The sequence below is a fragment of the Malus domestica genome, chromosome 17 (genome assembly GCF_042453785.1).
Source record: "Malus domestica chromosome 17, GDT2T_hap1".
Taxonomy (NCBI): domain Eukaryota; kingdom Viridiplantae; phylum Streptophyta; class Magnoliopsida; order Rosales; family Rosaceae; genus Malus; species Malus domestica.
In genome coordinates, this window is record NC_091677.1 from 29311686 (window position 1) to 29383266 (window position 71581).

Consider the following 71581-nt stretch of genomic DNA (forward strand, 5'->3'; position numbering starts at 1 on the left):
CAAATCTATCCAAGTATTGCTAGAATACTTTATTAATCAAACCCATAAAAGCTGCTGGTGCATTCGTCAATCCAAACGGCATCACAAGGAACTCATAATGACCATAACGAGTTCTAAAAGCAGTTTTGTAAACATCGTCACTCTTAATCTTCAACTGGTAGTAACCTGACCTTAAGTCGATCTTTGAGAATACACAGGCACCTCGAAGTTGATCAAATAGATCGTCGATACGCGGCAATGGATAACGGTTTTTAATCGTTACCCGATTCAATTGCCTATAATCGATGCATAACCTCAAGGTTCCGTCTTTCTTTCTTACAAACAAGATTGGGGCTCCCCAGGGTGAAATACTAGGTTGGATGAAACCTTTATCAACCAATTCTTGTAATTAAATCTTCAATTCTCTTAACTTAGTAGGAGCCATACGATAAGGAGTTAAGGAAATAGGATTTGTACCTGGAAGTAAGTCAATAGTGAACTCGACACCTCTATCTGGCGGAAATCTAGGTAAATCATCTGGAAATACGTCAGGAAAATGTCTGACTACTCCTACTTCTTCCACACTACTAGGAGCAACATCATTTAATATCACATGAGCCAAGTACCCTTGACAACCTTTCGATAACAACCTTTCAGCTCTCATAGTTGAAATAACTTCATGCCTCAATCCACTAGGCTCACCTACGAATGTAACTTCAGGTAATCCAGGACGATGGAAAGTCACTATTTTCCCGTAACAATCAATTTGGGCACGATTAAAATGCAACCAATCGGTGCCTAATATCACATCAAAATCCACAATATCTAACGGGATAAGATTAGCTGGCATAACTACATCTTCTACCATCACTGGACACCCTGGATATACACAATCTACATAACATCTTTCCCCTCTAGGCATAGCAAACTCTAACTCAAACCCTAGAGGCGTAGATCGAGGTTGAGTCAATTGAGCAAATATATGAGAAATCACAGAATGTGTAGCACCACAATCAATCAACACTTTAGCATGATAACCAAGAATATTTAACGTACCCATAATCAAGTCAGGATTATTCTGAGCATCCTGTAGAGAAATGTTGGGGATACGTCCTTGGGCCTGCTGCCTTTCTCCTCGACCTCTGCTGGCATGAACACCTCTACCCTGCGAACTACGTCCTTGACCGGACTGAATGTGCTGCCTAGACGATCCAACACTACTAGTAACCATATCTATCTGCTGTGGTTGTCCTCCTGGCTGCCACTGTGATCCACCAGTCGAAAACTGCTGACCATGGTTGTTCTGCTGATAAGGCATATAACCATCTGAAGATTGACCAAAACGATTCTGCTGGTAAGAGTCCTGAGGGTATTGATACTGTCCTGAAGGATAAGAAACTGAATCCCCTTGAAAATGATAAGCGCTACCACGACCCGTCTGAGTGAAACCGCTAGGTCCTGAAAACTGTTGAGTCGGAGCTGGCTGTGGTATGAAAGGTTGTTGAGGTCTCTGCTGGCTTTGGGGACAGTACTTAGCCATATGCCCCATCTGACCACAAGTATAACACCCACTGCTACCTCGACGACATTCTCTAAAGTGTCGATTATTGCACCTACGGCAAAGAGGAGCAGTTGAACCTCCAGAACCACCAAAAACTCTCTGTCTCTGGAATTTAGGGCCTCCATAAAATCTACCTCCTCGCCTTTGATCTGAGAAACTAAAACCTCCACTAGAAGAACTCGAGCCCATACCGCTTCTTTTGAAACTTTGTGTTTTCTTAGGTTCTTGAGAAAACTGACCTTTACCCTTATCATTTCTCCTTTGATTATTATCTTTTTCTTTTTCTTCACTGTCACTGGGTAAATTTTCTGAATCCTCAACGTTCAACAGAACCTCATAAAATTCCTGATAAGTGGTACAGTTTGCAATAGTAGCCATGGAACGCCACTTCTTTTTAGTACCCCTCTTGAAACGTCTGAGCATCTCAACAGGATTAGCAGCAGTTTCAGAATCATATCTAGACAAATCGGTAAATTTCCGATAGTACTCATTAGCAGACATCTTTCTTTGCTTCAAACTGACGAATTCCTGCTTCTTCCGGTCAAGATAGGCTGGAGGAGTAAACCTCTTATAGAACAAATCCTTAAAATTCTTCCAGTTTGCTACCTCTTCAGGCAACCATCCACGAGATTCTTGTTCCCACCAAGATGCAGTCTCTTTACCCAAAAACCAAGTGGTAGTCTCAACCCACCTTTCAGCAGGAAGATTGCCTTGACTCTGCATAACCTGAAAAGTCTTCTCTACATGCTCAAGCCATCGCTCGGCCCCTTAATGTCCTTCATTACCCATAAAAGTAGGTAATTTCAAATTGTACACTGCCTCTAAAGGAGTTTTCTGAGAAGGGCGAAGTGAAGCTTGAATGGCATTAGCTATGGCTTCCCCTAACTGAGCGATATCGGGAAAACCAGGCTCAGAAGAAGTACGTGGATCTCTACGAGGCGGCATAGTTCTGACAGAAGATACCAAAAATAATTAGGGAAGTTCACAAAATATGCAGGACTGCAACCTAGGGCTCTGATACCAAACTGACACACCCCGACCGAAGTCAAGGCATGCTGGCCGTCACGTGAGCGTGACGTAACCATGTGCGCAGTGCGGAAGCAATATTTTAAGGAAAGTACGAATAATTCAAAACCAAATACCATAGGTTCTAAGATAAGTTTAAGTGTGAATACACAACCAGAGCACAAGGTCTAAGTGCAGTCGAACATAAGATGTACTAATTTACAACACTCGAAGATAATCCTACATGAGTGATGGTTTGTCAGAACTTCAGCTGGAAACCTCGAGATCCAACAACAAACGCTACCTAGAACCTGGAGGGGCGCAAAACAAAGTTGAGTGGGTCAGCAAAACAAACTTCTTCAAAACCTTATTTTCTCTTTGAATATACTAACCCCTCGCCGTAAAACAAGTATAGTTTCCCAGAAATAAAGTATATATTCATATACGTACTATATCTCAAATCATGCTAGACAATATGAATGTATGTCATGCCAAAGTATCATAACTGAATGCTCGTTATCTCTAAGTGAATATGATGGAATAACATATAATCAATTCAGCACTCGGCTATAAACATAGTTCATACTCTTTCATTATAATCAACTCAGCCTTCAGCTGCACATATAGCTCATAATCATCTCATCACATCATGTATATATATGTATATCTTGCACACATTCAATACCACCTCACATGGTCTGCAATTCATCACTGTATATAACATAATATGCTTTAGTGCTACAATCACGTGAAGACTGTGCGATAAATCACGGGTCACCTACGAGTCGAACCCATTAAAAGTGGTCTATATGACAGGACTGTGCACCTAACTTGGATCCAAGGCGAGCATGCGGTGCGGGAGGTGAACATCACGTAAAAGACTGTGCCCCTAACTCTGGGCGGGAGCACTAATATACGTGTGCAAGTGAATGAGCTCTCAATCATATCTCAATCATAACCAACATCGTATCTCATCATACCTCAATCATAACCAACATCGTAGCTCAATCATATCTCAATCATAACCAACATCGTATCTCATCATATCTCAATCATAACCAACATCGTAGCTCAATCATCTCTCAATCATAACCAACATCGTATCTCATCATATCTCAATCATAACCAACATCGTATCTCATCATCGTTACCAACATAATATACTCACATGTAGCTTACCTGGGCCTCCTCAGCACCATGCAACAATATGCATAATTATAATAATGCACATACTAAAATATGATGCATACATGACAGGATAATTAAATCACATTTCCTTAAAATACGTTTTCTGGGAAAAACGTCAAGCATACATATATATATATATACTGAAAAATAACTGCCCACTCACTGATAAGTAGCCGGTTCGTAACCCCCACGCCTAGTTTGGTTACTTTCGTCCTCGGTATAAGTCTCACCTATAAGAGAATAATTATACAAACATCATTTAAAAGCACATACACAACATTCGCTAATAACTTCTCATATATTGCTCAATTTGGGTATGTGAATATACCACCGTGACCTACACGACGTCACGAACACGTAGCAATTTTTAGAACCCGATTTGGACACCGCACACGCCCTCACGCGCCACCAACAGCTCGGCCCATGCACGCGCGTCGTCTTCTTCCTTGGGTCGCCGAACTGGTTTCGCCGGCGGTAGGGTTTTGCCGGAATTTCTGGGTATTTTTCAAAACGTCATAACTTCTTCATTTCTTCACTATTTTCAACGTACTTTATATCAAAATTAAGATATTGACGAGACGAACACATTCATACCTACCTTGACCCCTAAATCGCCAGGGATTCGCCGGAAAAAGCCTCGAAAGCTCCGTCCAAACTTTGAACTTGTCGATCTCCGTGTTCTTACGTCCAAAAACTTCCAACGAACTACCCCGAGCCTCCTAAGGACCTCAAGAAGCTTCCTATAAGCTTGAAAAGTCCTAAAAATCAACCAATAAAAGTTGATGAATAGTACCCAAATCGGTGCTCGTGATTTTGACGTGAAAACGTTAGAGATCTTACCTGAAATAGGTATGGTTGGACTCGTATCGTCGAGACGAAGATGATGGTGGTTTTATTTTCTTCGATCTATGAAGATTTGAGAGAGTTCTAACGTTGGTCTGTGTGTTTGGCCGTGTGGTTTGAGAGGGAGGGAGAGTGAATGAGAGCTTGAGAGTTTGTCGGGGAGAGATAGAGAGAATGAGTGAGAGGACAAGGTTGAGGAAATCACGGATTAAAGAAAGTAAAAGGGAAAAGGAATGATTTCTGTAAGCCCCGTGAGGGCATAGGATTCCAAAGTTTAATCATTCAAACATATACGGCCGAAAACGTCCCTATCCGTCCATTATCAACCAACTTTAAAAAGAATTAGGATAATTAAACACACTTCACACAAACGAAAGTGTTAATGCGGGACGGGCTGTCACACGAATGGTCACCCTTAAATAGGTTTCTGGAACACTAGAGAATTAAGAAAAAAACTCTCAAATTTTGATAAATAATATGATAAGATAATTAAAATACAACCCTAAAAGTCGTTTAAATGGTCTTAGCAAACCCTAACTCCAAATGAGAAAAAAATTAACAAATAACAAAATATCAGAAATATTTAATCACGTTTTGGGTTGGTAAACGCTGGAATTCGGCCAATTTTTACTAGGCTTGTTATCTTGTAGATCTCATCGTTTTCTTTGAATTCATATATAATGAGCTCAAAACTAATACATCAAATGAAAGTTACATTCATCCAAACAACCTAAAAAGTCAAAATATTCACTTTTGGAATATACTGGTAGCAAATAACCTTTTAACCCATCAATTACTACGAAGCATGAGTTTGTCAAAAATAGTGATGAATTGCGCTCGGGGAGCTAAAGTGGGACCGAGAGCAGCATAACTCCTTAGTATTCGGCTTGGCACGGCAGGAATCGGCTTCGAAAAATTGAAAAGACTTTCGTTTTCACTTGATCTTACGAGAGAGGGCTAGAAAGAGAGGTTCTTTGAGTTTTTGTGAATCCCCGAATCCCATGCTCTCGCTTCCGTACTCGTGCTTCTTATATGAATTATCAATTCTTCAATCACTTTTCTTTATTAAATGTCGTCTTCTTCTTTTAATTTTCTTGTACATAAAATAATAGAAATTTTGTCATGTGTCATAAAGTGATCAACTTATTACAATATCGAGCAACCCCATCATATATGTATTCCACCAAAATATGTTTGCAAGTGAAATAATTGTCTATTCAACACAGATGCATCCCTTTTCAGAAAATGAATGTTAATTGAATATATCTAATACCACGATGCGATATTGAAATGTAGTTAATTGTATAAACATGTAGTAAGTGCCTTACTTTTTAAACTGATGGAGATAATAATTTGTACCAATTATTTTGTCTGAAAATTAATGGGATGATGAAGATGATGTTTTCTTTTAACATGGATGAAAAAAGATGATTTTTTGGCTATCACGCCTATCATCTCTTTATCATTTATTTTCTAAAATCTACACACACAAAAAGTTATATAAAAAGGTGCGAAATCCCAATCGAAATCTCTAAAAAAGTAGTGATTATTGTAGTTAATATTATTTAGCAATGTGATTGTGTAAATTTAAAAGTAGAATTCAAATAGGATTTGGGGGATGAACCTCTTTATGACTTGTATTACTTTTGAGGCAAGTAAAGAACACTTGATTAGTATAAATAAAGGCATAAAGCTACAAGAGAGCAGGTGCAATTCATAAAGTTTTCTCTTTCTCTCTCTTGATGTCTCTCTCCTACCCTCAGCCTCTAAAATTTCCTTCAACAATAATCACATTTTTTTTTAACAAACGATATTATCTACATTAAGGTGAAAGAGGAGGGTGGGCTAGTAATAATATGGTTCAAATTCATGTTTTGCGAGAATGGAACCTAAACACTTACAAGTGAATAAGTATATCACTAGACCGTAGTGCTAAGTGTCAGTAACCACTTAATAGTAGGAATAAAATGATTAGGATTTAGGAGGGAACAATTATCAATTTTAATAAAGGCCCAAATTATGTACAACAATTAGGAGGAAGTAAGGAATCATTCTTCTTCCTTTTCTTTTCTTTTGGTAAAGGGAAAGAACCCTCAACTTCAATCCTTATTTTCTTTTTCTTTTTTTAAGTTAGACCAAAGATTTCTCCAATGAAGAACAAAGCATCTACCAACTCCACCACATTGCCTTAATAATTAACAGTTTTTCACTTTCGTTCCTAAATTGGTTTTATTGTATTCTATACTTCTCCAACTTTCTTTTAATGTCTCATTTGTCTCCTTATCATCACTTTGGTTTGTTCACGTGACGTGCACCTCATCAAGATTTGAGGGGCAAAAATGTTAATATAAGGCCATGTATACTTCACGAATAAGAGTGTTGTTATGTCCATTCACTTATCGTATTTTCTCACTCAGTTATTAGTGTAAATGTTTATATAAGACTGTTGGGGGAGTAACGATCTGAGGTTTTTCAGAGTGATGCTTGAAATGGATTCCAACAATGAATTTTACCCTTTACCAAAAAATAAATAAATAAAATAAAAAACTAAAGACAGCTTGATTAAGGAGATTAAAAGAGAGCAATATATATAGTACCAAAAATAGAAGAGATGGAATTAGCTTGTGCTGATAACCTCAATTTGGTATATCTTGTTGGATGTATGTCAACAATCTGTGATAATTTATATATGCTAATAAATAATAAATGCAATATGAATTAACAGAATATAAACTAGAATACGAATTATAAAAACAAACAACTTGAAGATCGAGGCTTGCGTACCGCAATGTCCTTGAAACAAAAATTTCGTCCCTACTCTATGCTTGTAGTTCTACGGACGTCTGCTTCACCAGGATTCAACGATCAAGTTAAAATTCCAGCACCGGAAAATTTAACTTCTGGCGAATTTAGTGTGGTTCTCTCAGTAAGAAGGTTTAGGAATGTAGAAGATGAAGTTGATTATTTTCTGTCATTGAAATGCCATGCAGATGGATGTATATATAGCAGATGGATGCCTGTTTGCAACAGGTATAAGAATGGGGTGTGAATGTTGGGAGACTTCTCTTCAAGGGGTGCTTTGCTCTGTGTTCAGAAAGAACTCTCAGACTTCAAATTCGAATTTTAAAAAATCTTTTGATAATTAATTATATATTAATTATAATTAATTATATATTAATTACCAATTAATTAATGCACCCCAAAGCCCAGCCTCAAGGGTGAGCCCAATTTTAGTCTCCAGGCCTATTACTCCAATCACTTTCTATAAAGGACAAAGCCTTATAAAGTGATAAAATCTTTTGGGAAAGGCCAATGTGGGACAATGAAATGTCTACTCAAACTATTTAAATTTCCAACATATCTTACCGGTACTCAAACCAATCGAACCCTCACACAACATTTTTGTTTAAAACAAAAAATATTATTGTTTTCCGTCACACAATTTCATTTGTTATTTTCATTTGTTTGTTGCTTAAGGATCCCTTTTAGTCTTAGACTATAAACCTTAAAGACTTATAAATCTTATTCACCAAATGACAATGTGACTAAATGCAATGTCAAATAAAAATACATTTACACGTGACATTATATAATTAACACGAAACCACACAAGTATTTATTATATAGTGAGCAAGTAGGTGATGAGAAGACCGGGTCTGATAATATTCCGAAATACCTCCCGCTTTGCAGACGGTCGAAAAACCTCGAAACCTTGCGCCATACCTTTTGCATGTCCATGATCACAACGGTGTGCCAAACTGTTGGTGCACTGTGCAGAAATCTTGAATTCCTCAACAGCCTCAAGTGCCACTGATTTGCTTCCCGCTGCAGAAAACTTCAACTGTTTTTCTTTACCCCCGGCGTATGTAAAACGATCTTCCTCCTTAACCAACTTCCCACCGTAACACAGCAGCGTCGAAGTTCCATCCCTTTCTGCTGAACAATGGCATTTAACAACAAACGTTTCAAGCCACTCTGAAACTTGTCGCCAATTTGGGAATTCAAGGTCTACCATACTACATTTCTAAATGCTATATTTACACAAATTCAAAGGTCCAAAACTGCAGATTTTTCAATGAGTTCAACTAAAAAATTATGAAAATAAATCATTCTCAAAAATAGATAATGGGTAAAGCATAATGTAGTAGAATGCAACAACAAATCTTAATCTATAGGTTCGCCCGTGGCAGAGCTTACGATTTGGACGGTTACACTCCGTCCGTCACTCCGGCGGAAGAGGTTTCCGTTTTGAGTGTTTTGTTTTGGTTGAGTGTTTTGTTTTGGTATAAAATGAAGGAGGAGACAGTTTCTTCAATTAAATGTTATATGGTGTTTTGAAATCTGTGTCAGAGGGTTTCGTTGGGTGTCGTTAGGACATCGTTACGTTTTTTCTTCTTTCTAATTAGTGAAAGATAATATGGAATTTTCACAAACAAATTTGATCAAGAGATCAATATTTTAACTTTGGATGCGATCCTTAATCATCACTATTTTTACTGAAATCTTATTGATTTTCAGTTTTATCAAAATCCCTTTTAACTTTGTATACCTTAGCATATTAAATTCCATATTAATTTTTCTTATAGAAGTTACAAATTATGAAATTTGTAAATCCCCATTTTATGGGATATCCTTTCTTCTTCTTTCTTTTATTGGAAATATGGGATATTATTTAAGACCCACAACTTGTGGGATATAAAAACTGAAAAAATTAATCTCACATCTATATATAGTTCTCAATGTCAAAAAATATATCCACCATACACATTCTCCATGTCAAAAAAAAATGCACCAATCTTATTTTTGTTCAAAAAAATCTACACAATCTCAATGTGGAAAGGAAAAAATGTTAAGTACCCACAAAAATATATTTCGACCTGATTTAGGGTATATATCAAAATTTAAAATTATGGGTACAATAAATGATTAAAAAAGTTTAAAAGTATGGATAGAAAAAAGATATTAAGTATATGAGTACAAATAAAAACTTAAAAAAAACTGATACAGATTAAAATATAGTTGTAAATTTAGGTACAAATTTAAAAGTAAAATATTTGATACATAATTTAGCTATAAATATACCAATTGTAACGTAAATAATTTTTAATTATAAAACTTAAATATGCTGCATAAAAATTTATTATTATTCAAATCATGACGTGGATAGAAATTAAAGAATTTTAATAAAAAAATTAGTATTTGCTTACACACTTTGTATATATGAACACATTTTTTAAGAAAATGAGAGGGAGAGAGGGAGAACGTGGGGAGTAGGAGGTTTTTTTTTTCGGTTTTTTTTTTAATATTGGAGGCATTTTAACATCACATGTAGGTAGAATTTCAATAAAAAACAGTAAAATTTATATTGCCCATCATTTTTTTTTGTGTGATAGAAGACTAATTTATCTTTTCATCAATATTTGGTTGCCAAAAGAGTTTTAATAATTAGTAGAGATTAATAAAAAAATTTAATTAATGAAATAGAAAAATAAAGGATGACGATTAGAATCTAATTTTTCATTTTAAAATTGTGATCAAAACTTCAACCATTGTATTGCTGCTAATTGCCCTACTTTTATCCGTTGGTGAGGTTGAAGTTGAACAGGACAAACCTGTTCAGTAGAAATATTAAAATTCAAGAAAAGCAGTGAAATCAGGTGCTCAGATCTACACGCACAACACAACTCAGCAGCAAACAGCTTGATACCAACACTGCAACCACACCACCCCACACCACACCACCCCACACACCCACCTCTCTCTCTCTCTCTCTCTCTCTCTCTCTCCATTCCATTGAAAAATTTTCCAATTTTCCATTTTTGACTATTGTTTTCTTGGTTGAACATGTTAGCTCTAATATCTCTACCATATTCCCCACATGCCCTCAAACCTTCCCCCACGCTTGCTGCATAAACTTCCCTATTTTCCTTTTCCACTTAAATATATATCAGGACACCAATGTACATTTTTTAGCAAGAGAAGGATCTGGGTGTTCACATCTGGGTTCTGAGGATAATAATCTCATCTGGGCACCAATAAATTTCGTAATTTTATTGAAATTTAGCCAAAAGGGTGTCCTGAAATCCTTCAAATCCGCCGAAATTTTGGGGCTTTTTATGATCTTGGGTTCCTCTGCAGAGAAGAAGAAAATGGTAGTGGCAGGAAATGGCCTGTTCTACCCGATTATCGGATTCGCATCGTGTGTGGCCTTCATCTACATGTCTTTCGGTAACTTGGGGTCGAATTTTGGCAACCAAACGAAGTTGAGTTTTGTGGGGAGGAATGGGACTCAGTTCATGTTGGATGGCAAGGCATTTTACATTAATGGGTGGAATTCTTACTGGCTGATGGATAATAGTGTGGATGAGCATAGAAAGCCGAGGGTCCGGCAGATACTGCAAGCCGGTGCGAAAATGGGCCTCACCGTCTGCCGGACTTGGGCGTTTAATGACGGCGACTACAATGCCCTCCAGATTTCCCCTGGTCACTTCAATGAGCAAGTGTTCAAGGTAATATTAATAATCCATGTATATTAATCTTTTTTTCTTCGTATTGAAAGTGTTGATGTGCTGTTTTGTGGGAAGTGGGAACCTTTGGATTAGGATTTCATTGAACATAAATTTAGAGACTTTGTTTACTGCGATCGAGTTCTAACCTATCTCTGCGTACTTGATTGGGTGGTGCAATTTGGGGGCTTACATAAGTGGTGATCCTGTTTTGCCATATCTATACATGAATGTATTATCAGTAAGGTTTGCTACTAAAGTAGTACATTTACGGTTCGGTGTAACGAAAGTAGTAAAATTACGGTTCCATATCTAGTTATTTTTCGACATTCCTTATGTTATCTTAAGAAGACCATTAGTTAGCGATATTTCTCCGTATTTTGTTCTTTTCATAACAGCTTGATCTGGTGGCAGGCTTTGGATCATGTCATTGTAGAAGCTAGACAACAGGGCATCAGGTTGCTTCTTTGCTTAGTTAATAACTTGCAAGCATATGGCGGGAAGACTCAGTATGTAAAGTGGGCATGGGAAGAAGGTGTTGGTTTGAGCGCTTCCAATGACTCATTTTTCTTCGATCCATCTATTCGCATTTATTTCAAGAACTACGTCAAGGTAATTTTGTTATGTTGCTTTACTTTCCAGGAACAAAAAGTTGCACTGCTCTTTGATTATACTTGGACAGCTCATAATCTTAATGGAAAACTGTTTATAGTAATGCCATTGATACATTTATTTATATTTTGAAATGAAGAAACAAAATTTGGTATGCGGTTAAACTTTGGGAGTCCTAACATTTCATAGGATACTTCAGTTCACCCAGAAGTATTTATGTTGCCATGAAGGTGAGGTATGCGGACAAAGTTTTGCTGCCAAGATGACGTACTAAACACTACTAGGTTTTACTTGCTGAACATTTGGTGACACATAACGACTAAGACTGCAAAACCTCATAATGTCCTGATCAATTGGAAAGATTGTACTAAATCTCCATTTGGATCTCATACAGAATCGTGTGGATAGAAGAACCTGAAATGTTTCATTCTTTGGCCTATCTAACTTTCTTATGCTTTCCTTTCCCCTGTTCCTACTAAGATACAAATGGAAGGATCTAACTGAGTGCCAGATTTTTTTACTCATGGTCACATGAAGTTGAGGAAAATTATGAATTTTAAAGCACCGAGCAACCATTAATAGGATTGTGGCGTTTAAGATCTATGAGATACATGTCAAATCTCTGGATTTTGGTAGCCATTTGTAAATATAATATTATGGAGGGCATGTTTAACTGTTGTGGATTCTAAAGTGTTTGAATGTTATGAGTTAAATGATTTTGTACCTTTGGTATCCTGAATAGGTCATTACTTTTCCTTCAGTGAATTGTGTCTCTACAATAACAGAAACCGCAAGAATCTTTGTTTTAATCAATTTTGGTGTTATGAAGATTTATAGGTTTATAGCCAATTCTAATTCATTTCCTTTTTTTTCCTCCAGACTCTCCTAACAAGGAAGAATACTCTCAATGGAATTCAGTATAGAAATGATCCTACCATTTTCGCGTGGGAATTAATAAACGAACCTCGTTGCATAACTGATGCTTCAGGTGACACTCTCCAAGTATGTTTTCAACTATTGATACTGCCTTCTTACAATTATGAATATTAATTTTAAATTAAAGAAGATTTGAGTATCATTAATTTTAAATTAAATTAATAGCCATAACTAAAACTAATAAAATGGCTATAACTAACCATTTTACAATAATTTAATTAAATATATCTATTTATTATCATTTTTTAAACCGAATTTGGTATGTGTAAAACGAACCTCGCTGGGGGTGGGGTGGGGTGGGATGTGGTGGGATGGTGAGGGGGAGGGGGGCTCAGTAACCTCTGCTATTATAACATGAATTAATTGTATGTTATAATGTTGCAGGATTGGATAGAAGAAATGTCAGCTTTTGTGAAAGCAATTGACAAGAACCATCTACTGACTGTGGGCCTTGAAGGGTTTTATGGTCCTAAAAGCCCTAAAAGGTTAACTGTGAATCCAGAAATGTGGGCATCCAGACTCGGCTCAGATTTTATTCGCAACTCCAAGATCCCCAATATTGATTTTGCCTCTGTTCATATCTACCCTGACCATTGGTAAGCTTTTGCATGTTTATTTACATTGCATGAAATTTCTCAAGTCGATATGAGGGACGTCACATCTTGCCAACCTGTTAGAAATCTTACGAATGCATGCACGGTCCCTGTCTATTAAGTACATAATCAGATATGGATACTTGAGGATATATAGATGTATCTTACCTAACTGAGTAAACGATGGAGATGCATATACCTAACTGGGGTCTTATCATAAAGGCTCAATTGAGCAAACAATCCATGCTAACCTTGGATCTAAGTCCACCTTTTTTAAATTCAAATCTTGAAAAAGGACCTTTATTGAATAAATGTAAACTAATTGTGATCCAATAGTTGACACGGATGTTTGTGCTCACCCATGAGTTTGACTATATATCAAATAAGGTTTATTATGTACCATTCTCTAAGTCTTTAATTTAGATATGAACGGGTGAGATGTACAGTGATACAACTCATCAATCATATTTTGAAACGGTATAAAAGAATGAACTGATTTAGTGGCCTATGAGAGAATAAACAACAACCAAGCCTTATCTCACTAAGTGGGGTTGGCTGTATGAATCCTAGAACGCCACTGCTCAGTTTTGCGCCAGCTCCAAGTACTCCATATCTTTTCTTATAGTCTTTTCCAAGTCTTCCTAGGAACTATGAGATAATAATTATAAATATAGGAACATGTTCATTTTATCCGTACTTCAAATTCAAATTATTGACCAGGTGGATTCGTGATTGAATGTGTGGTCAAGGTTACCATGATATCTCAAACTATTTGGCAAGAGTATTTTATGTAGTCTATTGTAGATTTTGTTCAGTGTTTAGTCATCTCATTTGCCCTATTTCATTTGATTCATTCTAGAATGTAATTCAGTCTTTTCTATCCTTTAGTTCAGCTCGTCCCCAACCTCATGTCTGTCATAATTTTGTGAAAGGATGTTTGCCCTTGTATATTCCTTATGGTACATCTAACCAGTACTCACTTCGTCCTCACTTTGTGGGTAGGTTCCATGATGAAGAATTTCACAATAACCTCAAATTTGTCTACAAGTGGATGCGTTCTCACATTGAAGACGGAGACAATGAACTGAACAAACCTGTCATGTTCACCGAATATGGATTGTCAAACCAGAACAAGGACTTTGAACCATCTCAGCGTGTTAGGTTTTACAAAACTATTTTAGACGTGATATACAAATCTGCCAAGAAAAACCAGTCTGGAGCAGGTGCTTTAGCCTGGCAGTTTTTCGTTGGAGGAATGGACGAGTATAATGATGAGTTTGGGATAATTCCATGGGAAAGTCCGTCTGAGTACAAGATGATGATAGAACAATCGTGCAGGTTGGCTAGACTCAAGGGACCAACTCAACAACAGCGAAATTTGAAAGACTTGTGTTCACAAAGACAGTGAAATGCTTATTTTTGTCAGCAGAAAAATTTGTTTCCTTGGGGAGTTGGGGTTATATATTTACGGTTTGACAGTGTTTAAATGAGTTGTAGGAACTGCATTAGTTGTGATGTTCTCAAAGCTTTTCACGATGAAAGAGTACAGATTAACAGCCAAAAGAAAAGTCATTTGGAATTGTTGACTTAGGTTGGTTGGTTTGCTTGTAAGAAATGTTATCTGATACTTATAGCCAACCTGCATGATTGTTCTACTTCGTTTGATTTTTATTCACACCGCTTTCGTTCTGGTGGAATTTCGTCTTCATAACTTCAATTGATGCAAATTATACTTCATGTTATGCAATCACACGAAAATTATACGTTTCATGGAAATTATTCCCGTGTGCCTATCTCACTCCTGACGTGACTTGTGTGTATACTGAACCGCTGTAACCGAAACTGAAGAGCATCTACTCATGCATACAACACATTTGGTACAATCTAATCTTATTTCTTCCTGACGAATGAATGCCACACATTCAAATGGACAGATTTCCAACTTAGAACTTGAAACGAGCATAAAGAAACTAATGATATTTCTTTACATATGTCGCCGGACTCATACACATTTGGTACAATCCGATCTTGGTTCTCCCCAACAAATGCGTATAACATATTTAGGTGGGCAGATTGCTGCCTTAGAACTTAAAACAAGCGTGAAGAAATTAACAACACTACTTCTTTGTGTATGTTCGCCGGATGCATAACCCGAATTTAATGGAATGAGAAGAGCAATAAATGGCTAAACATATAATTTCTGCAATCAACACCAATAAATAAATATTTATATAAAGCAGATTTTTCTTCATACATCTGAAAATGCAAAGAAACTACATCAACATTCAGCTACGTTTTGCCAATCTGGGCGAAGTCCTAGTGCCATTTACATTACCAGAGGCCTTCTCTTTGTTCTCCTTCCCCTTGCTGCTTTTACCCTTCAATTTCTTGTCCTTGAAACTCAGCTTATTCACCTCCTCTGCCACCTTCAACACGGTCTCCGCAGTCTCCTCTCCCTCCGATCTCCGGCTCCGAGTCCTCCTTGTGGACGCTCCCTCCGATCCGCCATTCAAACCCTTTGAGGGGCTCACGCTGTTACGTCTATCAGCCTCCAAAGCCACCTTATCAAACTCATCCACCAGCTTCTTCACAAGCCTCTTCCCCTTCACAACCTCTGCCTCCTGTTCCTCCTCATCGCTCTCACTGATCACATCCAAGAACCTCCGGCGTTTTGTCACGATCGGAGCCGGAGGGGGCGAATCGGAGGAAGCCCTCTTGCCGTTGGGCTGATTACGACCCGACCCATTTGCGGATTTCGCAAGCTTTTGCTTCTCATTCTCGATCTTCTCCCTCTGCGCGCGGAGTTTGCCGACGCTGCCTTCGATGCGGCCCTGGAGCCTGAGGCGCTTGAAGCTGAGACCTCCCATGGTCCAGTGGGCCTCGTTGGCCCACGAGAGAAAGGGGTCGAGGACGTCGGCAGGTGGGTCGACGCGGTGGTCGTTGAACTTGACATCGGTGTAGAAGCGGGGGCGGGGGAGGGTGTTTCCGAAGAACTTGGCGGGGCTAATTGTTTTGAGCTTCATCACCATGGCTGCTGAATGAAAAGGCTGAAACGTTGGTTCGAGAATTTCGACAAACAGGTGGGGGGCAACAGGAAGAAGCGATATAATTAATGGATTTGGAGTTTTTCAGATTTGATAAGGGGGTTAAAAAGAAGGTGGTGTGGCGGGAATTTTTGGGCGGCATAATTTTCGCGCTAAATATTTTCGAGGGTTTTAAGTTCTGATGTTATGGGAGGGAGCCAGATCTCCTAAATATTTTTGGCGCCATCATTTGGGCAAAATGCAGGGTTAGAGCCATCTCTAAATAAGATGTTAAAATGTTTAAATATTGCTAAGAGCGGCTTTTGAATTCGATACTAAATTAGTTTGCTCATTATATAATTTAAAAGATATATCAATGTACAAAAAAAAAAATCAGTTTCAAATCTTTTTTAATTAATTGCTAAATGCATTTTATTATTTTATTAAACATTTATTGTAATGGATTGAGTTAGTAAAAAATTTTAAATTTTTTAAATTTTAAAAAATTTAAAAAACAATTGATTTAATTTTTCTATAAATATCTTATCATTATTTTCTACCTTACACCATAATTTTATATTTTCTCAAATACTTTGGGTTGTAATTTCTTATTTAATGACACATGGTGCAACGAGACCGACTAAAAATTCTATCTGAAATTACAAATAGAAATATTTTTTATTATTTTATAAAATAAAAAATACTAATATTTTATTGCCTATTGTTATGGCTATTCAATTTAAAGGTAGAGATGCAAAAAACAATTATTGTTCATTAAAAGCAGTTACTATTCATTGGAGGGGATTTAATAAGCAATTGCCCTAGGGGCCCTTCCAACACAGGAAGTGCTCTTAAACATTATTAAAGTGCCGCATAGGTCATTCTGTTAAATAAAAAATTTATGTTCAAAATTTGACATCTCCAGAGAGATGCTCTTACCTTTTCCCTTTCTAGTTTTCTCAGTTATGGATTCAACAAGCTTTTTCCTACCATCTAAAATCAATTTTTTTTTCCTTGGATTATGAGTGCAAGACAATTAAGTTAATGCAAATAATAGAAATAGAAGCCAATATATTATCTATCTCTACTAGTATAAAATCAAGCCTCTATTTCAATGAAACATGCTTGGACAAAAAAAAAACTAGGCAATAAGGAAAGGATAATAATTCCTAAGACCATCTCCAACCCTTGGGTTAAAAGCCAAATTTTTTAGCCCGGAAAATTTAGCTTTTAGCCCAGAAACATCTTTTCTGCTCCAACCCTTCTACCCTAAAATTTTAGCTCGGAATTATTAAAGAATGGAATTAGCCTAAATTTTTTTCTTAAATCAAATTTTTTTTAAAAAATAAATATGTAGATTATTGTAAATTAATTTTATGAACATTTTAATCTAAAAAAATTTAAATTCCGATAAACATTTCGCATTTAGCCCGGGGGGAAAGCTGGGGGTATTTGGCCCAGAAATAGCATTTGGCATTTAGCCTAAAATTTTAGCATGGGTTGGAAAGTGTTTGGGGGGGTAATTTGGCTTTTAGCCCAGGGTTGGAGATGGTCTAAGGGGATTTGTCAAAAACAAAATAAAAATAATCAAATTAAATACGAATGTGTAAAAATAAAACTGTAAATAATAAAAGAAAATAAAGTTGGTGACACACAGCAAAGTGGTGCGAGCTGATCCAGTGGTATGCCCACCAATTGTTCGATAAAGGGTCCCAACCAACAAGCTTCAGCAGCTAACCTTGAGCTTTTTTGTATTTTAAATGACATGTCTAATCGTCATCGTTTTAAGCCAAGTTAAAAAATAAAATAAAAAGAAGAAAATAAAATATATAGAATAAATTTTTAATTGTAACGGGAACACAAGTTATACACCACGTGTTTTAATAAGAATTGTGAAAATTTTTATTTTTTAAGTTATTAATTTTTTAACACATATATCTCATCATTTGTATAATAACACGTAATATACCGATCACATTAAAAAATCTCTTAATATATAGAGACCCGGGTCGCCATTTCATTGACCCTCCATTTCTTAATTTCGAATCTCCTCCATCTTCTTCTATCTCAACCTTCAAAACTTTAACCCCCAAACCCAGTCCACCACCACATCTCGCTGGCGCACCTCTCAGCCCCAATTCCCCTTCCTAATTCTTGTTCCAAAATCAATTACTCTTATTTAAAGTAGGATTTTTAACCCTAATCCCCGATTGAAATTTAAAGACAAAATTGGTGGATTGTTTGATATCGATTGATATAATAACTTGATTAATATGTATCGAAAAAAAATTGATTAACTGCCTATTTGAACCATTGACGACATCAGAATACGAAACCATATCGCGGCAATTGTATGGTGTAGTAAAATTAAAATTTGGAGTTAATGTTAGTTTATTATTTTGAAGTTTATTGGTTTTCAACATTTGGTAAATCAATTTTTTTTCATCTAGAGTGGTACCTGAAGTCATAATTTTATGACATTTTTATATATCTGTTAAGGTTACTGTTAAATCAACCGTTAACTGGTAACGTGACGTCTACGTGGACAATGACTGAACGTTGCGTGAATATTAAAAAATTAATAATTTTTTTTTAAAAAAAGAAGTTTTTGGCCGTCTCCTCCCTCACCCCTCCCGACCTTTCCTAGTTCCTCCCCTCTCTCGTCTGCACCCACCCTTCCCCCTCCCTCTATGACTCCACCCACCCAACCCTATTATTGCCAGCTCATTGTGAAGACATTTTTCCAAATATTGAGCTCATTTGCTGACCTGGAATTCCACCAACCATTACTTGACACATGTACACATTTTTGACACCAGTCCATCTTCAAAATATAAAAAAATATATATATATTGGAGTTTGGACCCCTAGTATCTCCTTCCTCTCTCTCCCTTCTTTTGGAAATTGAAAGGTCTTTTTTACTAATACAACTACGACCTTTTATCTTCCCTCCCTTCGCCGTCTCTATGCACACCGGCAACCAACCAATCTCCAACCAAAATCGTCACCACCACCTGCATCCAAATATTCGCCACTACCACTGCCAAGATCACCCACTTGATGTTAGATGTTGTCCACCCACAACCACATCATGCCTACCACTATGACCACCCACCCGAAACTCTAATCTTTATCACCCAACTAAAATATGAATTTGGTACCATCTTCTTCTTCTCTAGGATGCCCAACTTAAATATGATTCAAAAAGAGAAGGCATAATTTTGAAAAATTAACCTAGCAAATTATTAGCATTCTCAGTAACAACCCGTCCCGATTAAATTTACAGATTTTGGAATAAGGGCATTTTGGACATTTCTCGGGTGAAAGATAGTTTAGTGATTTTTTTGGGCCTTAATTGGTAAGCCGAGTGGGGCCATCTTCCTTTTTAGCCCCCGACCCTCCATTATTCTTGTCTACCACGTGGACCCTTTTCTTCTTTTCCCCTCACAATCTCTTATTCTCTCTTCTCTTCCTCGAGTTCACTCTATCTCTCTCAGCTCACACTATTTCTCTCTCACAACCTCATCTCCTTCTCCCCGAGCTACATCACTCACCCACACGGTGACAATGACAGCAACACCATCACCATCACCCACCACAAGTGTCGACCTTCTCCTTCCCTCATTCTTTGGGAAGCACAAAGGCTACCGAGCCTCTTCTGGAGAGTCCGACGGCTTCGAGCCATTTCCCGACCACAACTGGACTTGAAAATGGTAAAATCATAATTTACTCTTAGTGGTTTTCATTTTTGTGGGTAGATCGCATGCTAAGGTGGAAAATCATAGTTAAACGGAGCTCGGGAAGCTTCGACTTCCTCCTTCGCGAATCTGGCCTGAAAACTGGGTTATTCTGACCTAAACCTGGAAACCCAGTTATAACCCAGGCATTTGGGCCTTGCAAACCCGGGCCTTCGGCCCACTAAATCCAGCTCAAGTCTAATAGCCCTAAAGCCCAAACCCCAGGTCCTTCGGCCCTATCTGAACCCAAACCCATTTAACCCTTGGCCCAAAACCCTCGGTCCAACCCATGTGGAACCAACCCAGATCCCAGGGCGCATATAGATGTTTGCCTTGGATGGCACTTGGAGCACACGCGCCTCCATCGGAGGTACTATGCTCAGCCACCGTCCATGGCGTCGCTGGCGACGCCGTCGACCCAAAATAACGCGTGGTGGCGTGTGCGGCGGTGCGTGGGGGTACCCGAGGTCTTCCTTATGTTTTTCGACGTCCTAAATCCGTTTATGACATTCGTTTCCTGAAATTCATTCGCTATGGTATAATTTTAGTAATTGGACTCTTTATGTGCTTAGGTGCATTTATTGTGGCGTTTCCATCTTCGCTATTTTGCATGGCTCTTCGACGGCGAAGTATCTATGAGTGGACCCCTTCTAAAATACATGATTTTACTATTAGAAATGCATACATGAGAATCATGATTTAATGGTTACGTTTTATGAAACATTTATGAATAAATTGGTTTCATGCTTTATGAATTATCATGCTTTATCGACTTTACGTTATTTGTAGTATCTATGATTGATGACTATATACTATGAACATGATTTAAGATATGATGTTTGAGCTACTGAGCTCTGTTGAGATATATATACTTATATTTTGGAAAGATTATGTTTAATGATTTTTGTGCTTATCTAGTGGTCACTATATGCCTACGGGTAAATAATACTTCTATATATGCCTTTAGGTAAGTGTTGTAGGAGCCTACGGGCGATTGATACTTATATATGCCTTCGTATGGGTGCTGTAGGAGCCTACGGGCGAATGAAGTGTTCTAAATGAAGAGTTCTATATGCCTTCGGGCTATATTGATACCATTATTTAGCACACTACGTATGATATATGTTTTACGAAGGTTATATGGCATGCTAGGGTTTTGGAAAACCTATTACATATTGTACTATTGAGTTTTCATAAACTTTGGAGGTTAGTACGTTAATGAATAACTGTTTTAGTAGTACTTATATATCAACTTGGTCCACTCATGTTTTGTTTTGTGCCCCCTTAAGACTTAGAATCGAGGCGTACAATTCCGACGTCAGGGCACTCCCTGTATCGGCATCTTTGAGTCCTCTCGGTGTAGGACCCATCCTTTTGTTCATTCAATTTTATATTATTTCCTTTCTAGAGTCTCGAATTAGTTGTATGCTCTGAACATGTTTCACAATTGCATAATCATTGTAGCTAAACTTATAACTTTTATTTATATTCGTATTTCTTCATTCTACTCATGCATGATAGTATGGCTTCGTCACCTTTGGGTGTCGGCTAGCACGTGTCTACCCTAGTGTTTAGAGGATATCAGGGCCGGGCGTGTCATTCTCACTACACCTAACATGCATGAACATTTTTAAAATCTTAATTGACTACTCTTGAATTTGGAAGTATTTTTAAAATCCTTTAAAATCCTATTTTGACTACACCATGATTTCAAAGTATTATAAAATCCTCCTTTAAAATCTTAATTGACTACACATTGATTTTAAAATCTATTAAAATCATATGGAATCATAGTTTGATTACATCCTCTAAATTGTTGTTCTCGAAGAAAGTAGAGAGGAAGAAGAGATTAGTGGGCCCATAACCCATTATGTTTTATTTTTAGTTCTTTAAACGGTGGATTGGTGATGTAATGTGTACAAGTGTCAAGTCATGGTTGGTGGAATTCCAGGTCAAAAATTTCCCCTCATTGTGATGTTAAGACTTTTCACTTACAAATAAAGACGAATACTACTAGATTGTAGTTAATCAAATAAACCATGGGACATAGATCTTCTTCATATCTCATTAAATTCGATAATCATCCCATAAACTCATTTCGTTGGCATACTTCACATAAATAGAGATCTTGTTATGTCTTTCTATCTCTTGAACGATGAGATTTCTTAATCATTACATTCCGAAAGATGAGGTACGGAGAGAATCCAAATTCGTAGAAAGCAGGTGGAAGGTATAAATAACTCTCTTTCCAATCCAATTATTCCTTCCATCAAATTTTGGTTAATGTGTTTCACCATAAGGTAGCAGGGTAAATTAGCCGAACGAGTATTCACACACAATGTGTTTCACCATAAGCTACATAGAACTCACTCTCAATGGCGTCTTCAGAGAAAATAAGTCGGTTCACCACTAAAAGGTCGCCACGTTTCAGTACATGGTCATCCAGAACACATTGGATTCCCCTTGCCCGTACCTTCGTTTCCGCGTACGATAGCGGAACGTACCTAGCAAGGCGCGAAACGCTCACACTTTCTCTCTCCTCTTCTCATTGGGCGTCCCACTCTCGCTTCGCTACTCCCTCTCTCTCTCCAACTCTCCTCTTTTTCTCCAACAGTCTTCCATCTCTCTCTAAAATCTCTCTCTCTATCTCTCTCTCTCTCTCTCCCCGCATACAATTCAAGACGGAATTTCAGAATTCACACTTGCTTTGAAAGGTTTTGATCAAGTTTTTTCGATGACTTTGATTTCTGGCGGTATTTTTTGATTTTCATAGGAAAGAATATTCAATTGTCTTTCTCTCTGTCTCCGTCGTTTTAAAGTTGTTTGGTCCCATCTGTTTTTCGAGGGATCGTTGTCGTCGTCGTCAGTTGTGGATTTCTGACATGGCCTCTTCTGCTTCCGGAGAAGCCCTCAAACCCTCCGTCTCCAACAAACTCAAGCAGCAAGAGGTACTTTTTTTTTTTTTGTAATTTAATTTGATTTAATTTAACCAATTCGACTTTTGGGTTTTATTTTTTCTGGGTTGCTGTTAAATTTTGTGATGGGGTTTTGCGATTTTGGGTCGTTTGTGATGAACTTTTTGACTCGCGGGTTTGATTGATTGCCTTGCAATTGTGGGTTTAATTCTTGAATTTACTTGGAGGCCCTGCAATTTTTTTTATAAGTTATCTGGGTAATCTGGTGCTTTACTTCTTGGTTATCAACTACATGATATGTTTTTTCACAGTTTACTCTTCTGCACTAGTGGTTTATCTGTTTCTTTACCGAGTGTTTTGATCACTCACTAAAAAGCTTACAGTCTCAGCAAAAGCTGATTGTTTCGGTTAAAGTATCTTCTTTTTTGTTGGCATTGAACTTTCAAGAGCTTTCGCAACAACAACAACAACAAAGCCACTTGTGATCGTCACCACCCGTTTAGTTCCATGCGGAAATGTGCATCGAACTTGTTATGATCGCTGTTATTGTTATTGTCACAATTACCATCTGCAAAGTTGTAAGCCTTCAGTATGGTGTTGCGTACTTGCTGTTAATTAAAAATACTGGTGTTGGTTTGACCTTTTATCGTTACCCTCGCCACTCGTATTATTGCAATACATTGCATTGTTTTCAATTTTAAGAATACCAAGTTTACATATGCAACGGAAGTTGCAAAGAAAAATGAATTCTTATAGGTATGTATGTTAATATTTTAGTTGCAGTAGTATCGAACAATTTCAGCTTCCTTGAAGTAATTTTTCTCCCCTAGGGAGCTTGTTTACCAACAAAGATCAATCAAGAATTTTTTTTTATAATGGTATTGAAATTGACTTGGTTGGTAATGGAAACAGTTAAGTTTTGAAGAATGAGATGGAAGAATGAGTTAAGCTGTATTATCTGTAGTAATTTTACAGTAGATGATTATTAGTTCCCTTTTCTTATGTCTTATGTACCATTGCATGATTGTAAATTTGTACTACTTTCTGTAGGGTGCTTTGGACATGGACAGTGATGCTGGGAACTCATCTAGTGTAGTCGGATCAAAAGATGATGTTGATCTCCTAAAGAGTTCAACATCAGGATCAACCAATTCAAATGTTGTCAAAACTTCCAATTGTTTTTCATCTAATGATGATGATATGAGCATGGACGATGAAGAAGACGACGACGACGATGATAATGACTATGATTACGATGACAACGATGGTTTTCTGTATGATGTTGGTGATGATTTGCAATCTCAGTTTGATAATGTGGACTTGCCTCCTGGTGTAGAAGCAACTCTTCCCTGGTTGAATGATCCTTCACCGAGTGAGAAACCATCCACTAAGACGCTAGCTATTTCAGATCTACCACCATGTAGTTCAACTGTTCATTGTGAAGCAAGTTCAACTGTTCCTTCTGAGGCAAGTTCTACTAAAGAACCGGCAGACAGCAATGACGACAGTATCATGCAAACGTCTCAACAGTTTAAGCAATTTGATATGGTGGAAGATTTCTCGGATCACCACTTTAGCCGCATGGGATTTTCAGATGGGCAGGTGAGTTAGTTAGTTGAACTTGTGCTTCACACCTGTCCCCTCCCGAACATTTATGTGTGAGCATGTGCGTGTCCACATCTCTCTTTATAGATGTTCCCTGGTCTGGCTGTGTGACACAGGCTTGAGTGCACACATAAACTCTGCATGTGCAAATTGTGGAGTGTGTATGTCTGTTTTTGTGAATATGGACTAATCTGTGTTTGTTTCTTGATAGCCACCCAAGTCTTGGGCTAAGCAAATTCAGGATGAGTGGAAGATTTTGGAGAAGGACTTACCGGGTGAGTTCTACCACTGTGTATAGCGATTCACTATGCTTGATTATACAGGTGTTGGAATATTCTTGTGTTTTTAGGTTCTTTGTAGTGCTACCGTTGTTTTCCCCATTAGAAACTTCACCTATTTTTCAAAATCAGTTCCTTTCCTTTTTGGTCATGTCATGGCATTAGTTTAGTAGGTTGGCTCATATCCTCTATCATTTCAATTTTTCTTGCGCAGACACTATATTTGTCAGGGTTTATGAAGCTAGAATGGAACTTCTGAGGGCGGTAATTATAGGACCTCCGGGCACTCCCTACCATGATGGTCTTTTTGTCTTTGATTGTCTCTTCCCCACTAACTATCCTAAATCACCACCGGTGTGTATTTGGTGCTATTGCATTGGTGCTTTATTTTATATTTTGTCTATTGTAGATAATTTTGATTTTCTTCTGTCAGATGGTATACTACTATTCAGGTGGTCTTCGTTTGAATCCAAATTTGTACGAGTGTGGGAAAGTTTGCCTCAGTCTCTTGGGCACTTGGAGTGGCAAACAAAATGAAAATTGGGTCCCAGGTCAATCAACAATGCTACAAGTTTTAGTCTCTATACAAGCTCTTATTTTGAATGCAGAGCCCTTCTTCAACGAGCCTGGTCATGAGAGAACGTATGTTGGAGCAGAAGGGCGAAGGCATTCCCAAAAGTACAATGAGGATACCTTTATTCTATCTCTAAAGACAATGATATATACACTACGGAGGCCGCCTAAGGTATGATTGCAGCAACCATCTCCTTTACAGTACACTCATCTTCTATTTGTATTAACATTTTCCGTTGTTTCTTGATGGAGGGTTGATTTACTAGAATGATGAAGTAGATTGTCTCTGCTGAACTTTGACTTGCTACCAGAATAGTAGGGAATTTTCTTTCTCACATTTGTGCTTGTGGGGTTGAAACAAGTAGCCTTGCTGTATAAACACTGGTTCTGATCGAGTATTATTGTAGAATTTAGTTGTGCTAGGATGGTTTTCTCTGCTTGCTGTTGCTGTTAGAAAACTACGCTGTTACCTAACCCCCCAAGTTCCAGAATGAATCTTAGCAGCTTAGATGAAAAAAGTGAATAGGGAAGTCAGTTTGTATGCTATCTTTTGTTTTGAGAGGCGCTTTCTGTTTTGTATCTTATGTTTGTAGGTCCGTCACCTAACCATGTGAGTTTTCTTGCAGTATTTTGAGGACTTTGTCTTGGGCCATTTTCGCGATCGTGCACACAATATTCTGGCAGCATGTAAAGCATATACTGAGGGCATTTTGGTAGGGTCTGATATCACGTCCCCGAATGCAGAAAAAAGTGGCTCCTCACAATTCCGGGCAACTGTAGCTAAGATGATGAATACACTCGTTACACATTTCACCAGAAATGGATCAACCGACTGTGACGAGTTTCGAGTTGGAGCCTGAATCACATTTGATTGGCAGCTGACTTGATGGGATTGGGAAGGTAATAAGATTTAAGATAAATTAGCGAGGTGAAACGAAATCATTGGACCTGCGTATGGTATTTTTGGTTTCCATCTGCTTTCCAATACTGGTATTTTGGAATTGGTTAGTTCATTTTTCAGTATGTTTTATCGTTCGGGATTCTGGGGTAGTTCATGTACGCATAGTAGGATGGCGTGGATGATGAAATTCATGTTGAACTGCGACTTGGCTTATTGCTACGTTGATCTAATTGTGACCTTGTTTAGATGCTTATTTCAATCCTAGCCAAAACAACTTATGTCAATTTCCCACGTGGTTGCGTGACGAGTTTTACTTTTTGATTCCTGTTGTACACAATCATGCGTAAATCTCTCGTAACGTAAATATCAACTTCAATTCAATGAAGTATAGGGTAAAAATATATTATAAAATTGAAACTCTTATCATACAGACAATTACCCTAACTGAAAAATCAGGACAATAATTTACCCGAACCTAAAAAATGATGGTCTAGGACCCAAGCCCATTAAAAAAAATTCTAGCGATGAACGGCTGTGATTTAACCCCTTAAAATACCGTCTCATGATTTTTTGCTTGGGAACTTTAACGAAAAGCACCTGTTACTGTTCACTTTAACGAAAAACCACATTTTTACACTAAAAAGTCAATCATGGTACTATTCATTTTACCATTTATTTTGTTCTTATCATTAAAACTCAAAGTTTTCAAGTCCTTTTCATTAGTTTTTCTTTTTTGCTTTTGTTGCATTCTCTAGTACATATATCATCCAAAACCCTGTGCCTTTGCACTAATTAGTATATTTCCTGGACTTCCCAAGTTTTCTGAAACAAAACCTAGCAGCTACTTTCCATTTATTTTGCCCCGTCTTGTTTTCATACAACCTGCACATCCGCGCTGTTCTTTCGAGCCTTGAGACGATTGAATCTTCAACATACAAGCTTCGTTATCATGGAGACTGCTAGCAGCCTGGGATTACCAGTGGGATGCCACTTCGAACCATCCAACAAAGAGCTTTTGCTTCACTTTCTTAACAGCAAGGTGCATGGTCTACCGCTTTCTTGCAACGCCGCGATTGAATGCGATCTTTATGGAAACGAAGAAACATGGAGCCAGTTGTTCGATCAAACTGGTGAAAGATTCTATACTTTTTAACCGTGTTAAAGAAGAAGACGGAGAAGGGTTCACGGGTAGAGAGGACCTCATCTGGAGGATGCGTTATATGGAAAAGGCAGAACGATAAGCCTGTCAAGGCTTAAACTTGATCCTCGTGAATCGACTGAGACTCGTATCGGGTTTAAGTGAATGTTTTCCTATGTTCCGAAAGAGGGTTCGACGTCTAAGGCAAAAGGAGATTGGGTCATGTATCGACTTGATGATAGCTTTCTCAACAAGAATAACAAAGTAATACTCATACATGTGTTTGGGTTAATATTTGAATATTGGGCTAAACTGAAAGAGGACCCAAAGATGGCAAAACAAGTTGAATCTACCCGAGGTCCAACGTCAAGCCCAAAGGCAAACTGAAGCCTTCTCAGCCAAAACATAAGCCACGTGTTTATGATGGAAATGACAAGTGATGAAGACTAACTCACAATCAGCCAAAAGACACTTTCCAGTGGCACTACAAGTAAAAAGCTGTTGACTCACTACCCTTTAAGAAGCTTTCGGGCAAGAGCAATGCCCTAACCCCTGGGGCCAAATCGCCTATAAAAAGAAGAAGAGACAACATAGATAAGGATACTCAACCAATCAAACAAACAAGCATACAAACTCTGTTCTCAAGCCGGATTTGCATCAAAAAGCTGAAATCAACCTAGATTCAGTCATTTTAGTGATAGTTCCTTGAAAAAGCTATCTCTTGTCTAATATAAAAGATTTGCTACCTCTCTTAGTGTTATAGTATCGATTCCCTCGTGTAAACTTGTTTACCATCCATCCTTTTTTTTGTTCTTTATTAATTTCCCAAGCTTGTTTGTTCATGCATGTTCGTCATTGAGTGGTTTGGTTTGCTGCAGCTATCTTTCATAAATTTGGTTCCATCTTTCGTCAGTTTCTGTTTAAACAGGGTTTATTTATTTTTAATACTACTTATGAATACTTTGCGTAACTTTTTCTTGTTTGATTAGGGTTTTCATGAATCCGAATCACCATTTACTAACGATGTTGTTCTTTGTCTGAATTAATACATATATAGATTATGAATCTAAATATCCTTACATTCAAAGTCAAAAAATAATTTACGATCTGAATTTTTCATATTTATCATTTTGACAAATCGAGTTATCTTTCAAAATTTAAAGTTTCTCGGTTGAATAGTGATTAACTTTTAATTGAATTTTCTCCATAACCAGTTGATTAAGAACTATTTCAAACATTCTTTGTGTGGTAAATGGAGGGATTAATTATGGGGGATTGATTCAAATGATTTATCATATGTTGATTAAAGTTAAAAAGCAGCTCCCTTACCTTGTACGTGCGTTTCATGTTTGCAGGCAAACTATCTTCTTTGTCGCGTAATAAATAAACAAAAGTTACAAACATGGAGCCAGCCAAGACTGATCAGAGGGAATGTCAACCAGGAGATGCAGTCCAGTATTGTCAGTGAACCATACCATAAGGAGCAGAATGATGATGATGATGAGGTGGATGTTGGCAGTGAAATCTTAAAGCTTTTAGATCAAGACTAGAGCACTACATGAGCAGCAGAATTATGGAAAAAGAATTTCAAGTGACTGAAGCTGAAGAATTCATGAACCACAACATATCACTTTCGTTAATTGTTTTTCAGTGGGTATTGGCCCAGTCTCCTCGCCTATTTTATTTTTCCCTTTTCTTCATATTATTAATAAAAACTAGTAGTGAGGGGACGGGCGGGAGATTTCTGGGTGCAACGGTCCTTTCTCCTTTGGGAGAGGGTTGGTGCCTCGCACACGATTATTGACAAAGAGCTAATCTCGCCTAATCATTTTCCAAATTTTTTTACCAAACTGAGATCATTACAATTGAACTATTATTTACTTTTTTGTCACTACTACTAGAAAATACCATTTTACTGACAAATTCTAAGGTGACAAAGCAACCAAGCCACTGCCTATGAGTTGCACGCTCATTCTTCAACAGGCACGCGGTCAGAGCCCTGGGCTCCTCCCACTGCTTGGGAGCTTACTGTTTCATGTTCTATTTCACTCCCTATTCCCTAATGGGGGTTCTTTTCACCCTTCCCTTATAGTACCACTTCATTATCTGTCACCCAAGAGTCTTTAGCCTTGCAAGGTGGTCCTTGCTGATTCACATGGGATTCCACGTGTCCTGAGTAGTTTCATTTCTATCACCACTACAACAAACTATCATATTCATTTCTTCAAATTCCGTGGGTGGAACCCAACTCGTTTTCTGAGCACTGTGAGTGGAGCCCACCTTGTTTTGCATGTCATGGTTCACCTAATTCTACGTGAGCTAAGTTCGTCTAGTTTTGCATGCGTCAAGCCCACCTAACACCCTTGTTTTTTGACAAAAATGCAAATTTTTTATTTTTGCCAAATATTTTTCTAGAGCATTAAGTTAAACTTTTTAAGGAATTCGGATGCACTTTTATAATTTATTGAGCAACAAATGTATATTGAGTAAAATATTTGAGCCGAAAAAAAAAACAAGTGAAAAACATAGTAGTGAGTCTCAAAACATTGTTAAATGGAGTTTGATACTCAAGAATCTAAACAAAAGTCTCACCTTAATTTTCAAAACTTCACAATGAGGCGAAGATGAAATTAAATAAATTGAATGGTGATTTATGTACGAATTTGTAAAATCGATTGAAAACCGTGAGTCTTAATCCACTTTTTTAAAAAAAAAATGCAGATTTTTTATTTTCTCAAAATATTTTTCGTGAGCATTAAGGAAATCTTTATAATGTATTTGAAAGCAGATTTACGATTTATTGAGTAACAAGTGTATATTTTGTATAAGAAGTCATTTGTTAACCTTTTCACTTTCAATTTTTGGTTTTTAATTCACTTTTTTTGAAATTTGAAAAATGAAAAATGAAAACCAATAAATAAAAACTCATGGCCAAATTTTGAAATCTCAAGACACCAGGGTTCTTATTTTTTTTAATTTTTAACTGAAGCTAGTTACCAAACAAAATTTCAGTAAGTGAATAAAAACAAAACAATATGATTATCAAATGACCCCTAAAATCTACGATGTTGCTCATCCAACTAACGTAATACACTTTACTTTTGATTTGATCAAAAAAGTTTCACCAATTCCAACAAAATTAACTTTTAAATTTTATCGAATTAGATACATTTGCTTTATAGCATATGAAGTTGGTAATGGCTATATTGACCATGGGATTATCCTTTTTCTGTTATTTTATTTCCATTTTTGTTTTCTTAAAGGTCTATTAGATACCAACAATCCAATATCCTAGTGGATAAGAGCGATAGATTTTCATCCATGCACATTCTGAGTTCGAAACATCCCCTCCCTTAAATTATTGTAATAATTTCAAATTCTCTCCCCTCACTCTACTAATAGTAAATTTATAGAAAATGGAAAATACCAATCATCCAGTGGCATGCAAGGTAAAGCCTTGGCATTGATATCCGGCAAATCAGTCACCAGACAGCAAAACGACGGCGAATAATAAACACAAACTGTGAAATCAACTGAAAGCTTGTACATTTTATACTCAGGTCGTACCCAGTGCACAAGGCTCCCGCTTTACGCAGGGTCTGGGAGAGGTGAATGTCGGCTAGCCTTACCCCCATTTATGAAGAGGCTGCTCCCAAGTCTCGAACCCGCGAGTTAAAGATAAAAATGTTAAGACGCCAAAGCTCGGTTACATTTGCACAATCAATTAACAAAACAAATTTGATGAAAAGCAAAGCATATCCAGAAGCAAAAATTGTAATGAAAGAACTAAATTATTTACCAGAAACGGATGCGTGGTAAAATCACTGATTGATCGAACCTCAACGGCCAAAACATAGTGCATGAGCAACAACTGTGTATTCCAATCCAGCAATGTCTCACTTCCAAAATGATTTGAATTTAGTCCAGCTGGAGGATCTGAAGACGAAGGCAGCTCGCTTCGTTGATATTTCCGTCACCGTTTTCTAGCTCCACAAAGACAATCTGCCAAGAAGCACATAAATGTAAATAGATCATATTGCCAATTTCCGCCATTGAACTTGTTAACAACTTGAGAATCCATTCATGAAAAACTTCTTAGCACTAATGTGTGAATTTCTAGTTACAGGGAGGCTTAGGGTTTACTAGCACCCATTACACCAATGAGTGAGCTTGTGAGTATAAGGTGGGTTAGGGTTTACTCGAGTGTTTTAGGGTGAAGAAAACGTGTGCCTATAGGGTCTAGGTATTGGTGAGGTGTATGAAGAGAGTGAATATGTGTTTTCCTCTTCGATAACCTTTGTCATAACTTCTCATTTGTTTTATGAAGGAACAAATTTGACGGTAACACGAAAAAGCCAAAAAAAAAAAAAAATTACCTCAATGGAGAGAAAGAAGCTCTATGCTTCATTGGAGGGTTGTGTCTCAGTTAGCTCTGAACTCAGCATATGGTGAAGAAGAACATCAATTCTCTGGCTCCTAGTTTTGGAGCTGCACGAAACTCAAGATATGAGTTTCGACTATCTATAACACTTTAAAAATAGGCTTAGCTACCAACTTTACGCATCCACAAATTTCATGAAATACATACCCCAAAGGTCGACGTCGATCTTTTACTCCTTCCTCTTCCTAAATAAATAAAACAGGATACAACTTAATCATTCAGGAGTACTGAATCGTTAGTGGTTACATGCCAATTATATATGACCCATGATAATAGGACAAAAAAAGCAAAAGGAGCAATGAATATTGATGGAGAAAGGTAAACCATAACTTTCTAAACCATTTTTTCATCCTAAAAATTCAGGGTTGGCATGAGATAAAAGTATTTTAATGCTCGGAATACATTAACGAAAAACTCTGTACAAAAACCAAATTATGTACAAAAAAAAAAAAAACTCCGTACAAAAACCAAATTATGTAAAAAACTACTTTTGCTGGTACTTTATAGAGAGCATCAAATTTTTTTGGATGAAAACAAAGTAACCAGCTTTCAAATCATCCATTTCATGCATGAACAAAATTGGGCAACATCAATATTTTAAGCAACATCGTGGTGGTATTAATTGGTTTTTATTTGAAAATGTACATTCGATAGAAGTTTACACAAGGAGTCCCAACGGCAGGTATTAAGGGAAACCAGAATCATATGAATAATAATAAGCCCAACCCCCACAACATTTTTAAAGTACCCTTAATCCTACTTTTGTATACTAAAAAAAAAGTTGATTTCCAAATAGAGTTACATGAAGAAATAGATGCCACGCTCTCCTGTTCATTTGTATTCCTATAGAAAGTGAGATCTTTTTCACGAATAGGTGTCGGAGTTTAAAAAAAAAAAATTTCTTCAACATGGAAAATAAATTTCACAAAAGATACTGACCTTCCCATTTTCTTCACTTTTTTCTGATGACTCAAGATCCATTTCAGCAAAGAAAGCCTCCAGGACAAAAGCCACGACCTGAAATTACATGGAAACAAAACACGAAAACTCAAACTTCCTAGTTTAAATTCTGTAATTTCTTTAGGGGAACTGAGAGATGCATGACGATACACAAAATACCCATGCTAAGCACAATGCACACAGGGTCTCAGACCACTTCATTCAATCATCCAATTAAAGTTTCGTACAAACGCCAAGATCACATCATTGATTCGTACAAACTCCAAGATCACATATTTCTTGACTAACTTAGAACATTTATTAATCTATTCATAATTAAATAAAAAACTTACACTTTTAACAATATTATACATATACAAGTTCTTATATAATGAAAATGAATGTAGCGGGAAAAACTAGTACCCCTAAAACATAATGTTGTCGGATATACACCTTAGTTTCAAATCCTTTAGTTATAATCCAGAAAAGAAACATACTGAAAAAGAACTTGGTATTTCCCTTTGCTTACTGTTTGGGTTTATATTATATAGGACTATATCCATGGTTTGAGTTTATCACAAACAATTTTTTTTTTTTTTTGGGGCCGTATGTGGGTATCAATTTACAGTCCTCTACTATGCCAAGTGCATGGAAATTAGCTGGTCTAAAAACCCTGCTCAGTTAAATTTCGGGTTGAGTCAGGTGATAGCAACCTGTTCCCCTAATCATCATAGAAAATAACTGACTATGATTGTTGTGCTCTTCAAATAAGTGGGTGCGTGTAACAGAGTATTGTGCGTCTACAACACATGAAACTAACAACAGATGAAACACTGAAGTGCCATTTTGGTAGCTCACCAAATTCAATAGCAGTAAGACGGTTATAAGATAAAAGCTGACAAAATATATAATGCTCCACCAAGTTCCTGTTAGTTCCTGATAACTCTGAAATGGTAAAACATATGATTAGCGTCATTATAGCAATTATTTCATCTATAATTTGGTAAAAATATGATATAAAATTGATTTAATTTTAGGATGATCCTAAACCATATGGTTCAACAAAAAACTTCATCAACAATATGTACTTTGAAAATGGTTATAATATTATTGCTTAAAAAGTGCTCCTATTGATTCCTTACAGAGCAGGAATGTATAATAACAAGGGTATGCTAAAATTATACGAAAGTCAAAATCCTAGAGAAGTGTATAACCGATGAATGAGCAATAACCGAACAGGTTCTGGTGTATCATAAGAGAATGAGGTATTCATCGGTTCGGGCGTATAACCGATACATGTCAAATTTATTTAACTGACTAACAATGTAATTTTTTGTAGGCTATTACTTTATGCATTCCTAAAACTAAAAAGTCTGAAAAACACTGCCTCACGTGTAAACGAGTTGATCTACCTCACTGAGCTATATCCATTGTGATACATATTTTATCATGTAGATAATTTCTTGTCAAGATGAATATTACACGATCCAACATTATATCTCTTCGATACGTTTGATAGGTCCCATTGGTTTCTGTTTGTGATACATATTTTATCATATGCAATATTACTAAAAAGAAAAGAGAAAGCTGAGACAATTTTACGTACCTCCATCCATACTTGCCAGTTTCCCATGACTAGCAAATTGAAAAGTGTTACCATCCCATTGGGGTAGTCATTGAAGTTGAAAAGTAAGTAACTGATTTTGTCAAGAAATTCAATGAATCGACATTTAACAAGCAATTTTCCCCAGAGTTCTACAGTATCTATGCCATCTTTTATCAATATTCTACTTAAGGGCTGCTAAAGAAGATAAGAGCCATCCTGTTCGATATTCTATTAAATATAGCAGGTTTTATGTCAACAGTTCCATCAATGACAGGATACTCATTCTCATAAAGCTCAGATCCTTCCAAAGAGGTATTTCCATCATTCACCATTCCACCGAATATCTACAAATTAAAAAGGAAAGAAGTTCTTAGAAACAGATATAACATTAGCTAACAGATTGAAAGTTAATATAATTTCAGAAATGTAAGTATATTATCAATGGGTTTGGAAGATGTCATGCCATATAATTTCTAATGCATTCATTAACCACTGTCTGCCTCAGAAAGGTGTCCCTCAAATAAGCATGGGCTAAAGTGAACTACTCAAAAACTACAAAGCTAGTACTAAAGTATAGAAAGTGCACTATGATATTAAACAAAGGACTTTCAAAAAGACAGCTTGAAAGGTGTCTATTAAAAGTTCTCTCAAATGTATTGCATCTAGACATTTTCAAGTCCCTCCATCTAATTTTTGTAGTGCATACCTAACAAATTTAGCCTAACTTCCATGGAATTTAATAGTCCCTCGTCCAAACGCACCAAGGATTTGGCCGAGTCAAGAGTACTAAATAATAAGCACATAGGTTTCTCTTCTTTTATCCAGATTTGTTCTTTGCTCTTTTGGGATTGGCAATTTGTATTCTCCTTTTGGTTTTAGTTTAATTTTTGTTATATTTGTTCTGGACGCTTCATTACAATACAAGACACCATTAGCGCCTATCTGGAATTGTGATATATGAAGCATATTTGTTCATGGTACACATAAAAAAAAAAAAAAGGTCGTACCCAGCGCACAAGGCTCCCACTTTAGGCAGGGTCTGGGAGAGGTGAATGTCGGCTAGCCTTACACATATTATACTTTTTTGTTTTTGTACAACCAAAAAAACAACGGTGTAACTGGAAATCTGGAGTGCCTTAGATTAATGTTGTGGTAGTCAATGATTTCATTCGCTGACATTTGGTGTCTACTTTAAAATCTTAGAGTTTGGCCAGAGGAAACCTTGTTTTCTGTTTTTGTTCACCTTTTTTATTTTAACGAAAGTCTTTTCATCAACAAAGTTTCAAACGCAAGTTTAGAGAACACTGTATTACCTGTACACCAAGTATACAATAGATACACAAGACACAGAATATGGTTCCAAGGTATGGCATCAAACTCGGTATGAGGGCTAAGAAGGTAGCTACAAATGCCCGGCAGCGCTGGATATGCATCAGGAGCCTAATCAATCTTAACATTCTTGCAATGAGAAGGTAGCGAATCCTGATAACAAGAAAACGAGAAATTCATTGAAAAACATTAGGACCGGTACATTGAGGAAATATAAGAAAGCTAATAGCACGGAGTATAAGAATTTCATCCCCTACCATTCTCCATTTGAAAGAAAAGTTAGTCCTTCAGGAGCCACAAAAGTTATAGTTTCCCCAATAACTGCAAAAGTAATAACCATTTGTCGCTGAAGTACAATACAATCTAATAATGCTAAGAAAGATACATATAAAATCCAAATTCAATTACAACTAGAAATCGCATACCAAACATAGCCTCAAGTGAATCGCACTAATAGGTAAGTGATCTATTAGTCATCAACTAATCAATCCTACAATTAAGTGCATCGCACTAATCATGACAACAGTGAGGCATATGCAAAATAATTTGCATCGGAAACAGAGTCGAATTGTATATCGACCAATACTTAGAAGAGCTTTATATGATTGGAATTATTTTTAATAACAAATATCATTATAAAACATTATAGAACAATTTCTTCAAAAACATTTTGATGATAAGGACAGAAGTTTAATATTAGATCAGAAGAAACAGGGATGTGGCTGTCCCGTACAGGTTACCTATTATCCATGTCACCACAAAATCAAAGCGATTTTGGCCATCCCTCCAATAGTTCTCAAATCCAAAAGAATAGACTTTCAGAGCCATTTCCAGTACATATACCCACCCTGTGGGGCACAAAGCAAACCATTTGAACAAGTTACAGCTGAGGTCCTCAAAAATAGCTCTCAATAACTGACTTCACCCATTGGCCTAGTGAAGAACCAAAAGAAAATGCACATGATCGTAAAAAATTACAAGATAATTTACACATTCTGTAGATTTGCCACCAGAAACTGGAAATTGAAGTACTTTATTGGTTGAAAAACATGAATGTACTAAACTTTGGATGCAAATGACCTCCAGCCACAAGTTCTAGAACATCCTACAATTTAGCTGGCTATAAATATCTTCCAAACCAGAAGTAAATTTTGTGTGGCAACTATATGGATCATTATTCAACTCCTATTCCAATAAAGACAGTACCAGAAGAATTATTGTTGTCGCAAGCCCTTACCAAAAACAAACTCCGCCACTTGCCATACCTCTTGAGCAGTACTGTTTTCTATATCAAGCTGAACGCCCAAATTCAAATTAGCATGCATCTTGATAATTGACTTATATGTAATCAGAGCAATTAATAATGAGGTATCAAATTTTCAAATGATTCAAATCATGTTTAACAAGAACGTGGCGTAACATTCCATGTAATTTTGGTTCTCAAATATCTTTTTCAATACCAGAGAGCAACTGCACAAGCATCAACGTTTCTCTCAAGCTTCATACCAGAACCAATCATTATATTTCCCATGTACGTCAAAGCAAAGTTGATGTAAATAAAAAATAGTCAAGTCCTTCTTATATAGTGTGTAGAAGATTAATAATACTTCAATCATTATCAGAGCCGATAATCTAAAGTGAAATCTGATAAGGACCTGGTATACTACAAAATTATTTAAAAGAAAAAACTGAAAAAGTAAAACTGAAGGAACAAATAAAAAAGTTGGAACATTTAAAAGAGGTTTTCCAACCACATTTAGATTTGGGGAGATGGGGGTTCCACCATCCCCTGAGATGGGGCACCCAAATGTCGACCAAGAGTATTGTCATGAGCTCCTTCCATCTTATATTTCCAAGTACATAGCGGATGTAGGACTCAACATATGAGCATAAGATACACATAAACTTGGGCCATGACAATGTCCCTTGAGATGGAGGCCTTGTGCCCCCTAAAGAAGAGTGGCTCTGAAGGGGTGGCCAGTTTTTATATGACACAATAACAACTCCAGAACAAGAAGTTAGCAGATTAGTATTAAGTATGATCATGTCCCTTAAACCCGTAAACAGTCTGTGTATTGGGTTAACCACAACTTGAATACAACACGAATGGGTGCGATCAGTAATCATGTGGCGTTGCCACGAAAGGTAGATGACCATGTTGCGTTGACACAATTATAACCTATAGTCTATTATAACTTGTCAATTTAAAATTTCAAGTTATATTTATTATAGTACACATGCAAGTGTGTGCAAACAAACTATGATTTCTGTAAAGCACTAGTGCAAGTTATGTTGAATTTCAAGCCATACCGTTGTTTCTACAATAACAGTAGCCAGGTTGAGTATGAGTATGAAGGATATTATGTATCCAAATATGGGACTCCGTACGAAGGCCTTCAACTTTTCGGAGAACAATGAATGGTAGAATGAAGGGAACTTTTCAAGCAAAGAGGGCTGCACCCAAAATTTAAAGCATCAAAAGTGCAGTATAAGAGCAGTTCACCATCATATAAAATAATAACAAGCAATTTTCTTGTGCTTTGGATCTGAATAAATTCAACTTACAGTATCCTCCTTCGGGAATTTTAGGGCAATGGCATTGCAAAGATCAAAGAATTCTTCTAAGTTGATCTACCAGTGAAACAAATAAACATCCAACAAATAAATCAGGGACGTGGAGTCCACAAATGATAATAACCACATGAAACTTCGCAAAAAATGGAGTTGCAAAACTTGCAAGACATACATGATGCTAACATGAGCTTGTATCAAAGAAGGGCAGTACAATGTAAAATAATAATAACATATCAGAAAGAGGCCATCAAAGCTATTTTAAACCAATCATATGAAAATTTCAAATTTATACTGCATAAAAGATACTGAAAATAGTCTAAATAAATGCCTACAAGCAATTTAATCTACCTTGAAGTCTCCACTGTCATCCAGCTCATCAAATATCAGCTGAAATTCCTCTCTCGTCATTTTTGGCAAAGTCCTAAAAACAATTTAAACAAAGGCATAGGTCAACATCAGCAAGATCAATAAAAAGGGCGACCCCAAGCCAACAAGGCTCCCCGCTTTGCAAGATCAATATGACAAAATATTAAACACACACACACAAAACGGTTCACTCATGGAAACATTTGCAAGACAATGTATCACTGACACAGTGTAATAAGTAACTAGTTGGTATCTGAAGCAAATACAAAACAGGCACGGGACCAAACTATTGCAAACTGTTTTAACATTGTTGTGTAACGGACCTGGGTGAGCCCACAACTAAAACTGATCCGACACAGATTTTGTAAGAGCAGCTCAAAATATGGAGAGCAGATAACTTAAAAGAAATTTAAAAAGTGCAAATGCATGTTAAAAACTCAACAAGCTATTCCCAGGCCAGAAATAAACTTCAGGCCTCATTTGGTGTCTAGGGTTAGCTTGAATTGGATAATTCCCTAGGTTCAATGAATGTTGAATGAATAAATGGATGTTAACTTCCATAGTTTGTCTAAGTTGAAGGTAGAAGATGGATTGTCATCAAAGAAACTTGTCCCTTCAAATCCCCAGAAAAATGGTAGAACTGGGTGGGCAAATTTTTTTTCATGACTAATGGATATTCTACTTTCTACTTGGACAAACTATGCAAGTTGACATCCATTTCTTCATTCAACATTCATAGAATCTTAGGAGTTATCCAATCCAAGCCAATCCTAGACACTGAATGAGGCATCAAAGTAATATTCTCAATCAACTACTTCTCAATGTATCTGTTCTACTTTAAGTATCCTCTTTCGCATTCGACTAAAATGACCTTAAGATAAAACATGGAACATTGACAGTATATAGATGAGGTTGGACCATGGATACCTGTACTTATTTAGTTCCTCAAATAGTTGAATACACTCATCCTTATTGAGATACCCTACATTCTGTCAAGCACAAATTGATGGAACACTTAGACCACTTATAACATGGAACACATTAAAAGTAGAAGTTACGTCAAACATAAAAACCACACTAAAATACAGAAAAAGCTTCCATGTAAGTGTACTGTATTTGTTATGATTATATTTTACCTTCAATTCGAAGTAAAAAGTCAACTAAGTTGTCATAAATGAAATAAACACTATTTTGTGATGGGCGAAAGACAGAAAATCAATAACAAGGATGGCAATTGGTAGAGTTCAAGGAAAGATAACCCAAAGAATAAGGATCATCACCAACTGTTCATATTCCACCATTAATGTGAATTATTTATCATTCTGGCTCATAAATAAATTCCATAACCCACATGCAGGAGCCCTACAAGAACACAGGAGAAACACTTAAAGCAGAACTACAACCTAAAGCTCAACAGATCTAAAACTCATAGGGGGAAGAAGAGAATAGAAACAAGATTCATCAACTCAAAGAAAAATCAAAGGAACATTTTCTACACTGTTGAAAGATCAATAGTTGAGCGGTCACTAAGTATAGGGATGAGAAACAGAAGAATAAACGTGCAACTTACTCATATCTCCTTAGTTTCTGTAAGATCTTATCAATGAGGGGAAACAATTACTTACATCCTTGTCTAATAAATTGAAGGCTTTCTTTAGTATAGCTTTCCTTGTCTGGTCCATCTCAGAAACTTGTTTTACAAGCTACAGAACAAATTACATATAAGCACGTATATTCATATTCTTCTTGAAAATTACAAAATATAATCACAACAAAACTGCTCAGTGTAGTAAATTCTAGCAGCAGTTAAACTAGTGGGTACCAGATATAATTAAATACAACAGTCATCCATGTGATCGTTAAAAGCAGATAGTATATACAAGAACTACACCTGATTTTTGAAGCTATCGTACACAACAGCAAGAATCAAGTTAGTGACAAAGTAAACTCCCAGCAGCACGTATAGAACAAAAAACAAGGAATACCAACGTGAAGCCCTAAATAACAAGAAAACAGAATTTCATTAAATAGTAAAACCAACGGCCACATGTGAAGAATTGTTCTAATGCCAACTTTAAGAAGAATAACAATGTCCGCAAGCTAAACCAAGAGCAAAGGAAATTCCAATGCTCATAGACATCTTAATGTGAAAATTCCATGCGAATAACATAAAAAACAAAAAAAACCAAAAAAAGAAAGAAAAAAAAGCTAACGTTCGTTCAGCATATCTTTGGTGCATTCCTTTCTCGACATGCTTTTTTAATTTCTCATTTTTACTCCTTTATTGTTCTGCTCATTTGTTGCCCTACACAAGGATTCTTTGAATATTTCTTGCCAGTATATTTCTCTCTATCCCCAAAGATAGACATACCAGCCAAATCAACTCAAAATAAAATCCTAATGGAATCCCCAAATTATGGGGAAAACATGAAAAGTCTTTAAAATAAATTACATAATTCAGTTTACGGTAGAAAAATAGGAACCTGACTTTCTGGCTGAAATTATAAAACAAGAGAAAATAAAAACAAAAACAAAAAACAAAAAACAAAAAGAGCTCTCTAGTCAATTTTCATGGTCAAACTTACTTGTAGGCAGGTATCCAGACATCTGGATTGTTGGATGTGGTGAATAAAACAAACATCTTATACAATGTAATACCATACGAAGTAAATACTGTTTTCCCCTGCTTGGTATCTTCAAACATGACATAGGCCAACCAACTGGAAAACAGAAGAAATAAAAGCCCTAGAGCCTGCAATGGAAAAAATTAATCGTGAGAACCAGACTAGGAATTTTAAATAATTGTATTCAATGAAAGAGAACAAAGTGGAAGTGTGCTATCACAGAAGCCTTACAAACTGTAAAAGAAAAAACGTAAGACTTTCCTTTTTTGATAAGGGAGAAAAATAATTGAATTAAAAAAAAAAAAAAAGATGAACAAAAGTCTAACATTAACCAACAAAAACTAGAATATACGAACAAAATTTTTCAACAAAAAAAAAAACCAGAAGCAACAAACCAAACGTTTGAAGCACAGTTTTCATATAACACACTAACTGGGACACTCCTCCCAATCAAGAAGGATTTCACGACAGGAACAGCCTTTAAAATGTACGGACAAAGAATCCCGCAAAGAAACAAAAAGTTCAATTTATCCCAATTTGACCTTCAAACCCTCCTCTTTGTCTTAAAAGATATTCTTGTCCCATTCCATTCCTAAACCCTAAACCCCTTCAGGGCCTTCACCCATGAAAAACCCGTGACAAGACAGAGCAGTTTCTAGGGAAAACCCAGATCAAACCGAACACCTCCAGAAAACCTAGACAAATCTGACTAATGAACACGCAGTGCAGAAATATGGTCTGCATTCTCCTCATCCAGTTTACACCACACCCCAAAGTGGTGATAATCACGCGAAGGATCTTCTCTAGAACACGTCAGAGATATTTAGAGTTTTCCAAAATCAACCAGCCAAGAGAATTAACACCTAAGCTGTCACACCAGCCATCCAAATTATCTTAAATGGCTCAAAGGATGGATTCAGTTGATCTGTTACCAACTGAAAGGAGAAGGATGAGCTGACCATGATCTTTGGTCAACTAGACACGAGCCCAAGGAGACATGACTCATAAGAATCTCAATACAAGATGGGAAAAAATATTGGTTCCCAAAATGTGACTCTCCTCCCATTATCAACCACAATAAGATTTAAGAGGGACAAAATAAAATAAATAAAGCTATCAGGTAAGACAATCAGAAACTAACAAAAGGATAAAATACCCTACTGATACAAATAAGAGCTCAAAAATAGATAGTTAACAAACCAAGACGTTCAAGTACGTGCCAAGCATTCCAGCCAGGATGAGCATGCATGACCGCAATTCCCTATTAGTAAAGGTGAAATGGAACCAAGCAAGCTCAAGTTATTATGGGAAAAAGAATAGCATAGTACATGCATCAAAAGATAATAATACATAACGAGGTTTGCTTCCACAAATTATTATATCCATATGGCATCATCAATGGTCTAACAGAACCAAATGTCACTACGTAGGAATTTGTTCCTGTAAACCTTAATTAAAAACCAGAAAGTTTGTGTCCTCCGCTTCTTCATTGTTTGGTGGAAGGGTAGGAAATGGAAAATGTAGTTTCCCTACATAAACAAGATCAGAATATGCATATGATTATGTACAAGCAGCACTCCTCAGCATCTGTGTTTTGACTCCTTTTATGAAGTATAAGAGTCCATATGAGGATCATATATATAATGTTTAAGCAAAAGGACATAATAACATACAAATATAAATGTCATTTGTTTCTTATGTGGTCCTTAAAATCTTTAGTTATGCAACTTCATGTGAATAACTTTTAAAAAAAAATAAAATATAAGCAATGCCACATGAACTTTTAACCCCTGTGACACTTGACCACCTGAGACAAGCTTTTGAGACAAAATACCGCCCACCGTCAAGACTGAGGATCTCCGTTTAAAAACAAAATGTCACGTGCACGTCACCACCATTTTGTGACTGGTTGCCACTTGAACTAATGTTTTGTGCAGTACTGCACCCTGACTTTTTTTTTATTTTGTCCATATTGTCACCTGAAACCTTAAAATTATCCCCCAACTCTATTCAAGCAATCATTTTCTAATTCTTTTTATTTTACTTTAGTTTTGGTCAAGTAATATCGGGCATTTGGAATAGCTTCTTATGGGCCATCAAAAAATAATTTTGAAAGCCCATATAATTTCAAACCCTCAAGATATTTTTTATCAAAACTAAGAAAATACCTAAAATTGTTGTAAAATATGGTGTGATGCCACACACAGAAATGCATGAAGAAGTAAAGCAACATGCTGCCAAAGTGGACATTGGTGGCACCAATTAAGGGCTTTAGGTGGTACACGTCGCAAAAGAAAGTCCAAGCAGTCAAGTGTCACATGAATTGGATTTTACACACGATACCTGAAATTCAATATGAAAAAGATAACTCTGATGTATGGTGCAATCCTGAAAGGAAGGGAATCAAAGGCCACCGAAGACACATAGAGAGCATAAACCAGCATATCAGCAACCAAAATCAGTAGGCATGTGACCTAAAAAGATACAAAATTAAAAAAAAAAAATCATTACAACAACAACAACAACAAAGCCTTTTCCCACTAAGTGGGGTCGGCTATATGAATCCTAAAAAGATACAAAATTAAAAAAAAAAAATCATTACTAGAAAGAAAACAAGAACAGCATTCAGCGTTTATAGTCAGTGGACAAATCAAATATTAATTTCAACCTTGATTTTAATCATTTTCTACAAAAAAAAATGCTTTTTTTTCTAAGCTGTTTATAATGCTCAAGATATCAATAGTTATGCAAGTCCAAATGCACAGAAATACTATAGTCTACACATCCCTTTGGCTGATATTAATTGAAGCAGAAATGTTGACCAAAGATCAGACAAGAAATCTCATGTAATTAATATAGTTGATTCTAAAGAGTAAATGGCAATTGTCAACAGTAGATTCATAGCAGTCATCATAAGGATTCAACGTGAAAAAGGAAGTGCTGGCAGTCGACTACCTGATTCATAGCAGTCATATTTGACTTATTGTATTTGGTATCATACTTGATCTATATTGTTTGTATAGCTATATATATCCTCCAACTTCAAGAACAACATAATCAAGAGGAATTACTCTGATTTTAAACTCATCTAGAAAGGATGAACTGCTATCATTTTTAGCAGTTCGCCTTTTGTTGTACTACTGCAGCACCAGAAAGGAACTAAAGCCCTACTCAACTCCTCAAGGATTTTCTGCTGGAAGGTTATTTGCTTAGTTTTCCTTTAGTTAGAAGATAACTGATTTCCATCTGTACAGATTTTGAATATCAAATATGAAAGGCATGTCGAAGATACTGTATGTGATAAAACACAAAAAAAATACTCTTTTCTGATTTTCATGTAAAGTCCTGTATGGATTATATTAGAAACCCTGTGAAGCATCAAGCAGTCATCAGGAGAAGCAATAAAATTTCCAGACAGCCTAAGGCCAAAAATGCATAATGGTTGAAATTATACTGGAGAAACAATGATGCTTAAATGGCTGATTCCAATACAATAATGGCTGCATAACAGTTACATCTGCAGGGTTGAAGGTAGCACCAACTATAGCCAGATTTGATCACCCCCTCCCCCAAGAAACAAAAAAAAAAAAAAAAAAAGTCATGTAGATTATTTGGATCTCTGCAACAACAAATTTACTGCACTTTGATTCACGAAAAGAGTGCTAGAAGACCAAGATGAATATGATTTATTAATACTACGGATGAAGGGTAAGGAAGAGAACCTTTCATATTATAGCCAATGATAAGGCCAAAACAAAGCACTTACCTTAAATATGGTAAGAGGATTTTTCCAATAGAGGAACCCTTCATACGAAATTGGAAAGAAAATGTGCACTATGAGTACAATGAGTGTTATTCCCTGCACAGAAAAGGGTAAATTTATAATTCTAAAAATAAAAGTAGCTGTCTAATGCATTAACAACAGAAATTAGGCCAAAAAAAAGTGAAATCTCAAAAATGTATCGTATAAGCTCAAGTAAACACCACAAATCTTCTAACATCATCTTGTAACAACAATAACACAATACCACTATGCGTGTATGTGAGCATCTCTATTGATAATTTACTTGCACTATGCGTGGATAATCTGTTTTACACATTACCCACTCATGGTGATTAATTTACTTATTCTGATTAATTTATGAATACACTTAACAAAAGAAGAAGTGTGTGTATGCGTGCATAAGCACCGCATGAATGTGAGTGGTGAGCAAGTTTTTGCAAAGCTACATAAAATTTTGGAGAACTCCGCCTTCTGTAAATTAAGGAGAAATTAGGTTCTCATCCCTAATTATTTTATTTCATTGATTGAAACCTTATTCCTTTTTAATTTTTTATCAAGGTCCTTTGGTTTTTATCACGCCATTAAATATTTACATGTTAGCATATTTAAATTTTATAATTTAAAAATTATTTAACCATTTCCAAATAGATCCATCTAGTGTTAGAAACGTTACATTTGATAATATTTATATTTATTCTAAATTTTGTATCATATATTTCTATTTTTATTATTTGCACCCATTTTTAAATTGCAACCATTTTTTTAATATGTTTGAACTTTTATTTGGTATTAATCTTTCCCTATTAGGTAGGTATTAGTCTTTGCATGATATTAGGAAGAATTTAATCATTTTTGTTATTAAATTTCTTAATTAATACTGAAACTTAACATTTTATCCTTCAATCAAAGTATTCAAATTAGTAAAAGTTTCAATCCAAAATTTTAGTCAATCAGCTCAGAAGTTAGTAGAGTACAACAATGGTACACTAGGAGCAACTAATTGAAATTGTTAAAAGAAAACATCGAAACTGCATCGGACGTAGACGATGAACTTGAACAGAATGATGAGTGTGAAACAGAAATGAGACTTAAAAAAAAAACAAAAAATACCTCATAAATAAGAGACTCCAGAGAATTCAAGTACGGCAATTGGCCAAGATAGAAGTAGTCTCTGTCACTACATGTATAGACAGTGTCGGTATACCTATAGCACCACAGAGGTTTCTGCACAGATTTCACCAAGCACCATATAGTAAAATTGGATTTTATATTTTTGAAAAATTTAAAAAAAAATTGCAGAGACGAACCTCGAGGAAGTTGAGGAGTATGAGGGCGAAATAGAGGAGGGCCCAAAGGATGCTGAATCGGAAGTAAAGGAAGTAGTACTTAGCGGCACTCTGAAAGTTTGATTGATCCAGTATCTGCTCTGGTAACCCAATGCCATCCTCCGCCTGCAGATCATTGCAATTTATTTCTCTGTTTTCTCAACGAGCAAGATGACAAATGAGGATTTAGGGAAATGAGAGAGAAAGAGAGAAGGACCAAATCGACGAGTGCAGCAGCTTTCTGATAAGGAGTGCCGGAGGTGATGGCATCCGCGCGGCGTTTGTAGCCGGGGGATGGATCGCCGCGGCGCCGAAGGCCGCTGCCTTCACCGCTGAGCAGAGGCTTCTCCATCTTCTCCGGCGATGTGATGAGCCGAAATGCGGTTCGAGGAGTTATTGCGGCAGTTGTGAATAGCGACTTGTGACTGACTCTTGTCTGTCTGGTGTTTTTAGTTTACCGCTGGAAAATAAAATAAAAATCGAAGTTTATTCCTAACCGCAAGATCAATTTGGACGGCCAAGATTGCTCATTCCCGCAGATCCCGAGAGAAGGATCCGGTGGTGTTCGGTTTAATTTGATGTGGCGGAGGATATGCATAAAGTATTGTTGACGTGGGACATAATGGATGGAGTTTTGGAATGGAATACTGATCGTGACCGAACACAAATCTTATTTTTTCAATTTATTTTGTTTTCATGTGGGGTTTAGAGTGATTGGTGGAGGACTCAAGGATAAACTACGCGATGTCGGCAAGGCCATGGACCATACTCTATTTTTTTGGATTAAGCATCCAAAAATCCCAATCATTTGGTGTCCTATCAAATTTATCTCGACTTTTTAGGTATTCTAAACAAGTAATCAACCTATTAAAAATAAAGAAAATTAATGAAAATAGCATGAAAACTTTGAGTTTTAACGAAAATGACAAAAATGTGTTGTAAGTGAATAGTAACATGATTGACTTTTTATAGTAAAAATGTGGTTTTTCGTTAAAATGAACAATACCGGGAGCTTTTCGTTAAAATTCTCTTAAAAATATCACCTTCATTAAGAACCAATTAAAATTCTCTTAAAATTAAAAGGAAACTTGGTATAACTTTAAGTCTAATTTTTTTAAATCAATATTAGAAATAGTTTAATTTCTTAAAATAAGTTAAATCCCTTAAATTTAGAATTCTTTTATTATCAATAAGTAATTTAAACTATATATTAATATAATCCACTTTTTCAATCAAAAGAGGGTGAAAAAATTATTTAGTCTTTTATAACAATTCACAATTTACAACAAAAAAATTAAAGACAATAACATAATTTCACAATCTTGTTTACTTTAATTTTTTGTAATAGTTGATGCATGTGTCTTGTGTGACTTGGTTTATGGGTAAAATGCGTTGTTTGACCATTTTGTTTTTAGAGTTCCCAACCTTGTTTACTTCCATTTTTTGATCGGATTCATAAGCAATTGTAAACTTAAAAATAAAATGAATTTAAAAAAAAAATGTCATATGAATTTGTACACATTTTTAAATTTGTCATATAAACTAAAATTTTAAACAATATGTCATACCAACTTTTTGAAATTATCAATTTGTCATCTCATCCTAACTCCGGTAAGTTTTTTATCCAAAATAAGTCGTGCACATGACTTGTGTTCTAAGTTATTTATGTCATTTAAGATCTTTTTATAAGTTTTACTTTTTTTTAGAAAAACTCTCAAATTTTGTGTTTGAGAGTATTTATGTGGATCGTTGACAATTCCATTTATGGCTACATACCTTAACTCGTTTCTTATATTAAAAGAGCCCGTATAAAATTTGATTTCATGACATGATAAACTAAACACCCTATAATTGTTTCGATCAAACACAACTTACTAAAAGGAAGTGGAGTGTTTTTTTTTTTTTTTTTGTAGTACAACGATATATTTTACACTAAGAGAAGAGGAAGTTCGGTTAAGCCACACAATGAGCAACCTAATTTGGTATTGAATTCGCCATCCACAAGATTCGAACTAATACCTCTCACTTACAAATGAAGAGGAATACCACCAGACCGTAATACTAAACGGCGAAATGGGGTGTTAAAATGACAAAAATAACTCTAAACACAAGGCACATGACTTATTTTGAATGGAAAACTTAACGGATGGTGAGATGATAAATTGATAATTTCGGAAATTTAGTATAACAAATTGTTTAAAATTTTAGTTTATATGACAAATTGAAAAATTGATACAAGTTTATATGACATTTCAAAAAAAAAAAATTATATTCTCAGAAGCCGGTATCCCTTGGTTCAAAACCGCAACGGGTTCACACTTGGAGCCGGTATCTTTATTTGCAAATCACAGATTGATACGTCTACAAAATTAACTTAGTAAAAGTACAAAACAAGGTTCCGCAAAGCGTGCCGTGTATACGTTGGAACAGACTCTTTTCATGTAAGAATCCAAAGTATTTGTCAAGCTAACATGTCAAGCAAAACCAGCCGATCAAAAACAAAAGGTCGGCTGCCAAGAGTGTCTCACCGTAACAGAAAATCGCAAACCAATTCACGTACCTCGCTTCTGCAGCAACCAGCTTACCAGGCACATTTTGTCTTCTGTAAACCTAGAGCAAAGCTCCATGTTGGAGAATTTATGCACATATCAAGTCAATTTATTTTCAACGTTTTCACGCGCTTAAACATGTCTCGATGCTGAAAGAAAACATCGATAAGCGAGCACGTTGTACATCAAGATTCGAGACCAAACACATAGAGAAAATGAGGAAAAGAGCTGCATTTCTCACAAAAGAATAAAAAATGTTGTGACAATCTGGAGAAGCTACCACAGTAAACAATACTCAATATAGACACAACGCAAAAAAGTTGCCCCGTCTAAGATGCGGGAGGGTAACTGCAAATGACACTAAAAGCAAAAGCTCCCTAACTGGAGATTGATGGTATCTATGATAAAATTTACTAATTACACAAGTAATTGGGAAGATGAAGCCAGTATCAAAGAACAAAGGGAGTCCTCCACTCCTCCGTGAACGTTAAGTAAATCATACCTCCTTGAAACACACATAGAGCCCCCAACAAGTCTAAACCGTAATCCAACTCCTCAACTTGTCGAGATTTTCTACATCTCGTGCTCACATCAAAACTGCAAAAAAATAAAATGCAATCCCGTTAGTAACGTGGATCTGAAACATACAAACTCAGCAATCGCATATAAAGAAGGTTTAAGTAAATTACGAGTTCATTTATGCTTATATAGGGGCATCCCAAATAAAGGGAATATATTGGCCCATCACCCTCAAGTGACAGTGATGCTCACCGCTCTATTTATCACCGTTAGATGAGTTTAAATTTCAAGATCTGTGTGATGGATAGACACAAATCTCAAAATTTAACTCATCCAACGGTGATAAATAGGGTGGTGAGCAAAAATGCACCCCCAAATAAATAGAGTAGATCTAACTTCTATGACATTACAAATGCATCAGAACTCCATGCAACTAGGTGAAATTCCACCGGAGATCAATGTCAAAAGAGATAAATGGAGACCACAAAACACAAATACTTTTTTTTTTTTTTGCACAAGGCTCCCGCTTTACGCATGGTCTGGGAGAGGTGAATGTCAGCTAGCCTTACCCCCATTTATGGAGAGGCTGCTCCCAAGGCAAAACACAAATACGGAGGCTTAAATTTCTTGTTTCGTAACTCTAATTGAGTATATGTAATCAATGGATAACAGCTCCAAATCACATACAACATGTTAGACAACTTAATTAGCACATTAAATATTTATTCATTTGAACAAAATCTAATTTCACATTAGTTCAATGACAAGTACCACAAATTCTGCCAATGATTCAAAAGCAAACCAATTCACCATGACTAAACAGAAATAAATGTGTGGGTGAAGTGAGATAGCAGATGCATAGACTAAAAAGAAAATATGCAAATTCCAAAAGTTGGAAACAGTTGCTGACTGTACATGCTACTGAGAAAGCATGCAATTAAAAAAATCAACGGTTGAACGTGACCTACACATAAAGACATGTTAAGAAAAATAGAATTTTTGGACTCATCAGGTAAACTGAACACATATTTCACGTAATTACATTGTTATGCCCTGTGCCATATTAAATAAAACAACAGTAGTTATTGTTTATTGTTCCACAGCATGGTGTATAGTGCATGACACAATCACAGTTTTGGACAGTCATTGAGAGTAATTTAGTGAACTGGCATAAATAAAAGAAAGGACATGGTAAATAACTCCACAAGTTTCCCTAGAAGATCAATGATTAAAAATTTACCTTATCTGACTTGGACTTTTTTCCCGTAAGAATCTGGAATATACGAAGGCCCCGGCTGAATGCTTCATTAAACAATATCCTAGTCTGCATAGACTGAAAACCAGGAAACCATGATAATACTGCCACAGGTGTCATTACAATCACCCCAAACAATATATCATACAGTCGAGCCACAGAAACAACCGCCGCCCAGAGTATAGTGCGCTGTAGACAGGGCCGAAATACTTGTGCTATCAACACCAATCCCCACCCAGTCGGAACGAATGCCAGAAGACTAGTGAAAATATCCATGAACTTGAACTCGGTGAATTCCAGCAGGGCAATCATAACAATTAATCCAAGTTTTATGACAAGAAATTGCACCAGCCGATAGTAAATGTGATCTTTTGAGGCATATCTGTCCCGAGCATATGCTATCACCACAAAAATGCCAAAAGCCACAAACACAAAGATCCAAGACAACAAGTAAACAGCAATACTGGTACTTCCAGCAGCAATACCAAGCTGGTATACAATCCCATATTGGAAAAAGAAGAAGCGCAGGTCTAAAATTATCTCTAGAAACTTTCCCCAGAGGCCAGTGGTCCTTAGATGATCTTGCTCCTCATACCACCATCTTTCCCAGCTCTGTTCAGCTTTTGCGAAGACACTGCCACGATACCAAATCCAGGTCATGAAGTCATCAAAGTCATCTACAGTCTTCAACCAATCAAAGCCAGAAGGATTGAAAACGAAGGGGGCCATAAACCATGACACGACCAGGAACCAACTCGTGATGGTCATGCCTATGTAAATAAAAGTGTCCTTAGCTACAGGACTATGCGATGCATAAACAATAAGTATCAACCCTAGTTCAATTGCTTTCACAAAATGACTACGAGCATAGAGCCTATAATTCTCTGCAAAACTTTTGTGCTGCACAACAAAGCCACGTCCAGTTGCACGATACTTTGCACCACCATGAAGAATAGTTCGCCCAAAAAAGTGGGTACGAGTTCCCATTGAGAATGTGTAGAAAACTGATGAAAGCTGGAGCTGCATCGTCAAGAAATCCCAAATAGCATGAAGGAATCCATGTTCAAGGGAATTCTCCACTATCATTGGAAGGGCAGTGAACACACCAAGTTGGATAATGAACTGCTGATTCAAGACTGTAGCAAGTGCTCTGTTAGTAGAATCATTTCCCAATATAGAACCTTCAAGACCACTAAGAGCCAGATAAAGCCGGCCCCATAGAAATGTATACACAGTAAGAACAACAACCATTGTATTAAAAAAGAATCCCACTGTAGTGTAAAAGAATGATAGCATCCGCAAGAAATCCAGCCTGTGACCCAATCTATAGACATCTCTGCTAAGAATTTGTTCCCCGTTCCCACTAGCAACCTTGGCCTCAAACATGGAAATTTGATTGAATCCCACATCCCTTCCCTTGCCGACTTGAATGTATTCATGGTGTGTGACATTTCCACCCCGCAACGTACAATTAAAGCCAGCAAAAATGTCTTCACTGATGTTAATGACCCTGGAAGCTTTACTGATGCCACCTCGAGTCAAGAACCAAAATCTGTCAAACACATCTGGATGACCATAATGCATTCTAATTTTCAAGGGGTTCGCCAACACCCGTTGCCCCAAGGTGACAAAACTTGTTTCTTGAGCTGACATAAACCAGGCAAGTGATGAGACGGAACCAGTAAAAATATGCTCTCTGACTCCCAAGATAGTAGGCTTCCGGATGCCATAATAGTGCCTGTACTCTTCCAATAGATTCCGCATTTTGAGTGCCTCCTCAAAATAATTGTCTTGGTTCATATCAATCGTCTGAACTGCATCACCACGAGTGAAGATAATGGCATGATTTTGATTCTCTGGTTTTCCCTCTCCGAGCTTCATTGGACCAGGCAACTTTATGCGGTAGATTTCCACCTCCTTCTCTAATTTCTGATCATACTTCACAAGAACAGAATAGTACTCCTTCTCATTCCTGCCAGTTGAAACCTCATCAAGATATGCAACTCGAAGTGCTTCGTTGTTTTGCATCAAATACAAAATTTCATCAGCATGGGGATCTTTTTTCACTTTTTGTGTTCCGTATATCTGGCATGCAACCACATATGTAAATTTCATCAAAGCAGTTCCATATTCATGACCTTTGTACAATGAGTCCACACAACTGCTTGTTCTAGTTAAACTTAGGGAAGAAGGTGACCTCTCAGAAGTCAATCTGTCCAAGCCAATGTCTTGCATCGTGGAACCAGGTTCTTGTGATCCTTCCCGAATGTCCATCTCGGATGCAGAATCCAGAAAAGCCAACATCTTCAGAGCCCGATAGTAGTACATCATTCCCCTTACGGTCCTTGTAAGTGTTTGGCCTCTGTAAGAAGCCCAGAGCCTGAGTTCTCTCAACTTAGTTGACCATATTTCATCATCACTCCCCATTCCTTCTCTGCGCATCCTCTCCATAAAATTTTTCCACTCGTCAACATAAATTGTCTGTAAATAATACAGGGTAGAAACCCCATCTTCATTCTCCGTACGTAGTTGTTCTTTGTTGTACAATACTTCTTCACTGTAGTACGGGGTCAGCACACTGAAGGCCATCATTTTCTCAACTTGAGGTGCATGGGGTATGTTCATAAACAAGGAGTTACTGAAGAAGGCAATTCTGCGTCTTGCCTCAAGGTTAACTGGGATATTCTGCATTGAGTCCCGAGAGGTAAGTATTGTGTGCAAGCGCCTAACCTGCCTATAGAAGAATACATTGTTAGGATCTGGCAACTCAACAGCATTTTCAAAAAGCAGCCCTGCAGCAGAACCTGGATTACGAGGGGCCAAACCATCCTCCATCAGCTGCTCAGTACTTCTTTTTTCCTTGAAAAAATCTCGAATGGCAATCTCATAAAGGGCCTGCAGAGTATTTACCACCTGGTTTGTGTCTTGCTTGGGTTTTTTCAAAAGCTCAACAAGTTTGATCAACTTGGCATGCAGCTCTGGAAGCGCCGTCGTTTTAAATGTTTTCGTGAACTTCTCAATCTCAAGAGAGTGATCAATTTCCTGAAACAAGACTGTCATAATGGAATGTTCTTCTGTGTTGCGTTTGATGATGTCAAGTAGCAAGTGCTTGATGCAACCATAAGCTTCTATAACAGCGCAGCGCCTGTACTCATTCTTGCATATCTTATACCAGAGCCACTTATCAGGAGCATCTACTAACTCTTTGGCCTGACTAAGTGCCAGCAGCAGTTCATTGCAAAGAAGAAAACAAGGCCACCGAATAACCCTGATATTCCAAGAATTTTGTGGCAGCTCTAACAGCTCAAGCTCGCTGTCAGAAATTATATCTTCTTCCCTGAAGATCAAAATGATCTCATTCCATATCAAAGCAAACCTGGTTGCCTCAACCTGGTTGGATTCGAGCTTCTTATAAGGCCGTCCAAGCCCATACCTCAGCTTCAACCGGTGGATGGCATCATTAAACTTACTCCTCAGAGTTCCCCTTGCATTTAACAGTTGCTCTTCTGGCATGAGATTAAATTGAATTGCACCTGCAAAGAACTGGAATCTTAGCCTCAATTGCCCGATATTTCGTATCTCGCCCAAATGTGCAAACAAGCCCACTCCTGCCCCCACAAGAGAGGAGTAAATGGAATAAAACAGCTGCAAATCCATGAGGTATATCAAAACGACTGGAAGCCACAGCAATCCCACTGCAAATTTGTTGCTGTTGCCAAAAAACTGATGCCACTCATAGTTCACATTCTTAAGTTTTATGAGTTCTTTTGACGGGCGAATCAGGGGTTTGATCTGCATGAAGTAGCTGAAAGAAAATTTCGTAGCAAGCACGAAAATCCAGAACAAACTGTACTTTATATTGTCCACAAGGCCTTCTCTCAAGCCACGGCCAACAAAAGTTCTGCTTTGAAACCACCACGATAACATGTAAAATATCTTCCAGTTTGTGTTCTCAAGAAAATTCCGAACCCAAGGAAGAATAAAGAGGACCAAAGCCAAAAGCTCTGGCAGGATGAAAACTACTGCCACCGTAAGAAAATTCACCACCCGATTATTTGCCTCGGTGGACCACTTCCGATCCTGATTTCTCTGCGTCCATATCCTCCCATAGAACACCCCAAAAACGACAATCCACAGGGCAGCAACTATGCTCTTCAACACCATCCTCACTCCGAGCCCCAAAGTCTCCCTCGAAACCAGACTATACTGCATTCCCACATCAAGCAACGACTGCAAAAACCTCAAACCAGCCCAAGTGAAAAACACAGTCAAAACCTTGACCTGCACTTCCCTCTCCTCCAACGCCTGCCACGGAAACTCCCTCTCCTCCCAAGCAACAATAATAGCGGCCTGGAGGAACATAATCAACATGATCCAGAGCTTGTCGAAGCTCCGAAACAAGTTCCAAAAGGACCTCTGCTCCACAAACCCAGTCTTCCCCACATGCCTACTCCTACTAGAAGTCACAAAAAAGTTACTCCCAACATCAACAGGCCACCTGAGCTTGTCAAAACACCTCTTACTCCAGAAATACTCATTGATATCATCATAGTTCCTCCACACACTATGAGGGGCAGTCCCATTCTTGCTGCTCTCCACCTCGGCTCGAATCGTCTCGTATATGGGCTTCACAACACTATTCAAGAACGCATTCTCCCCCGACGTCGACGGCATCACGGGCTGACCCGTCTGCTCATCAATATAATCCTCCAAGATCTTGTTCAATTCCATGGCCATGTTATGAAAAATAAAGCACAAGCACTCGGGGACAAACCTCAGATTCGCCGCCTCGCCCCAGATCAGCAGGTACAGTGACACGTACAGCAGCTCCCGGCGCTGGTCGGCAGCGGTATCACGCCTCCGGTCGGAGATCCAAATATTGGACTTCTTCCCCAAATAGGAGCACCAGCTGGTGTAATTCTTGAGCAGCTTTTTCCGGAACTTCCTCAAAACGCCGCCGTCGAGTGTGTCGATGTTGTCCGGGGGAGGGTTGAGGCGCATCTGAGCGTTGGCGAGGTGGAGAACTATGTGCTCGCGCTGGTTGCGGACGTTGTCGTACTGGAAGCCGAAGAAGAGGGCGAGCCAGTCGAGGAGGTCCATGTGGGGCTGCCATTGGGCGTAAGGGGGACGGCGGAGGTTGCCAACGGCGCGTAGAGAGGCGGCGGCGGCGCGTACCTCGGGGAAACGGAGGGAGGGGTGGTCGGCGAGGAGGTCGTGGACGGGGATGATATTGTAGGGCTCCGAGTCGGGATCGGAGGAGGAGGATTGAGTACCCCGCTGGATACTCATGGCATGGAGGATTGGAGGATTGGAAGAAGGGTAGCACGGTGGGTGTGTGTGTTCGGCGGTGGTATTAGGTTTGCTTATTTTTTCTGGGTTCTGATGAGGGGAGAGAGGGGGGGAGACAGCTGGGGGAGATGGATGTAACGTGCACAAGGAATTGCACAGAGAAAGAGAGAGTGTGCAGCTAAAGGGCCGAAAAGGAAGGTGAGGGGCGCGTTAACGTCGTTTCCTTGCCGTTTCCTTTTCTAGTCGTTGCTTTGACCAGTTAACGGCCATTTCAAAATTCTTGGATCTTTCCGTTTGAAATGTTATTTGAATCCGGTAAAATCATTTTTGGGCTAAGTTTGGGGTGACCGGGTGACAGATTTTTAAGTTTAAATTCAAACGGATTTCATGTAACGTTAATAAAGAGTTCTCACAGAATGCTAGAAAAGAATGATTACAGGCGAATCCGAATCATATTATTGTTAATTTAATATGAGGTTAAATTTATTTTTTTTTTTTTAGTGTAGATAATATTTTTTATTAAAAAAAAATTACTATATGAGCGTCACAAAAACATAAAATTTGCAAATTTCTATTTAGGAGTTATTTACAAATTACTTTAGGCTTCTTTTATATAAAATGGTTTCTTAGATTAATATAACTTCTCATTTTGGTCATTGAGATTTGAATCGATCAAAATGGTCCATAAGTTTGTTCACCATCAATCATTTTAGTTATTTCATGAAAAATATCCATTATCAGGGGTATTTTTATCATTTCGATTCTTATTTAATTGAATTTTTCATAGAATGACCAAAATAATTGATGGTGGATAAACTTAGGACCACTTCTGTCTCAAATCTTAGAAACTAAATTGAAGAATTATGTCAATCTCATGGACCATTATGATTAAAAATCCTTATTTTTACATTGTAATACTTGTGGTGTACTTTTAATATCTCATATTTAATGCCAATTAGTATTGCAATTTAGTTAAGAGGTTTCTTGTTCATTTACATGGATGGCGGTGACATATAATATTTGCATTTAGTTAGATACCTAGTTATGGTCAGTCCATATGTATTAGCTCAATTTTCATCCTTTTGTGTAAAAATATCATTGTATAAAAAATCTCTCACATCTATCATTTTGGAGTATGACTTCAATATTGTATATCAATCAATGTTATGCGTGTTTTAGCCGTTAAATTTTATTTCCACAACTTTTTAAATATTCTCATTTTCAATTTCAATCATTCGTTCTAATATCATTCAATACCACGTAGTACTAAAAAAATTCCAACATATTTTGTGATCAATCTAGTACTAATTTAGATTACTCACCCAATCAAATTGCCCCGCAACCCACTTTGGAACTTTCCATACAAAAGAAATTCCAAATTATATATAACTACATAGAGAACCAAGAACACACAAAAAAAGGACTTTTCTCAACCAATTAAATGTAAATTGCTCGTAAATGATTTTGTAATCGATCTCACAATTAACATTAATTGGCTTTTTAATTAAAATAGTCCGATGATTTAATCTAGTACAAGAAGAAAATGCTGTTAGACTAGAAGGTTTTATTTATATTTTTGGGTCAAGGGAAAGAAGGGAACCTTCTCTGTGTCCAGACTCCAGATAAGAAAATGCTATTTTCCTTCTTTTTAGGCAGCTTCCCACTCGCATGAAACGCGGTCGTTTGGGATTTAAGTACGCGCTTCGTCGCTGTGGTAGGCGAGCGGCCAAACGCCAGCGCCAACCTCTATATCAGATGTACACATCTACATAATCCAACATTAATTTCGTTTTATATTTTACCTATTTCCGAAGGTCAAACGCGTTTCGTACTCAATAAGAAAAAGAAATTTCAATTGAAAGGTTAGTCGGGATATTTTTCACATTTGGATTTTGGTGCTTTTAAGAAAAGTTTTATTTATTTATTTTGTGTTTAGTTGGGATTAGATTCCAAAGTGTTTTGCGTGCATGATTAACAGTGCAATGCTATCTGACGTTATGTTACAAAAGCAATTGAGGTCAGTACAAGTTCTTTATGTTCATCATGATGGGTTAGGTTTTTTTGTTTCCAGAGAAGGTGACCTTTATATAGATAGGATTGTTTTAACTTTAAGTCAGAGTGATTGTATAATATTTTGGTTGCTGATATAAACGTTTTTATTCAAATTTAATGAAATTTTATGTCGTTTAAAATATAAAAAAAAGGTCACCATAGATGGAACAACATGACTCCACTTTTAGCAATATCATAATCAAAGAAGAGGTGTTATATATTTTCAATGTAATTGTTGCACATAGGACACATAGTGTCAGTTTTGGGGAAAATAATTACTCAATCTTTCTCTAGTCTGAAGCCTTTCTCTAAAACAAAGCCAACCAAAGAAGCATTATGATTCCAAAATTTGTTTAAATCCTTTTGCTTTTTGAGGAATATTAAGATTCTAAAGTTTGTTTGATGCTTTTGCTTTAGGGTGAGCTTGATCATTATTAGTCTCAATTTCAAGTTGCAGATTTTACAAAAAGAAGAAACCGTTAGGACTAGGTCCCCACATAAACTCATAAATCCAGTTTTTAATTTTTGTACATAGGTATTTTAGTTAAAGTTGTCTTTGAGATTGGTTTCTCACTTTAGTGATTTAGTCCTTAAAATTTGAAATTCAAAGAAGTTGTCACTGAGTTTGTCTACTGTCAATTATTTTAGCTATTTTGAAAAAAATCTCTTTTAAATAAGGATCAAAATAACAAAAAAAACAACCTTCAATTTAATAAACAATGGGAAAAAATGATTTGACAAAAGGTATTTTTTGTTGCGACATATGTTCTTATCAACTTGTGATTGTGTAAATCCTAAGTAGAGATATAATAGGAATCCTTTGGGATTTATAAGATATTTCCTAATAGACTTTGAATTACTTGGATAGCAAGTTTCTCTCCTCCTTATTACTATAAATAAAGGCATGAGAAATTAACACACAATTCTTCAAGTCTATTTTCCAATCTCTTTATCTTCCCTTTGCCGCACCTCTCTACTAAATATAGGCCACAACATTTTTATCATTTTTCTTTCTTTAACATAGATTTTTTTATAGAGTTACCAAAATGATTGACGGTGGACAAACTCATAGACCACTTTTATTGATCTTAAATTTCATAAACCAAAGTGAAGAGTTATGTCAATTTCATTGGACTATTTTGAATAAAAAGCGATATATATTGTTGTGGCCTATATTTAACTGATAGATGAAGGGGGCCAGCAGAGTTGTGTAGATGATGTATTATTCCCCTACGCAATGCTTTTCTTTATAGTAATAAGAGATAGAAGAAATTATTCTCCTCCAATGAATACAAATCATAATAGGGAAGAATAACTAGAATCAAATTTAATCTAGGATTTACATAACCACACTTAAATAAGAAATTTATAATATACATACATACATTGATTTTGGTTTTCATTAAAACAGTTATCAAACAAGTTTGTATTTAAAATACAAAAAATTTAAGAACTGAAAAATAAAATGCTATAAAACTGCCCTAAATTAACTTCTGGATCGAGACTCATTCAATCATGTTTTGGACTTGGTATAGGTCGACATTGCAAGCTCAGCCACTTCTCCAAGACTACTTCGATTAATTGCCATTTGGATGGACACATGCAATACCTACCCACTAAAGACTTTGTCAAATTAATGTGACATTAGAAATCTTAACCATGGTTCATTATCTTAATTTTCAATAATTTAATATAAAGAGGAAAGTAGCAACGGTCTTTTAATTTTAACACAATTAGAACAATGGTTTCTTAACTAAAAATGTTTGACCATTTGTCTCTTAACTTATCAAAACGTGAGCTATAGTCATTTTCATCAACTTCGTTAGAACTTCCGTCAAAATGAGTCAAGTTCGTAGCATGTGAGGCTGAATTTAAGGGCAAATATAAAAAAGCAAATGAGAAAAATTGTAGCACTGTCCCTCAACTTTAACTCAATTAGAGAAATACTCCAATAACTTCAACTCAATTGGAGCAATGATTCATCAACTCTAACCCAATTGTTGCAATGATCATTATAACAAGACTCATTTTGACAAAATTATGACAGACTTGACAAAAATGATCATAACTGCATGTTTTGATGAGTTAACAGACAAATGATCATGAATTTTTAGCTAAGAAATCATTGCTACAAATTTTTCTAATACAAACTATAAGACTTAGTTGACTGGACCACAGATCTACATCAACACACCACTTTCACTTATTAATATTTATGATAAATATCTATTTGGCCACCAATCCCAATTTATTAAGAAAAGAGGTGGACAATATCTAAAGTAGTAAAAAGAATATTTTCCTATAGAATCTTCTGGAGTGACCTCATACATTGAGAAAATTCAAAATTTGGCTTTTTTCAGAATTCTGCATGCACTTACCCGTAGTATTCCAAGAACAAAAAGAAACAACAAAAGAGAAGAAAAAGAGCAACAATATCTTCCATGTTAATTGTCGTTTTTCTACAACTTAGCTCTTGCAGATACGCATGGTTAAGGCAAGCCAATTTGTCAGATAGGATGTTTGTTTAATTCTAGTTAAATTTGTATTTTTATGTAGTCTAGAATATCGTCTCGTTCATAAAAAGCTCTCACGGTATCAAAATAAAAAGTTATAATTATTTTAAGGTTATCTTTGGGCCAAGACTTTCAAACTTTTAGAAATTTCGGTTAAATAAGAAAGAAATAGAGTAAACAAGTGTTAGATATTCAGAGAGACGAACAACTGACCTATCCCTAAACTAGCCCATTTCTAACCACATCAATATTGGCCCAATATAGTGTTGGGTTTTGGATTTTATTACAACAAACCGCGGTGTTATTATGAGTAGCATCATATACTTATATATTGTATTTTATTTTCTCAATTTCTCGATGTGAGACTCATATTCAATAAAAGGTGATTAGAGGCCCACTATATAGTAGGCATGCATACGAGGTTTAGCGTTTTCAAGTATTAAATGTTTACAAACACACTACCAAAAAGTATATGTGGGCCTATAACAAGCCCAAACATTTTCAGAGGTCTGGTTTATGCTATCGGTTATGAAGGAGTTCTTAGAGATCATCAGGGCTCTTGGATTGGGGGATTTTCAACTAATATGGAAGTAGGAGAAGTCCTTGAAGCTGAACTGTGGGGTCTCTTTTTGCGTTTGAAAATGACGTTGGATAAAGGTGTTGGGAGGATGCTTGTGGAATCTGACTGTTGTTTTAGTGTCACTCTTTATATGTACTGTGCATGATATATCCCTTGGCTTCTTTGTTATAGAGTTGTCATCGCTTGATTTCTCAATTTGATCAATGTGTTTTGAGTCATACATGCATAGGAAAAGGAATATGGTGGCTAATGATTTGGCAAGCTGAGTTTTTCTTCGGACTTGAACTGCATTATGTTGGATGACCCTCCTTCTTCAATTGTTGGTTTACTTCTATCATTCCGGGGTTGTAATCCGACCGTTTGTGTAAGCCCCTTGGGCTGGCGTTCTTCTTGGGCTTTGGGCCCCTATGTAATCGAAAAAAATAACAAACACAAATTAATTAAAGGAAGTTTTAACAAAACACTCCCGGTACTGTTCATTTTTAACGAAAAATCACATTTTTACATTTCCCTGATATTATTCACTACACCTTCATTTGTCATTTCATTAAAACTAAAGTTTTTTTGAACTTTTCATTAGTTTTCCTTTAATTTAAAATGACAACCGAAAAGAAGCCAAACCCAAAAGAATGCGTTCATCCCTCCCAATTAACCAAACAAAAATAACGCCTTTCATGTTATCACCAACGCTTTGTTCATTTAGCTACAAGTATGCTTGGGCTCGCACTTTGATTACGACTTCTCTCCCTTCCTCACGATCTTATCCGGGTAATAAGGCGGACAACCGCACCAGTCCCAGTTCGGGGGCCCGTCAGGGCAGCGACACCATCGGTTGCACCAAGAGAGAGAGAAATGGAGAAGACTGCATGGAGCGATTGTCGGAGCAAAGCTCGCAATCAACAAAGTAAAGAACAAGCATGCCAATAAAGACATAACATACTCGATCACAAGCAATCAAAAGTCAAAAAGCCATTAGATACTCTCTTATATTTCAGCGCAGAAACAGAAAGCTGCCGGCCACAAACCATCACAATCTAATCTCAAAGTCGAGCCTCATGAAAAAATCAACAAAATGCACCGCACCGGGGCCTTCATCGCTACAATTGCAATCCATTCAAACACACACATCCAACACCAACTTAACTTGCTAGACAAGGACGAGAAATTGAAAGAAGAGAAACATTAAAGTATCGACAGGGAACGGAGAGGGAGAGATCTACGACAAGTGTTTTCTATTGCTTGACATCCAAGTACGGCATAAAAGCGCCATTCGGCTAGGAATGAGGTTTACAAATATACAAAAATCATAGCATCTCTCAAACCATATATATGAGGGCTGAGGACACCATACACATCATATAAGCCTTTATTCAATGCGTAATAATAAAACACACGCATGACTGTCACCCAATTGGAAATGGAAGATAGATAGGTACGTAATTCTTTTACCCTGACCATCCTCTCTGAGGACCCCCAGATGGATGTGAATTCAACCTGTCAATCACTGCATTAAAATCAATGGGTTGGCCACTTTCCTCCATCCTCTGAATCACACTTGCAACGTGATCGCTCCTGAACCCCATGGGTACCAATTTCTCAATCAACTCATTGTAAGGGTGATTAGGTGGGAATTGTTGATTCCGAGCCATAAGATTTGGAGCTGTTGTTGGCTGTGGTGTATGATGAGAGATGCTTGCAGGAGGATATCCATAATGAGCAGAATATTGAGTTCTACCCCCTTCACTGTCGTAGACCATATAAGTACTCCCTGGAGGAAGTGCAGGGTGAGGACCAGCAGCCCCATATCCCTCACCTGGTTGAGCACCAAAAGCCCCCTTGATTTGCTGAGGCGGAGGCTGCTGCTGCATTGTTCGACCAGCTCCACCATATCCAAAAGGCATGGGATCAGAACGACCCGGCCCTGGTTGAGGAATGTTGGAATATGGCACTGGCATCGGCATGCTGTTTGGTACAGACTCTGGAGGAGATGGGTTTGTTTGTTGACTAGGTGGATAAGGGTAGACATTTGTTGATGGTGGCCTCATATGGGGTTGCATAGAGGACTGTTGTGGAAATTGCACCTGACTCTGCGGTAATTGTTGCGAATACGGAGGGAACGACTGGACTTGTGTCTGATTCACTTGCGATTGTGTTGGCCGTGGTGTCACCCTTGGCATTTCTTGCACTTGGGGGTTTCGATACTGAGAATCAGGAGGCAAATATTGATTCTGCGGATGTTGTGCCTGAGGTGGTGGATTTTGTAACTGGGTTGGTAAATAATAGGATTGTTGTGGAGTCACATTCTGTGGAGGGGGCTGTGTGGGAGGTGCCACAGGCTGCTGCTGTGGCGCCACTTGATGTGGCAGGGCTAAAGCCAATTGCTGGTTATGTGTTTCAGATGGGTGGTCAGCTTTCTGAGCATCAGAGGTGGGTGGTGAAGCTCTGTCCTCATTGGATTGGGAATGGGTTGAAGATGCAGATCCTTTCTGTGCAAGCTGAAGCTTAGCTAGTTCTTTCTGAGTCTCCGCAAGTTCTTGCTTGTCCCTTATGATCTGGACAGACCTATGGACCTGAAGTGGGCATTGGAAAAAGTTCAATGACTGCTAAAATCATCTCTACAAAGTCAAACTAATAAACATTGGGTGGAAAGATAAACTACATTTTACGAAGATGAGAACAGCCCGGGCCCAATTACTCAACAATTTAACAGAGTGTGCAAGTAAAAGATGCAAAAATCGTTAGGTACGGATGAGAAAAATCAAGATATGATGCAAGAAGAAAAAGACTAGCACTCATAAATTGACTATGAAGGTCTCACATTCAAAATTTCACACTGCCAAACTCTTAATCCTAAGAAAGCTAAGAAAAGGATGGATCCACCCAAATCATGGGGCCACAGGATCACCCTTGTGTACCTAACAAAATACTTTACTACAACTCCTTTTGAAGCCCAAGAAACGTATGGTAGAACCACTGTAGCAGAACACACCAAAGCATCGCATCCATAAAAAAAAGTGGGTTAATGAAAAGTTGAAAACCTATAAATATTGGCAAACAGAAAGATCAATAAAATCACATTCCAATCCAAACAAATTGAATATATGCACCATCTGAAATGCTTAATTTAGAGTTGCAACTCACTTCTTGAAGATGTTTCTCAAGAGACTTGAGCTTTGACTCTGCTTCTTCATGATCACGACCTAAATCAGATCGCATCTCACCAATTGACTTGTCAACATTGTAGCAATACAATTCCAGCTGCGAAAGCCGTGAACTAATTCCTTCAAGAAATCTCATGAGATTGTCAGCATATTTTTTCATGCTCTTTTCAACAGTAGCAGTTACATCTTGATGAAGAGATTCTTCCGGCTGGCTATAGGCAGGAGAAGAGAACATCGGTTGTCTTGACATTCTACTTCTCTGAAAATCCTGCTATATGTAGAATGCAACAGCCACTAGTTAGCAAATTCAATAGGTTCCAACCCATTTTAAGACTCGATAACTAACACGTATTAGGGTTCAAAGTAATGACAAAAGATCAAAATGGAACAAAAGAAAAATAACTTGAAAGGTTTCTGAACTTCGAATTTAACGTGTTGTTGAACAATAAGTTTGTTAATGACAAATGGTTTCCCAACGTGCAAAATTTATTTTCTAAGCCGAAGAGCATAATTGTCTTCTCTTCTCTGTGCAAAACCAGAACCAGAATTCCCCATCAGGTGCAAATTCAAACTTGTATCATTTAACAAATTCCCAAATCATTTTCGTTTTAGGGAAATCAAGTGAGTAAAAATATAAATTAAATTCCTTTCGTTCTAATTCACAGCCTTACCAATCTAAGCCACATCCATTTCGTAAAGTTAAAAAAATTAAAACAAAAACATGCAAAATAGATAAAACAAAATCCAAAATTGTACCCAATTACGCCTATGATCCGGAACCCTAAATTAACAAAAACCAAAATCCCATGAAATTACAGCTCAATCAGCTAATCCCTAGATCCAGCAACCTTCATCAGCAAAGCGTCGCGAAAGAATCCAAAGGTGGGAGCAGTAAAAGTACCTTCCCGGAATTATTCCCCATGACAGGTTCACTGTGGTTGCCATTGGAGGAGTCCTGGTTGCCGTAGTCCTCGTAGGAGCAGAGAATGTCGTCCGACCCGAAATCGAATCCCTGTGAGCCCGGGTTGCCCCGAGCCGATGATCCAGACGCCATATTGGAAATGATTAGGAAGCGTAGAGAGAGAAATTTAGGGTTTTTGTAGAGAGAGAAAATTCGAGATGGAGAAGAAGATAGGGAGATTGAGAGAATAATAAAAGAGACAGAGACCTGGGTGTTTGGTTTTGGTTTTGGTTTTTTGTTCCACTAATTTAATTTAATATAATTTAATTTTTTTGATATTTAGTTTTATTTAATTAAAAATAAGAAACACGAGGAAGATAGTGTTGGAGTTTGCGGTAAGATAAGGATGAGCTGCACCGACCATGCTTTTTCATTTTGCAGATATGGGCTTATATAAAGTCCACTTTTCAATATGGTCCCCTAAAATTTTGAAAATCCAAATCTCAAACTGTTGCGTAAGATATGGGCTTATGTAAAGTCCACTTTTCGATATGGGCTTAAGACACAGTGGTTGAAAATGAAGTTTCTACCGTACTCTGACTCTGCATTCGGAAGCTGATAGAGATCCATCGATCATTTCCTTGCTCACTTTATTATGGTCGGGCTCACGCAACACCTCTTTTCTGGGTGACGAGCTAGCTTTAGCGCCATTTCGTTTATAATTCGTTATCATAGGGATTTGAAGTGAAAATGCAATGCCGAGTGTCGATTACCTAACATCTTCTCTCTCTTTCTTTATCCGTGTTTGGGACTGATAACATAATATAAACTTACGTAGACGGAGTTGGAGAAGGAAAATGATCTTTTGATCAACACACAAAACTTCATATTTTTGCTATCTTTTACTTTTCTTAGTCTAGGTTTTTATTTCCAGTCATCCGCTCCGCCGTTTACTTTTCAAACTCTTAGTTCACATAATTTTATTGCTTTAAGATTTATTGTTTTACACACTTATAGTTATCTGGTTATTTCATTTCCATTGAAATATGAGTTATCGTTTATTTCAATCGCACTTTTACTTTCTGCACTTACCTTCTTGTAGTTTATGGTATCGTTTTTTATATTATCACACTTTATCTACTCGCACTTTAATTCCTTGCACTTTTACATCTAAAATCACAAACTATACAAATCCGATCTAACCACCCTTGATCCTAAAGGAGTAAAAAGACTTATGTTATAATAGGTTCCTTGCTTGGTCGTTCAATCTTTTGATTAGAAATTAAATTCACGAAGCACAATCACTTACATATTCCATCGAGACCATATGTGATTTGTCGGTAACACGCCTACGTAATCCATAAAGAAGGATAAAAAGTCCTTCTCTCAGCCCGACCTAGTAAAAAAAAAAAGAAACATAATTTTGAGTTAACTTCCTCAATTGCTTTTACATTTGCATGAAGATTTGATATGTTTACTTCTTAAGTTGTACACACTTGAAAAGTGTTGCGAATAAAGTTACTTTAAGAGTTGTATAGAATCTAATAAGATTTAGGAGATCTTATTTTATTATGACTTGTATTATTTGGAGGTCAAGTAAAACCTTACCTATGATTAGTATAAATAAAGGTACACGACCAAGAAGAAAGCATCACCTCACAAATAACCGAGGCTCTTCTTATTGAGAGAACTAAACCAGTCACAAGTTAGTTACAACAGTAAATAGTTAGTTGTGGTATTTATGTAATTAGTTGTAGAAGATAAGGTCACTTGTGTAAGAGTCTTTGTGACTATATATATCTCTGTGTACTGACAATTCAGAGTACAATGAAAATATCTTCGTCAATACTTTCTACATGGTTTCATCGCCAATCGCCTTCCGGCATTCGATCCTCCATTTCTTCCGCTCCACTTCTCTGATTTCTGTTCAAATTGATCAGATTTCTTCGTTGATTTTGTATTCTGATCACTGTTCTTGATCTGTCTTGGTAGTTTTACTCAGCAATTTCTTTCAATTTGAGTCGGTGATATTTTGAGTCGGTGATTTCTCGATTGTTTTCTCTCTTTCTCGATCGATTTCTTGATTGATTTCGTTATCGATCTTGTGCTTTCTGTCTTTGATTCTTCCTCCTCTCTCGCATTTTGCGCTTGTCTATCATGGCCTCCCCATCTGGCTCTTCGTCTCCGCCGATCTCATCCCTCTGAAAATCCTCAACCTCAGAACTCATATATGTCTCTTACGATCCAAAACATTGGTAGCATGGTGCCAATCAAACTCAAACGCACCAATTACCTTCCATGGCGAGCATTGTTTGCTCCGATTTTGTGCCGGTACAAACTTCTTGGTCTTGTTGACGGTACTGAGCCATGTCCGGCTCCTCTTCTCCCTGATCGCTCACTGAATCCGGCATTTGAGCAGTGGTTTGAAAAAGATCAAAACCTCTTGATTTGGCTCAACTCGACTCTATCTGAAGATCTCATTCCATTCACGGTAGGGGTGTCCACGTCTCGAGAGCTTTGGCAGAAGCTTGAACAACGTTTTGGTGGAGTCTCTGAAGCTCATATTCACCAGCTTCGTTCTCGTCTTCAATCAATTCAAAAAGGCTCTCAATCGATCTCGGAATATCTACAGCAACTCAAGGAAATTTCAGATTCTCTCAGTGCTGCTGGTGCAACTGTTTCTGATCGTGATCTCATTGCTGCAACACTTCACTGTCTTCCTGATGAATTCGAGTCCTTTATTGACTCCATCATGTTGCGGTTGTCGTCAACTTCTCTTGATGAATTGCATGGTCTGTTGCTGACCAAAGAGCTTTCCATGGCTCGTCGTAAGAACACTCTGTCCACTCCTACTACTGAGCCTTTTCAAGCATTCTCTGTTCAGTCTCAAGCACCTTTGCTCCCAACGCCTTATTCACAGGCCTTCGCTGCATATAATCAGCCTCTTCAATCTGCCTCTCGTTACAATTCTAATAGAGGCCGGAACAATCGCAATTTCAGAGGAAATCGCAATTTTAGTAATTCACGTGGCAACTCCACTGGTCCTTATCGTCCAAATCAGCCTCGTGCCTTTCATTCAGGCTCCCGATCTCACAACCAAGGTTCTTCATCCAGTCACAAGACCACCTGTCAAATATGTGGTTCAACTAGCCATGAAGCAATTGATTGCTTTGACAGGATGAATCCTGAGATCTTTGGACGAGTGCCACCAGCCAAGCTTGCAGCTCTTTATGCTCACTACTCATCCAAACCATCCCCATCTTGGCTATTGGATTCTGGAGCCACCTCACATATCACAAATGACATTGTAAATCTCTCTGTTGCCTCTCCTTACACTGGTGAAGACAAGGTCTATATAGGAGATGGTAAAGGTCTGCCTATTCACAATATTGGTACCTCTACTTTAGATACATCTCATACTTCTTTTAAGTTGAGTAATGTCTTACATGTACCTTCTATGAAACACAACTTATTATCTGCATATCAATTTTTAAAAGATAATAATTGTGCCTTGACTCTTGACCCTGATGGATCCACTGTAAAGGATCGAGTTTCGGGGAAGACGCTTTTGCGGGGACCAGTTAAAGATGGCTTCTATCCTCTTCAAGGCTCTGGTCATCCCACCTCTTCATCACCCTCGGCTTTAATAAGTGTCAAAGCTCCTGTACAGATTTGGCATCGAAGATTGGGTCATCCATCTTCTTCTATTTTTCGAAAGGTTCTTTCAGGAAATAAGCTTGTTGTGCAAGGCAAACCTACTGGTGATATTTTTTGCTCAGATTGTGCTTTAGCTAAAAGTCACAAGCTTCCTTTTGCATCTGCCAGTTCTACAAGTAATCACAGTCTTCAACTACTACACTGTGATATTTGGGGTCCTGCCTCCATCACTTCTCCTAGTGGCTTTAAGTACTACTTGTTGCTTGTAGATGATTACAGTAGATATAGTTGGTTTTTTCCATTAAAGGCAAAATCTGATGCCTATTCTACTTTTGTTGTATTCAAACACTATGTAGAAAATCTACTTGGCAATAAAATCAAGGTTGTGCATTCCGATTCAGGGGGTGAATTCATTGGTGCTAAGTTTGAGTCTTTTCTTCGCACTCATGGTATTCTTCATCGATTAACATGTCCTCACACTCCTGAACAAAATGGCTATGTTGAGAGAAAGCACCGCCATATTGTGGAAACTGCTCGTACATTACTTGTTGCTTCTAATATTCCCCATCTCTATTGGGTGGAAGCTTTTTCTACGGCTGTGTATCTTATTAACAGGTTGCCAATCTCTGGCCTCTCTACCTCTCCTTGGGAATTACTCTTCTTCAAGCCACCAGATTACTCAAGACTGAAAGTATTTGGCTGTCGATGTTTCCCGTGGCTCAAACCTTATACTCATTCCAAGTTAGAAGCAAAAAGCAAAAGCTGTGTTTTTCTGGGGTACAGTTTACAGCACAAGGGTTATCGATGCCTTGATCCAGTCACTAATCGTCTCTACATTTCCAGACATGTGCAGTTTGATGAAGCAACATATCATTTTCAGTCTTCTCCTACCATTCCTGTTATGTCTTCAGTCTCTGTCTCCGCCCCGATGGATCTACAGTTCTCGGTTCCTCAACGTCCTGGTGCCTCTCCTGGATCTTTGGTTCCAGAATTGCACTCTACCTCTGAGTGTTTTCCTTCAAGTCCGCACAATGTCAATCCTCAAGAGTCCATTCCTCATACTGCTGCTCCAAGTACAGATTCTCTGTCTACTGCATCTGTCTCTTCCCCTGCACCAACTACATCACTGCCTCCTCCCAATACTCACCCTATGATCACTCGCTCCAAAGCTAGTATCTTCAAGCCCAAGGTATATGCAGCTACCAAACATCCTCTTCCATCTGATATGGACTATATTCCGACTACATATCTGCAAGCCTCTACGCATGCTCATTGGAGATCTGCCATGCAAGATGAGTTTAATGCATTACAATCCACAGGCACCTGGACCCTTGTTCCTCCCTCATCCTCCTATAATGTTGTTGGCTGCAAGTGGGTGTTCAGAATCAAGAAGCATCCTGATGGTACTGTTGAGCGTTTTAAAGCTCGTTTGGTTGCAAAAGGGTATCATCAGCAGGAAGGTATCGATTTTCAAGAGACCTTCAGTCCTGTGGCTAAACCAGTCACGATTAGAATCATTTTGTCCCTTGCTGTGCAGTTCAATTGGTTTTTAAATCAGTTAGACATCAGTAATGTCTTTCTTCATGGAGATTTGAAGGAAGATGTGTACATGCAGCAGCCTCCGGGTTTCTCTGATCCCAATCTGCCACATCATGTCTGCAAATTAAGGAAATCTCTTTATGGTCTTAAGCAAGCCCCTCGGGCTTGGTTTGACAAACTGTTTCAAGCTCTTCTTCGACTTGGTTTTCAGCAATCTTCTTCTGATGCTTCCTTATTTGTTCTCCCTAGTCCTACTCCTGTCATGGTGCTTGTGTATGTAGATGATATATTAGTCACTGGACATGACTCTTCCATATGCAATCTGTTCATTCAAAACCTCAGTGCTATCTTTCCAGTCAAGGATTTGGGTCCACTGCACTACTTCCTGGGTTTAGAGATTCAACGATCTTCCACAGGTCTCTTCCTCCATCAAACAAAGTATTTACTGGATCTTCTTGGGAAAACTAATATGGCTGGTGCAAAGCCTTGCTGCACTCCCCTTGGCTCTAACAAATTGGATCACAGTGGTCCTTTTTTATCCAATCCCACTGAGTATCGATCCATTGTTGGTGGTTTACAGTATTTGACATGGACACGTCCAGATATTTCATTTGCTGTGAATCAAATCTGTCAGTTCATGCATGCTCCTCGAGACCAACATATGCAAGCTGCCAAACGCATTCTTCGTTATCTCAAGGGTACAATCTCTGAGGGTCTATGGTTCAGAAAAGGTGCACCTAATCTCACAGCCTTCTCCGATGCGGACTGGGCTGGCTGTCTCTTTGATCGTCGTTCTACTAGTGGTTATAATATCTTTCTGGGCTCCAATCTTATCAGTTGGAGTGCCAAGAAACAAGCTACTATGGCACGGTCATCCACAGAAGCCGAATACATATCTCTAGCACACACTGCAGCTGAACTGACTTGGATTTGTAAAATTTTTCGTGACCTTGGTTTTCCTCTTTCTCAGACTCCCACTCTCTGGTGTGATAACATTTCCGCCATCTCTCTTGCTTCTAATCCGGTCTTTCATGCCCGCACCAAACATGTGGAGATTGACTATCATTATATTCGTGAGTTGGTCTTAGCTAATCTCATCAAGGTTCACTTTGTTTGTAGTCAGGATCAGCTTGCTGACATCCACACCAAGTCTCTGTCCAAGAGTCGATTTACTGCTCTCAAATC

The 71581-nt window shown here is 37.4% G+C and overlaps 6 protein-coding genes and 1 non-coding gene across 10 annotated transcripts; 2 read left to right on the forward strand and 5 right to left on the reverse strand.

The window, feature by feature from the left end:
* The first annotated feature begins 10371 nt into the window (after positions 1-10371).
* MAN3 (mannan endo-1,4-beta-mannosidase 2-like) lies at positions 10372-14877 on the forward strand. The gene is given in 5 exon segments (NM_001293933.1): positions 10372-11085; positions 11497-11694; positions 12574-12696; positions 13015-13226; positions 14226-14877. Coding segments are annotated over 5 exon segments (1332 nt in total). The 5' UTR covers positions 10372-10692; the 3' UTR covers positions 14632-14877.
* Positions 14878-15420: 543 nt separating this feature from the next.
* LOC103417367 (uncharacterized) lies at positions 15421-16519 on the reverse strand. The gene has a single exon (XM_008355561.4). The coding sequence runs from the start codon at positions 16250-16252 to the stop codon at positions 15509-15511; it is 744 nt and encodes a 247-aa protein (XP_008353783.3). The 5' UTR covers positions 16253-16519; the 3' UTR covers positions 15421-15508.
* Positions 16520-22245: 5726 nt separating this feature from the next.
* Positions 22246-26539, forward strand: LOC103405663 (putative ubiquitin-conjugating enzyme E2 38). Of its 3 annotated transcripts, none has more exons than XM_008344686.4 (7): positions 22246-22697; positions 22851-22931; positions 23949-24500; positions 24715-24778; positions 24996-25135; positions 25215-25526; positions 25981-26539. In XM_008344686.4, the coding sequence occupies exons 2-7, from the start codon at positions 22866-22868 to the stop codon at positions 26212-26214; spliced, it is 1368 nt and encodes a 455-aa protein (XP_008342908.3). In that variant the 5' UTR covers positions 22246-22697; positions 22851-22865; the 3' UTR covers positions 26215-26539. The 3 variants fall into 3 exon arrangements, with proteins under 3 accessions (XP_008342908.3, XP_008342907.3, XP_008342906.3); XM_008344685.4 differs by having other exon boundaries at positions 22533-22697; positions 22829-22931; XM_008344684.4 differs by having other exon boundaries at positions 22692-22931.
* Positions 26540-30901: 4362 nt separating this feature from the next.
* LOC103405664 (two pore calcium channel protein 1) lies at positions 30902-46844 on the reverse strand. The gene is made up of 24 exons (XM_070817681.1): positions 46599-46844; positions 46364-46507; positions 46167-46280; positions 45039-45131; positions 43616-43746; positions 42473-42533; positions 41234-41400; positions 40540-40645; positions 40274-40351; positions 39576-39637; positions 38631-38703; positions 38274-38339; positions 38019-38162; positions 36946-37003; positions 36449-36556; positions 35966-36029; positions 35693-35861; positions 34659-34723; positions 34380-34470; positions 33632-33718; positions 32774-32851; positions 31982-32019; positions 31770-31881; positions 30902-31395 (listed from the first exon to the last, which is right to left on the reverse strand). The coding sequence occupies exons 1-23, from the start codon at positions 46731-46733 to the stop codon at positions 31791-31793; spliced, it is 2223 nt and encodes a 740-aa protein (XP_070673782.1). The 5' UTR covers positions 46734-46844; the 3' UTR covers positions 30902-31395; positions 31770-31790.
* Positions 46845-49146: 2302 nt separating this feature from the next.
* LOC103417370 (callose synthase 12) lies at positions 49147-56199 on the reverse strand. The gene is made up of 2 exons (XM_029097250.2): positions 50690-56199; positions 49147-49527 (listed from the first exon to the last, which is right to left on the reverse strand). Exons 1-2 carry the CDS (start codon positions 55991-55993, stop codon positions 49522-49524), a joined length of 5310 nt encoding a protein of 1769 aa, XP_028953083.2. The 5' UTR covers positions 55994-56199; the 3' UTR covers positions 49147-49521.
* LOC114822836 (small nucleolar RNA J33) lies at positions 52967-53046 on the reverse strand. The gene has a single exon (XR_003771025.1). It is a non-coding gene; the product is annotated as a small nucleolar RNA J33 (small nucleolar RNA).
* A 6156-nt stretch (positions 56200-62355) lies between the features above and the next one.
* On the reverse strand, positions 62356-65613 carry LOC103405665 (uncharacterized). Of its 2 annotated transcripts, none has more exons than XM_008344689.4 (3): positions 65201-65613; positions 64280-64567; positions 62356-63708 (listed from the first exon to the last, which is right to left on the reverse strand). In XM_008344689.4, exons 1-3 carry the CDS (start codon positions 65351-65353, stop codon positions 62584-62586), a joined length of 1566 nt encoding a protein of 521 aa, XP_008342911.3. In that variant the 5' UTR covers positions 65354-65613; the 3' UTR covers positions 62356-62583. The 2 variants fall into 2 exon arrangements, with proteins under 2 accessions (XP_008342911.3, XP_008342910.3); XM_008344688.4 differs by having other exon boundaries at positions 64280-64570; positions 65201-65569.
* Between the last annotated feature and the right edge of the window lie 5968 nt (positions 65614-71581).

What these genes read in the sequence shown, in the direction of transcription:
- LOC103405663 (XM_008344686.4), top strand. Translation starts at nt 22,866, where the DNA reads ATGGCCTCTTCTGCTTCCGGAGAAGCCCTCAAACCCTCCGTCTCCAAC. An exon ending in ACAAACTCAAGCAGCAAGAG is followed by an intron (nt 22,932 to 23,948) that starts GTACTTTTTTTT and finishes TACTTTCTGTAG; the next exon opens with GGTGCTTTGGACATGGACAG. An exon ending in TGGGATTTTCAGATGGGCAG is followed by an intron (nt 24,501 to 24,714) that starts GTGAGTTAGTTA and finishes GTTTCTTGATAG; the next exon opens with CCACCCAAGTCTTGGGCTAA.
- LOC103405665 (XM_008344688.4), bottom strand. Translation starts at nt 65,353, where the DNA reads ATGGCGTCTGGATCATCGGCTCGGGGCAACCCGGGCTCACAGGGATTC. An exon ending in TGGGGAATAATTCCGGGAAG is followed by an intron (nt 64,571 to 65,200) that starts GTACTTTTACTG and finishes TTCTACATATAG; the next exon opens with CAGGATTTTCAGAGAAGTAG. An exon ending in TTGAGAAACATCTTCAAGAA is followed by an intron (nt 63,709 to 64,279) that starts GTGAGTTGCAAC and finishes TGCCCACTTCAG; the next exon opens with GTCCATAGGTCTGTCCAGAT.
- LOC103417370 (XM_029097250.2), bottom strand. Translation starts at nt 55,993, where the DNA reads ATGAGTATCCAGCGGGGTACTCAATCCTCCTCCTCCGATCCCGACTCG.
- LOC103405664 (XM_070817681.1), bottom strand. Translation starts at nt 46,733, where the DNA reads ATGGAGAAGCCTCTGCTCAGCGGTGAAGGCAGCGGCCTTCGGCGCCGC. An exon ending in ATCCTCTTACCATATTTAAG is followed by an intron (nt 43,747 to 45,038) that starts GTAAGTGCTTTG and finishes GTATCTTTTTAG; the next exon opens with GTCACATGCCTACTGATTTT. An exon ending in GATCGACGTCGACCTTTGGG is followed by an intron (nt 31,882 to 31,981) that starts GTATGTATTTCA and finishes AGTTTCGTGCAG; the next exon opens with CTCCAAAACTAGGAGCCAGA.
- LOC103417367 (XM_008355561.4), bottom strand. Translation starts at nt 16,252, where the DNA reads ATGGTGATGAAGCTCAAAACAATTAGCCCCGCCAAGTTCTTCGGAAAC.